This window comes from Thermobia domestica, chromosome 7 (assembly GCF_964235325.1).
Source record: "Thermobia domestica chromosome 7, izTheDome1.hap1.1, whole genome shotgun sequence".
Classification (NCBI taxonomy): domain Eukaryota; kingdom Metazoa; phylum Arthropoda; class Insecta; order Zygentoma; family Lepismatidae; genus Thermobia; species Thermobia domestica.
In genome coordinates, this window is record NC_137460.1 from 292,248,655 (window position 1) to 292,320,743 (window position 72,089).

The following is a 72,089-nucleotide window of genomic DNA, read 5'->3' on the forward strand; positions in this document are numbered from 1 at the left end:
TCTCAATCGATTTTTCATAATATGTTCTCTACGAATGATTATACGCTGCTTTACAGAAGTTTTTATGACACTTGAATCAATGCCCTGTCCATACAGCCTACGTGTCATTCTGTTAGAGATATTTACTACTATACCTTTGCGTTTGGAAATGCCCCCTCCAACAATTCCTAAAAATACTACTTCTATTTTCTTAACTTGCTTGAAGAAAGTATCAGTTGGAACAGTCAAATATCCGTATGATAAATGTGAGACCCAGTCGGGTATAATGTAATCATGGCATGATGGTATTTGGTCTCGTGTTCTTAGTCCCAAATTTTGATATGTTTTCTTATGCTTCGTGGCTATCCATCCAGCAAGATATTTCAAGCTGTCTTCAGAAGTATCACCTATCTGAAGCTCTTTTGTTGGTAATCCAATCTTGCTAGCTGTGTCAGTATCACTGCTCACAGTGAGATGAGAATCCATTCGTAGTTATTTGCCTTCCATTTCATCTACGTTGTCTGTATCTTCCGCAAGAGATTTTTGAGCCAATTAAACAACAAATTCTTCATCTGTAACATCAGTAGCACACGTATTTGTCTTAAACATCTTTGGGCTTTTCCCTAAAACTACCACCCGGAGCCTGTATATAGAGCATTCAAAACGTCACGGACGGTCATCAAAACCTCGTCAATATCTTATTGGAGAAAATATGCTTTTAAGCACGTCCTGGTTAACTTTGGCTGTGATAATATACTTTAAGTCATAATCTCTCAAGTCTTGAAGGAGCATTTGAATTGCGTTAATAGACACTAAGATGCCTTTCTGAAATAGCACTTATTTTGTTTTTCATAGAGCTCACAACATCATAAAAATCTTGCAATTTCTGTTTCTGTACGTCTTCGTGTCTACCAAAAGGGGATTTATATGGACTTATCGCTTCTTTATTGGACGAAACATTCAGTATATCGAATCAGTCGTTCACTAGTTCGATAAAATGGGCCTTCTTCATTGTAACTTCCTGGTTTATAATGTATTAGAGCTGTATCAACCGTGTGGGACAGCAAATGTGAAGCCAATTTCACATTTTGCCTTTGAGTACCCTTACATTCCATATGGAGATTGTTAATCTTAGGACAAACATTTATTTCACTCGATGTCAATTCTATCAGAGCTTTTAGAGCCTCTTGACTAACAACTGACCTGTCTTCTTAATTCATTTTATACTAACCCGCTCAATTGATTTTAAAAAGCATCCAAAATCACGGGAAAAAGTGCGCTTCAAGCAAGCAACAGAAAATTCGCGCCGGTCAACCGGCCTTCAGTGACGTCACGTGTGACGTTTGTTTACCTCGTGTAAGGCAACCTGTCATTTCAACCAACCTTGGTTACGGCGAGTGCGTCGTGTTTTGTGTGCTCTGTGAGGACGAGAGTTCAGTGGGCCTTTCTATATACACTACACTATACACTACATATACACTACACTTACACGAAGGATCTTATAAAATAGAGGAACTGCCCTTACGACAAAATTTTGAAGCCATACGTCTGAGTTTCGGCACCCCTACTCTGCCCATTCAGCCCGATAGTCTTGCAATGTTTTGAGCCAACAATCATGACGGAAACGAAAGTAGCCAATCAGACGATGGTAGAAACTAGAGTAGCTAATCGGACGTGCTGATGCTTGGTTGCTTTTTGGCTTCACCGATTTAATAGGATGAAGATACATATGAACAGACCATCTATTTATAACATCCTTGACTTATACTCTCTTTTTTTTTTCCTTTACACGTTCATAATTCATACATTCCCTTCTTTATTCAATACTTTTTTCCATTCATTTTACACTTCAACCTTTCTCTAGCCTCAACCTCAACCTTTTTTCCATTCATTTTCCCTGTCCATCTTAGCCTTCAGGCCTCGTTAACTCTTCGAACTTCTCTCCCGATTTTGACCTTTACCCTATTGTGTCATACTTCTCTCCTGATTCGACTTTTTCCCGATTGTAACATTACCTTTTTCACGTATTTTTTTTTTACTTTATCATACTTATTACTTTGTACACGTACATATACCATTGTACTCATCTTATAACTTTTTATCATTTTTGCACTAATCAAATCATTACATTTTACATGTTTAATTACCTTTGTTAATTGACGTTAAATCTTTTTGAAGACAGTGGCAACGTTCTATGGTGGCATTTTGGGACCTTTTTATACACAAAATAATGAAGTAATGTTAAAAGAAGACAAGACAAGACAACTGATCAGTCTGGCAATACTGTATATCTCATAAAGCGTACATTTCTAGGCGTCTCTCTCTTTTGAGTATATAAATTATAAATATCAGGTTAGTATTTCATGCAAACATTTTTTACTTTAACGACCCTTCTCATTGTTCCGAATATTTTTCGCCGGGCAACATGACAATATCCAACGTAGTATAAATGAAATTCAAGGCATTCACTCGAAATTATTGTTAATAAATTCGTAGTAAGCTCTTGCAAAATCCTTCTACAGTTTGCGTGATAATATGGGCTTCAATAATAAGAAGAATCATGTACTGTGCAAAATGGAGATTTACTATAGAGATCCAGAGTTGGTTCAGGATCCTTTTATTGATTTTAATCTTAACCCTACCTGTTCTTACGCCTGTTATTTGTATTTACAACGATCTATGTTATCTGGCATTTTATGATAATCTCTGAATATTCATCTCATTCGTCCATGACAATAATATATAATGCAAAATGCACATGTGCTATACGGATTAATAAATTTGTAAAATTTACGTAAGACATTTCGGTAAATGTTTAGCAGACGGGGTCCAAAAGGCGTAAAAAATGCACAATTTAAGAGGGAAATTGAAAATTCAAGTACTTAGACCTAACATAACCTAACCAATACAATACTAACCTATTATTAATAGAAATAAGGAAAATGCTATCACTTTCGAAAAATATGCTTGATCCTGACACTAATATAATCTAATTTCAAGTAACCTAAACTAACTTTATGTGAACAGAATCTACCGAAATTATACTATTTTTTAGAAGGAATACCCTTCTGCTAAACATTGTCTGAAATATTTAATAACATTCTTATAGAGTATTGTGGACATAATTGAAATATGATGTGCATGATATCTGAGATGTGTATTTACTAGGAAATATAGAAATGAGAGTGGAAAGTAGTATTTACGTATTCTGCCCTAAGGTTACTACAGATGTATGTGTACTTGGTGTTGGTTTACTTTGGGGCATCACATTTTGGAAGATTTACATGTAAAGTTCAATAATTTGCATGAAAAAACATATTTATAAAGAATAAATTACTGCAAGGCATAGAACTAAATACAAAGTAATACACCTGTATTTTATGTGGCTAGTTTCTAGACTACTGGTCCTCCTTACCATTGAGCAGTAATGAAGACAGAAAACAACGTTCCCTGAGGAGCTCTAACCCACCTTCACTACCTAACGCTCGCTCGGTAATTCCGTGTAAATTAAATGCATAAACTTCATTACAGAAAGAAACCAAACCCGCTACTAACCTACATGGGAGACCAGTAATTTTGAACCTTCCCATTTTATGTCTATAAGTTAAGGTTACCAGTGTAAAATCTCAACAGGTGCTTCACTACTGGTAAAACAAGTGAGTGCATATAAGAAATGACTATGTATGCTTACCTACAATTACTAAAATTCGAATGCAGAACTTAAAAAATATTCCACTCCTTTTTGGGATTTTTAGTTGATAATCACTTGAATTGGCACGACGTTATCCTCAACGTGGAATCTAGAGCTAGTAAAGGAGTTTATTTAATTTGTAGATTATGATTGTGCGTAAGTATAAAGGTACTTAAACCTGTTTATTATGCGTAAATTCTCATTTAACCGGTGGCAAGACAATTTGGGGTCATTAGTCCTCCAATGTATTGGATTGTATTGCATTAAAAGCCTATTGAAAATACAAAAGATATGTGTAAGAATAATAGTCGGTCTCCTTAGTCGTGCACATTGTAGGTCAAGCTTCGTTAACCCATTAACGCCGAAATTATTTTTTGTTTTTATTTTCGGTGAAATTTGTAATTTTGAGTTATTTAGGTGTAAAGACCATTTACGAGAAATTTTGAGTTCGTGACGTAAGCGGTTTTGTTGGGGTGCCCCGTGATCATATGAACACGCTAGGCGTTCAAGTACTTTCGTATATCATGATTAAGTGGATGCCCTGTTAAATTATTAAGACATATGGAAAAGAAAAGAGACATTTATTGTCTTAGAAATTGTTACACTTTAGAAGACAAAAAAAAACACAGTATTTGGACTATGGAATTGTCAGGTTATGGAGCCCAATATCTATGGGACTTTATGGAAATTAAAAAATGGTAGCCGCACAAACCCATGCTACATTTGAAACATTTCGTAGGTACTGTGTTTGAACACAGTGTACTTGCACAACGTTTACGCTTACACCGAACAACTAAGTGGTTTCTCCCATAAAAACAAACGTCATCCCTTACATGGTGTTGTTGACTGCTGGACTCAGAAATATCTGGAAGCCCTGCATCTAATAGAATGGCTTTATAATTTTGCAAATAAGTTTCTACAATATGACTTGCAAATTCTAAGTGTGAGATGCCTATTCTGGCTTTTCTCAACATTAGCCATGCGATTCCTGCGATACATCAATCATCCAAGAGAGAGGCGCCCACCACCACATTTTGGACGTGATTCTAATTATATAATATGAGATATCCTGGTCCATTTGATCAGTAAGTTTCATGTGCTTGCTAATATTCTCCGAATTCATACGAACAAGTACTTTCTATTTTCATTTTGGAAATTTTGCTCATTAAAAACAGGTTGAACTCCGTTACACGTATGCAGTTGTAACGACAGAGTTGTTACATCATCTTCACCAAGTCGAGTATTATCTGTAAAAACAACTTCAGCATGACTGGTAAGTTGGCGCCCTGTAATTTTGTCCATTTCCATCCCCCTTTCCCGAATCTTCATCCGAAAAGACGTTAGGTCTCGGAGGTTTAGCATGTCTTGCATGTCATGCACGTCATCCGATTTTAAAATATCAAGAATTTGTTGAAGTGAAAGACCTGTGTATCTAAAGGGAAAACCATACAATTACCAGTAACAGGAGTTGCAAAATAATAATAATAATAATAATAATAATAATAATAATAATAATAATAATAATAATAATAATAAAGTAAAAAGAATAGAGTAAGTCAACTGAAAGCATGTACAAACTGTTCTAAATTGATATACCTGCAAAATTGTACTGTATTATTGACACCTATACGTACGTACGTAAGAGAGAAGAAGCTACTTAAACGCCTTGCGTGTTCATATGATCACACTGATGGAAAACGTCAATGGCCATGACCCAAATATTTTCAGTTGAGTGAAATGTAATCTCTAACAACTTTTGACATCTCTAAAACATACGCCAGCCAAAAATAACTTGAAAGAATAAGATATAAGATTGTATTTTAATACTTACTGCGAGGATGATGCTATTTTTCTTGTATTTCCGGCGCGTTGCGGGTATCTGTACCTCTAGGTTACATTCACGCCGCAATGTGGAATTTGTTTTGTCTGTATATCGTTAACAGAACCTTCTCCTAGTAGTCAACACACAAAGCGTAAAGAAACCACTGAAAGTATGTTATACAAGGCTTATTTTCATAAATACTAACTGCTGTGATCATATGATCACGCACGGCGTTAATGGGTTAAATTAGGAATTATGACAGTACCTTCAACTTTCATATACCAATGTTTGGTTTACATCAAGGAAAGTATTTACAATGTGTTAGGGTGCTCTCATACTTATCAAACTAGAAAAAGGAATCGTTTAGGATTATTTAGATGTGAATATAGTAAGGCACAAAAGACCTTTTACTACATGTCAATTAAATTTTATAATTTTCTTCCTATATTTCTAAGAATACTTCCATTTCTGGCTTTTAAAAAACAAGTACAGAAATTACTTATTAATAATTGTATATATAGTGTTGAATTTTTTGAACTGAAAATTGATAGTTTTAATATTTGTGTCTGTTATCCAGTGATTTTTGTTTACAGTATTACATATTATGATATGTTATATATTTAACTCTAAAATTCTCAACTTTTATCTATTTCTGATGATTGTAATACATCTGATGTTCTCTGATGTTTCTGCAATAAAATTTGCGATTAATATTATTTTCAACCGGCGATGTATTTGTACACAGTGTACTCAGATTGAATTTTAGGTTTAGAAGTTGAACGCTAGTAGTTGTTGGTAGGTATGGAATGAGGCCACGGGCTTATAAGGTTTTGAGATAATGGCACATACTTATATCAGTAGGTTGCTAGGAAATAGGGTCTATACTGTGTAAACAGTTAGTTTATGTAATGAAAATATATTAACAATGGATTGGTGTGAATCCTGGTATGTTCCCTTAGTATGTGGATATGTAGGTAATGGATACGTTTGTTTATTATTTGAAAATACTACAGTATAGTGAAATGTAAGTACGATGTGGATGCAATACGGTGATAAATGGATTTAGTGAATTGGAATCAATAGTCTTTTTAGTTGAGTATAAATATCAGTCTCTCCAACAGTATTAGCTTACAGAAATTGGAAGTGATTTAGGCAAATACATCTATGTAAAATATAAAGGTGTAGATTAAGTTTAAGAGAACCTAACCTAACCTTGGTTTTCAATAATAGTATGAAACAATGACAAGTGATACTGAAACTCGTATCATTGCTAAAACATAATTGTTTTAAATACCATTGTTTAAGTATATACCCGCTGTCGCTGACGCGGGAAACGCTCTCGGTAACGCACGAGCCTTTCAGCTTCGCCCTGCCCCGGCTTGATTAGGTAAGATTGATGTTTTTAGTGGCCACCTAGTTCAATTTTTTTTTTCTTGCACTGCAGTTTTTATACATACATATAAACGCTGTATTTATACGCTAATCGTAAAAGAATTAAAATTTTCCAAAATTGTTTATGATTACCCCAATGAGATCTAATTATACCATTTGAATTATTTTCATGTCCACAGTGCAAGTCATTTAGGAAGGAATACGAAAAATTAGTGAAAGGATTCTAGTTTTTGAACAATGATTTCGAGTGGTGAACCGAAAGAAAAACTACAATATGTAGTGTGTGAAATGGTTATAATAAAGTACAAGTGATATTTTATTAGAGTGCTTTATAAGCTCTCGAAGTAGTGTGTAGTTTAACGTCCGACACGGATTTCTACGTTTTTTTTTTTTTTTTTTTTTTTTTTTTTTTAAGGAAAATTAAGTGTTATATTTTACAGTTTCTTTCACGTCAAGCAGCCATAGAATACAGTGTATAGACTGTTGGTATGTCCGTCAAGTTGACCCGTACAAATTTCAAATTCGAATGAAAACCTTACCAAAATTTCTACGCAGTATGTACTAATTTGTCCCAACAAAATTATAAATTGTACGACCACCAATTTCGAAAAGTTTGGAGTTATCATGGAGGGCCAGATCATGCCGGTAGCCAGCCGATAAATGTAGGGGAGCGGCTGAAGATGGGCTCATCCAACCATATTATAGTTGATCACCATATAGTTCATTTGCAAGCCTACCGCGAAAATTTTAGGGGGCAACAAAATTTACGGGGTGCCCGGCCCCGCCTGGGTACGGGTTTGGACCAATTTGAATCAAGTTGGCCCGCACATTTTATCTTTCTGTGTAATTCAAAACATAACAAGGAGGCGCGGTGGCTTAGGGTCCCTGGTTCGATCCCAACTCGCGCCATGTGGACTTTGTGTTGGACAAACACCGTGACCGTAGGTTTTCTTCATTTCTCCATTCACTCATAGTAGTATTGGCCCCACTATAGGACACTTTGGACTTTGACCCCGACCTTTGTGACGTCATAGGTCAAAGGTCAATGACCTAGGGGTACCTAGGACCACCCCCTCTAAATTTTGGCAGGGGTACCATGGCCCACCCCCTAAATTTTGGCAGAGGTACATAGGACCACCCCCCTTAAATTTTGGAAATTGCCAAATCTAAAAATTTGGTATGGTAGCCTAGGACCATAGTATGTACCTCTATCAGTATTGGGGGTCTATGTTGTTCCCTTTCATGGGTAAAAAATTGCCAAAAAGTCAAATTTCGGAGGTTTTTGACCTAATTTATCCCCTTGGATGAGGTGTTATTACCCTATATGGTTATATGGGCGTATACAGGGGTCCATTCCCTTTCATAAGACATGGGTATATTAATGCACCCCTTGAAAAATTTGGGAGGGGTACCTTGGCCCACCCCTTAAATTTTGGAAATTGCCCAATTTAAACATTTGGTATTATAGTACAGGACCCTAATATGTATCAAGATAAATTTGGGTGGTCCACCTCGTTCCCTTCTAAGGGTACAAAATTGCCAAAATATAAACGTAAGCAATACGTTGTACCACGTGTTTGGTTTTTGGTCGATTTTATCCCCTTTGATGAGGTGTTATTATCCTATATAGTTATATGGTCATGTATAGGGGTCCATTACCTTTCATAAGATATGGGTATATTTGTGCACTCCTTTAAAAATTTGGGAGGGGTACTTTGGCCCACCCCTTAAATTTTGGAAATTGCTCATTTTATATATTTGGTATTATAGTATTGGACCCAGGTCCCTGGCCGGGGTCAATGACCTAGGGGTACATAGGACCACCCCCCTCTAGATTTTCGCAGGGGTACATAGGACCACCCCCCTTAAATTTTGGAAATTGCCAAATATAAAAAATTTCGTATGGTAGCCTAGGACCACAGTATGTACCTCTATCAGTATTGGGGGTCTATGTCGTTCCCTTTCATGGGTAAAAAATTGCCAAAAAGTCAAATTTCGGAGGTTTTTGACCTAATTTATCCCCTTTGATAAGGTGTTATTACCCTATATGGTTATATGGGCGTATACAGGGGTCCATTCCCTTTCATAAGACATGGGTATATTAATGCACCCCTTGAAAAATTTGGGAGGGGTACCTTGGCCCACCCCTTAAATTTTGGAAATTGCTCATTTTATATATTTGGTATTATAGTATTGGACCCTAACATGTATTATAATAAATTTGGATGGTCCACCTCGTTCACTTCTAGGGCTACAAAATTGCCAAAATATAAACGTAAGCAATACGTTGTACCACGTGTTTGTTCTTTTGGCCCAATTTATCCTCTTGGATAAGGTTCTATTACCTTATATGGTTATGTATAGGGGTCTATTCCCTATCATAAGACATAGGTACATTTGTGCACTCCTTTAAAAATTTGGGAGGGGTACCTTGGCCCACCCCTTAAATTTTAGAAATTGCTCATTTTATATATGTGGTATTATAGTACTGGACCCTAACATGTATTATGATAAATTTGGGTGGTCCACCTCGTTCCCTTTTAGGGGTACAAAATTGCCAAAATATAAACGTAAGCAATACGTTGTACCACGTGTTTGGTTTTGACCTAAGTTATCCCCTTGGATGAGATCCTATTACCTTATATGGTTATATGGTTATGTATAGGGGTCTATTCCCTATCATAAGACATAGGTACATTTGTGCACTCCTTTAAAAATTTGGGAGGGGTACCTTGGCCCACCCCTTAAATTATAGAAATTGCTCATTTTATATATTTGGTATTATAGTACTGGACCCTAACATCTATTATGATAAATTTGGGTGGTCCACCTCGTTCCCTTTTAGGGGTACAAAATTGCCAAAATATAAACGTAAGCAATACGTTGTACCACGTGTTTGTTTTGGCTCAATTTATCCCCTTGGATGAGGTCCTATTACCTTATATGATTATATGGTTATGTATATTGGTCCATTCCCTATTATAAGACATGGGTATATTGATGCACCCTTTAAAAATTTGGGAGGGGTACCTTGGCCCACCTCTTTATTTTGGAAATTGCCCAATTTAAACATTTGGTATAATAGTATAAGACCCTAATATATATATATATTACTATAAATTTGGGTGGTCCATCTCGATCCCTTTCATGGGTACGAAATTGCCAAATTTTAGTACAACCACGTGTTTCGTTTTTCACCTAATTTATTCACTTGGATGAGGTCCTATTACCTAATATGATTATATGGTCATGTATAGGGGTCCATTTTCTATCATAAGACATAGGTACATTGATGCACCCCGGGAGGGGCACCATAGCCAATCCCTTAAATTTTGGAAATTTTTCAATTTAAGCATTCGCTATCATAGTACATGACCTCAATATGTATCATGATAAATTTGGGTGGTCCACCTTGTTCCCTTTCATGAGTAAAAAAATGCCAAAATATAAACATAAGCAATATGTTGTATCACGTGTTTGGTTTTTGGCCCAATTTATCCCGTTTGATGCAGTCTTATTACCGTATATGGTCATATGGTCATGTATATAGGTTCATTTCCTATCATAAGACATGAGTACATTGATGCACCCTTTAAAAATTTGGGAGGGGTATCTTGACTCATCCACTCAGTTTTAGAAATTGTTTAATATAAGCATTTGGTATCTTCGTACAGGTCTTCAATATGTACCACTATAAATTTGGATGGTCCACATCGTTCCCTTTCATGGGTAAAGAACTACCAAAAATCAAATTTCGGAGGTTATTGACCCTTTGATAAGTATTTAGCACGTTATATGGTTTATTACCTTTATATGTTTATGTTCTCTTTTAAATTTGGGAATTATCAAATAACATAATTTGGTAAACGTTTTCTAGGACCCATTGTAGATGTTGGTGTTCCTCTTATGGCCAAATATTCAAAATTTAAAGGTTATTGACCGGCTTTATTATTGAATAACTACAGGATTTATTACTTTTTCATAAGACACAGGTGTATTTGTGTACCAATCTTAAATTTCGGGAGGGGTACATTTCTTATTGTCATATCAATAATTGGTAATTGTTCTTTGGGTAAATCATTATGATCACGTGATCAGTTATTGACCTATGATGGGATTAGGAGTTCAGGACATTGGTACATTTAAACTTTGTAGGATAATTTGAGAATGCGTCATTGGTATTGATTATTACAGCCAAATATAAACGTAAGCAATACGATGTACCACGTGATTGACCTTGATGAAGTAGTGTACAGGGATACATAGCTAACCTTATTGAATCTTATGACTCATAGTCTTAAGGGAATACATGCTACAACACTGGCAAAGTTATTGTTGATGCAATTTGATTGGTTGATCACTATCTTTCGTGCAATCTGATTGGCTGATCACTATCTTTCGTGCAATCTGATTGGTTGATGAGTTTCAAATCTTTGCTGCATTCAGTTTTGTTTTAACATTTAAAAAGTTTGAAACTTTGGTTTGACATTTTTTCGTTTGATATTTTTAGTTTAAAAATTTTTGTTTCGAAATTTTTTGTTTGAAAATTTTGTTTCAAAATTTTGTTTGAAACTTTTCCTTTGAAATTTTTGTTGAAATTTTTGTTTCAAAATTTTTTGTTTGTAAATTTTTGTTTCAATTTTTTTGTTTAAAAATTTTTCGTTTGAAATTTTTCGTTTCCAAATTTTTTTTCTGTTTAAAAATTTTTGTTTGAACAGTTTTGTTTGGAAAATTTTGTTTCAATTTTTTTTGTTTGAAAATTTTTGTTTGAAAATTTTTTGTTTGAAATTTTTGTTTGACATTTTTAAAAGTTTGTGCACTCATTAGTAAAGAACCGGAACTGTTTAGAACTAAAACCTCTGGCAACATTGTGGTGCAATAGTACACATCAGAATATGGGGTTGTACTTGAAATGAAAAAGCACAATTCATTGAAATGGATCATTTTATTACACTCCACATACATCCATACCAGATAGTGGTTCTGGATATTGTCGATACAATGTATTTTGAACTTCTTGCACTAGTTTGTCTTTAGCATATAATTTTAATTCCAGTTGAAGTCTTTTAAGGTCTATTGCAATATCAATTGGTGGAAACTCAATGTCCATTTGATCACAAATAAACTGTTTATCGATACAGGTATGCACCCACGAACGATGTTGACAACCATCACAATATCTAGATACATGTTGTACAATATGCATAACACATTTTTCAAAATAGTACTTTTTCAGGAATATACTTGTTTTGTTGCACACTTCCACTGCATGTTTAACACACTGAAATACGCTGATGAATTTGTTCCATTCTGTTTGCGTTAGATACACCATGTTGCGAGGGACATGGAATGTACTCTTTTTACGTAACAGCACCATCTTCTCTTCGAGGACTGTACGTAGCACCACTTCATGATTTGAGCCTAATGATTTGACTATGGTCACATTTAGCTCATCATGAAAATAATCGTTCATTTGGTCGATTCGTAAACATAATATTTGCCATTCTTCACAGGTCAGTTGTACACCAAATTGTTCTGCTTTGCCCAATCGAATTACTGGTTCAAATGTTTTAGCACTGATACCAATCATCACATGTTTTGTTTGAAATATATTTATTGGATAATAGCTTGCGAAGATGAACTCGTTAGAAGTACACATCTTTCCTCCTGAAAAGCACTTGCTCAAATGATTTCGTGGGATGACAGTGTATTGGTTGATTTATAGAACTACGGCTCACGTCATTGGAAAGGAATGTGCTGACGTTTGAATTCATGGTTTCATCACAGTTGCTGACGTCATGCTGACCAACCAAATTCATACAACTATGTCTGATGTGCTGACGTTTGAATTCATGATTTCATCACAATTGCTGACGAATCTGGCTATGTACTAAATTCAAATTGATGACTTCGACCCAAGAATCCTTTGTAACATAAAGATACAGATCCAGTATTTAAGAAACGCAGCAGTTCTTCTTGTTTTGATGCCTCCATGGGAAAATATCTTGCTGGTAAAATTATATTTTTATCATTTTCAAGCTTCACTACGATTCTTAATCCAAACTTTGTAGGTATCATTTGGCTAGCTAAGATTCTATGAGGTACATTCTGTTGTAAATCAGTAATCTTGGTAAATGATTTCATTACATCACGTGTGTTTAGAAACTGCAGACAAGTAGCCATGATGATGTTATCATGAATACTAACTCGAACGATACTTATATATGATGCAAAACTGATGACGTTGCATTATCATGTTCTGACGTGTACTATTGCACCACAATGTTGCCAGACGTTTTAGTTCTAAACAGTTCCGGTTCTTTACTAATGAGTGCACAAACTTTTAAAAATGTCAAACAAAAATTTCAAACAAAAAATTTTCAAACAAAAATTTTCAAACAAAAATTTCAAACAAAAAATTTTCAAACAAAAATTTTCAAACAAAAAAATTTGAAACAAAAAATTTGGAAACGAAAAATTTCAAACGAAAAAATTTTAAACAAAAAAAATTGAAACAAAAATTTAAAAACAAAAAATTTTGTAACAAAAATTTCAAACAAAAACTTTTCAAACAAAATTTTGAAACAAAATTTTCAAACAAAAAATTTCGAAACAAAAATTTTTAAACTAAAAATATCAAACGAAAAAATGTCAAACCAAAGTTTCAAACTTTTTAAATGTTAAAACAAAACTGAATGCAGCAAAGATTTGAAACTCATCAACCAATCAGATTGCACGAAAGATAGTGATCAGCCAATCAGATTGCACGAAAGATAGTGATCAACCAATCAAATTGCATCAACAATAACTTTGCCAGTGTTGTAGCATGTATTCCCTTAAGACTATGAGTCATAAGATTCAATAAGGTTAGCTATGTATCCCTGTACACTACCTCATCAAGGTCAATCACGTGGTACATCGTATTGCTTACGTTTATATTTGGCTGTAATAATCAATACCAATGACGCATTCTCAAATTATCCTACAAAGTTTAAATGTACCAATGTCCTGAACTCCTAATCCCATCATAGGTCAATAACTGATCACGTGATCATAATGATTTACCCAAAGAACAATTACCAATTATTGATATGACAATAAGAAATGTACCCCTCCCGAAATTTAAGATTGGTACACAAATACACCTGTGTCTTATGAAAAAGTAATAAATCCTGTAGTTATTCAATAATAAAGCCGGTCAATAACCTTTAAATTTTGAATATTTGGCCATAAGAGGAACACCAACATCTACAATGGGTCCTAGAAAACGTTTTACCAAATTATGTTATTTGATAATTCCCAAATTTAAAAGAGAACATAAACATATAAAGGTAATAAACCATATAACGTGCTAAATACTTATCAAAGGGTCAATAACCTCCGAAATTTGATTTTTGGTAGTTCTTTACCCATGAAAGGGAACGATGTGGACCATCCAAATTTATAGTGGTACATATTGAAGACCTATACGAAGATACCAAATGCTTATATTAAACAATTTCTAAAACTGAGTGGATGAGTCAAGATACCCCTCCCAAATTTTTAAAGGGTGCATCAATGTACTCATGTCTTATGATAGGAAATGAACCTATATACATGACCATATGACCATATACGGTAATAAGACTGCATCAAACGGGATAAATTGGGCCAAAAACCAAACACGTGATACAACATATTGCTTATGTTTATATTTTGGCATTTTTTTACTCATGAAAGGGAACAAGGTGGACCACCCAAATTTATCATGATACATATTGAGGTCATGTACTATGATAGCGAATGCTTAAATTGAAAAATTTCCAAAATTTAAGGGATTAGCTATGGTACCCCTCCCGGGGTGCATCAATGTACCTATGTCTTATGATAGAAAATGGACCCCTATACATGACCATATAATCATATTAGGTAATAGGACCTCATCCAAGTGAATAAATTAGGTGAAAAACGAAACATGTGGTTGTACTAAAATTTGGCAATTTCGTACCCATGAAAGGGAACGAGATGGACCACCCAAATTTATAGTAATATATATATATATATATTAGGGTCTTATACTATTATACCAAATGTTTAAATTGGGCAATTTCCAAAATAAAGAGGTGGGCCAAGGTACCCCTCCCAAATTTTTAAAGGGTGCATCAATATACCCATGTCTTATAATAGGGAATGGACCAATATACATAACCATATAATCATATAAGGTAATAGGACCTCATCCAAGGGGATAAATTGAGCCAAAACAAACACGTGGTACAACGTATTGCTTACGTTTATATTTTGACAATTTTGTACCCCTAAAAGGGAACGAGGTGGACCACCCAAATTTATCATAATAGATGTTAGGGTCCAGTACTATAATACCAAATATATAAAATGAGCAATTTCTAAAATTTAAGGGGTGGGCCAAGGTACCCCTCCCAAATTTTTAAAGGAGTGCACAAATGTACCTATGTCTTATGATAGGGAATAAACCCCTATACATAACCATATAACCATATAAGGTAATAGGATCTCATCCAAGGGGATAACTTAGGTCAAAACCAAACACGTGGTACAACGTATTGCTTACGTTTATATTTTGGCAATTTTGTACCCCTAAAACGGAACGAGGTGGACCACCCAAATTTATCATAATACATGTTAGGGTCCAGTACTATAATACCACATATATAAAATGAGCAATTTCTAAAATTTAAGGGGTGGGCCAAGGTACCCCTCCCAAATTTTTAAAGGAGTGCACAAATGTACCTATGTCTTATGATAGGGAATAGACCCCTATACATAACCATATAAGGTAATAGAACCTCATCCAAGAGGATAAATTGGGCCAAAAGAACAAACACGTGGTACAACGTATTGCTTACGTTTATATTTTGGCAATTTTGTAGCCCTAGAAGTGAACGAGGTGGACCACCCAAATTTATTATAATACATGTTAGGGTCCAATACTATAATACCAAATATATAAAATGAGCAATTTCCAAAATTTAAGGGGTGGGCCAAGGTACCCCTCCCAAATTTTTCAAGGGGTGCATTAATATACCCATGTCTTATGAAAGGGAATGGACCCCTGTATACGCCCATATAACCATATAGGGTAATAACACCTCATCAAAGGGGATAAATTAGGTCAAAAACCTCCGAAATTTGACTTTTTGGCAATTTTTTACCCATGAAAGGGAACGACATAGACCCCCAATACTGATAGAGGTACATACTGTGGTCCTAGGCTACCATACGAATTTTTTTATATTTGGCAATTTCCAAAATTTAAGGGGGGTGGTCCTATGTACCCCTGCCAAAATTTAGGGGGTGGGCCATGGTACCCCTGCCAAAATTTAGAGGGGGTGGTCCTAGGTACCCCTAGGTCATTGACCCTGGGCCAAGGTAATTGACCTTTGACCTATGACGTCACAAAGGTCGGGGTCAAAGTCCAAAGTGTCCTATAGTGGGGCCAATACTACTCTCATCAACACCGTCTCCTTTAGCCTAATCGGCATAATCGTGGGACGTGAAACTTAAAGAATTCATTTCATTTCTAAAACAAAACGGTACCAAAATTTGTAGCCAATATGTACTAATTTGTAGCACCAAATTAGAATTTGCACTCCCACCAATTTCTTGGAGGTTGAACTTTAGATAACGGGGCTAGCTTGATGTCAATCTGATCTGCACAGTTTATTTTTCTTTCCAATTCGAACCAAAACGATATCAAAAATATGCTCCCAATATGTTACAATTTGTACCACCAAAGTTAGAATGTGTACCCTACCAATTCGAGAATTTGAATGTTTGATGGTGGGCCAAGCTGGCCCGCACAACTTATTATTCTTTTCGATTCGAATGAAAATAATAGCAAAAAGTTCATACATAATATGTACAAAATTGTGCCACCAAAATTACAATTTATATCCCCACCAATTTCGGAAAATTTGAATTTCTGTTGGCGGGTCAAGCTGGGTAGTACACCTTATTTTTCTTTTGAATTCGAATCAAAGCGTTATCGAGAATTTGTACTCAATATGTACCACTAAAACTAGAATTTGTATCGACCAATTTCGAGAAATTTGTGAACATTTGATAGCTTGCGAGATAGATGATATGCTGGCCTTCAAAAGCTAATTTTCTAATTCGATGATAAGCATACCAAAAATTTGTACTAAATATGTACTATTGTGTACCACGAAAACTAATATGTGTACTCTCATCTCCACAATGTATTATTTCTTCCAATTCGAATAAAACGGTACCAAAAATTCGTACTCAATATGTTAGAACATGTATAGTCAAAATTATGATTTGTATTTAAATACTTCCACCAATTTCGAAAAATTTGAACTTTTCAATGGCGGATCAACCTTACCCGCACAACTTATTTTTCATTAGAATTCGAATCAAAACGAGGGAGCGCGTTGGCTCAGTAGTAGAGCGTTCACCTCCGGTGCTTGGGGTTCTTGCTTCGATCCCAGCTCGTGTCGTGCGGACTTTGTGGTTCACAAACACCGAAGTCGTGGGTTTACTCGGGACTATCCCGTTTCCTCCCACTTTCTTCATTTCACCGTTTCACTCATCTCTCATCATCACCGTCTCCTTTAGCCTAACTGGCATAATCGTGGGACGTAAAACTTAAAAGTTTTATTTTTCGAATCTAAACGGTAGCAAAAATTCATACAAAATATGTAGCAATCTGCGCAAGAAAACCAAGAGTTTTATCCTCACCAATTTAGAGAAATTTGTATCTTATTATGGCGAATTAAACTGGCCGACGATATTCTTGCACAGTACTAGAAAGAATAAAGCAAAGCATTATTACAAAACAATTGTTTAGGTAAGCAGTACATTAAGTAGATATCATTGGCTTTTGTAGAACTTTGTTAGGGGAGAGAGGGCAAACATCTACACGTGTTGTTGACCCCAAAATATTTTATGAGTAGTTGATTCTTTTCTCCAACAGTTTGTGATTATGTAGAGTATTATTTTTTATTATGGAACTCATTCAAAGGATTGGTTTGGTTTGAAGTCATCATCATCTACTCATATCTCCGTTTCGGTAACAGAATTTAAGTTCTAATTTTGTCGATACAAATTGATACAAACTCAAGCATCAATAATAATCACCAGAAAAATGTGTGTTTAATGGAACCAGTTAAAAATTCCTTTGAAAGTACTTCCGTCGAAGTTAAAAAGTATGATTATGCTGACTACCTTCAAATCAAATAGATCCACATATTTGAGTAAACTTTTCAAATTTATTGAATTGGTAGAGGTTCAATTTTATTTTTTTGTTTCAAATTGTGCAGATATTTCCTAGACAGTTTCCATTTGAATTCTAAACAAGCGTTTGCATTGGAAGATTTAACATGGTGACAAATTGGCTGTTCGTTAAATAACAACCTATAATCTTTATTCATACATAGTTGTCCCGATGCAGGTTGTATGCAAATTTTTCGTACCCTTTTTACTAATTCAAGAGAATCGGTTTTACGCATGCTTGTTCGATTCGAATGAAAAAAAAAATAAAAAAATTGGCGTGCCCGCCCAGATGGCAATGAAAATTGAAATTTCTAGAAACAACAAATTCTAATTTAGTAATAGAAATTGGTATATATTTGTCATAAGTTCTTGGTAAAATTTAAATTGAAATTGGTAAAAGAAATGTGTTACGCGATCCAATTTTGACATCAAGTTGTCCGAGCAATGAAAACTCAAATATGGCTAAATTATTGGAGGGTAGGAATCTAATTTTAGTACTACAAATTGGTACATATTGTATACAAATTTTTGATAATGTTTTGGTTCGAATTGAAAAGAATTACTTGTGTGGGCCAATTAACGTCAAACTGATCCGCCATTGAAAATTCATATTTTTCGAAATTGGTGCGGGTAGGAAATTCTAATTTTGGTGGTAGATATTGGGTACAAATTTTTAGTACTGTTTTGGTTTGAATTGAAAAAAAAAATTGCGGGCCAGCTAGTTGTCAAGCTTACCCTGCATTAATACTTTAAATTTTTCGAAGTTGGTAGGGCTACAAACTCTAATTTTGCGGGCCAGCTTGACGTCATGCTGGCCCTCCGTTAAAATTTCAAAATTTTCGAAATTAGTGGGGCTACAAGTTTAATTTCTTGTAGTATAAATTGGTACATATTGGATACAAATTTTAGTACCGTTTTCTTTTGAATTGGGAAGAGTAATAAACTGTGCGGGCAAGCTTGACGTCAGGCTGGCCTCCATGAAAAATTCAACTTTTTCGAAATTGGTGGGAGTACAAATTCTAAATTTTTTGGTACTTTTTTCGTACAAAGTTTAAGTATCGTTTTGGTTTGGATTGGAAAGAAAAATAAACCCTGCCAGATTGACGTCAAGCTGGCTCTCGATGAAAAACTGAAATTTTTCGAAATTGAGATAAGAACTCAGCCCTCCGGTGATTCTAACCTCCTTCACTCGCTCAATTTTTTTTCTTGTAAAGTTAGGATTACTCCTTTCTTGTCGCCACCTTTTTTGTAAACTGTAAAAAAGATAGGATACACCGAGCTCTGAGGGTTCAAACCACTCTCGCTCTGCTACGTTTTGTTGAGATAACGATCATGCATTTTACGGACCATTTAGCGCAGAATAGTTGGTGTTTTTGCAAAAGGATCTTAACATAATGCTGCAGCGGCAAATGCAAGTGCACACCTCAAAGTGGTTCCTCAAAGTATAGAAATTGAATGCAAAAACAAAGAAGCATGTTTTTTATGTACTTGTTTACGGATCCGTATAGTAAATGTGTACGCAACGTAAAATAGTCAAACTAACTTCTGCTAAGTAATCAGCAAATAGAACAAATTCTCTATAACTCAGGCAAGTAGTGTGAATCTAGTAAAAACGCTCGGCGGTTCGAGTATGCATCTCTAGGAGAAGGGACATCAGCCACTCTGCATTTCCTCATAAACGATAAGGGTGGAAGCACGAGACAGGCATTTCCAGGAATGCAGTCTTTTTTCTTTTTTTTTCTAAGCTTATGTCTATTTGATGCAGGCCTACTTTACTGTTGGATCGAAAAAGAATTACAATTTAAATTAGATCACTCATTCCATTAATATTTGGTTTGGTTAAATTCTAAATATATGTCCTCCTTCGTCTAAAGGAAACTTTTTCTATATTAAAATAATTAGAACTCGAAATGCAAACATATTGGATCTCGAAACCTCGAAATATAAACATAATATGCCACACTTCGCCGAGAAGCTTGACATTTTCACTTTATTTTGGTGTATCAGGGTTTGTGCACTAGGCCTACGTATTGCATACAATTCACAAAAAATAAAACGTTAAGAGACGTACATGCAAAAAGAAAGCATGCGAACTATATTTTATCTACTGTATTTTATTTATCTATAATTGAAAAGATCCCTCATTATTTTCATTCCCCTATATTGTATTGATTCATAATGTGAACTCTTTTCATAAATGAAAGAAAAAAAAAATCGAAGCGAGTTCCTTCAATAATTGTGGCTTTTGTGGTGGAATTTTGTGTTAAATATGCTTTCCTGGGTTCAGTCTAGTATTTGCATATTTTCAAAGGATTCCTGCATGGATCCCCACCTTTATATATTCAACTGCTCGCCAATTATTTTCATAAATTGACAAGAAATAGCTTGCTGCTAGTAGTCTGTTATACATTATGGAAAAATTGAGCAGAATTATTGAAATGTGTGATATGACCCGTGGATCAAAAAAAATTACTGGTACCTTAGCTAAATTCCTGTTCCAAATTTGAGGGTGTTCTAACATGAAACATTCTCTCGCTCTTTTTGCCGTAAGCAACATTCACATGGCTATCGGATGGTAAAACCAACAGAAAAATAAAGAGCTTTTTCGCGTGATAGAGTTATTAAATTACGTTATATGTATTCTACAGCATAATCCAAGATTGCTAACCCTATGTAATAATGAAAGATAACACAAAATAGAAAAACATTTGAGTTACGTTGTTATACTATTTTTAATATATTTTTTTTTAATATCTTGTAATCTCTTTCACCTATCTCAAGTAACCGTGAAATATTGTTTACTCAAATCCACTAGCTAAAGTTTACTCAATATTATTTCTTCATTAAATTAACTGTGACTTTATGATTACCTTGTATTTAAGTTAATAATCTTAACACATTTATCCTCAACATCTAATATCTCATCATCTGTTAGTTTCTGTCTTCTCTTATAATACTTCCTGTTTTTATTGTGTCTTCTATTTCTGTCCTTGTTATTATCTTTTCCAGTTTCGTAGGTTAACTATGTTGTCTCCTGTAAATTTAATATAAAACTCGTTCATAATCTGTCAGTAGTTTGTAATCACTAGTATTCACCGTATCAATCTCATTTTCTTTTTTAGATTACTTGTCTTCAATTGCTGCTTCTTTCTAACGTAATTTGAAGTACTTGTTCATGGGCTAGGTTGTTACTAAAAGCTTTTTGTAGGTTGCTCGACAGTTCTTTTAATACTTCATTTAAAGATTTGTAATGCAATGTGTCCAATGTCAATTCCTGATACAAGGCTTGCACTCGACTCTTGTCTAATATGGAAGATATTTCATGTGCTTATTGTACTTGCTGTTTCAATTCTTGCACATTTTGATTAACTTGATCATCTATATGTAGTTTGTTTATTTCTGTATGGAGTTTTTGTTGTATACAACCTTTAGCAAAAATGATGGATTCCAGCGCATTTGAGACATCTCTTGTCGTAAGCTGAGCAATTATGCCTAACATGTAAGCGTTGACAATTCCGTCACTTATTAATCTTTGCTTTGCCTTTGTCTGATGATTCTGACGATATTGAATAACTTAATTTCTGCCTTGTACTTCCTCGTGAGTTACTAGAATTTGAAGAATGCCAAGGGAGAGTTACTAGCACCTTCCTTTTACTATTTTCGTTTCTCTTGTTCCATTAGGTTGCACCAGGTTAACGTGAGGCTGATTTCATTGAGTCGCAATGTTGAATACGGTCCGTGTTTTCTACGTCTGTAGCAATATCAACTACGTGTTGAAAATTGAAAGAGCTAGATTTCAAAATCCGTTTTCGAGCTACATTATTTTTCATTCAAAACACAAACTTGTCTCGTGAAGAATTTTGTATATACGTATCAAAGTTGCAGTATACAGCGTGGTTTTCTAATTTCATCTCAATTGGTTCAACCGTATGAAGTGTATGTTGAATAAACTTATGAAACTTGATCCTTTCAGCTGTTTCGTTAGTCTTAATTCCATAACGCTGCAACGTAAATCCTTTAAATTCTTCATATGACTTTTGTGCAAGTTTATCTGGAGTGCACGAGTTTCGAAAATCTTTCTTAAGCTTTCCACTCGTAACTGCTGAAAAGTTGCTATGTTCCTATCCTCAGGTAAGGCTGGTTATAATGCCACTTGTTCAAATCTTTCAATGTAAATTTGTTCTTCCTGTCTAAACGTCAAGAGGCTCGAAAGTGCTAAATGTAGCCGTTTTTAGTATTTAAATGTGTAATGTTCTTTACTACAGACTGCGCCAATTGTTATGCTTAACTTTTTTACTATTTTTAATTATTTTGTAATGTCTTTCACCTATCTGATTTAACCGTAAAATACTGCATATTCAAATCCACTAGCTACCATATACTCTGTCATTTCTTCATTAAATTAACTATGACCTTCTCGAATTACCTTTTATTTAACTTAATAATCTTAGCACATTTATTCTCAACACCTTACTGTTTTAATTAATGAGAATCTCATGAAATTTGTATAATATTTATCCTTGAACTAATTCGACATTTTACTCAAACATTTCGCTCAATTTTACACAAACACAGTCACATTTATATAGCAACGTTCTTCTTGTTCTTTCTTATAAGTATGTTACACACGTAAAGCAATACACTCCTAACTGACGCATTTTTACGTGATTAGCACTCATTGTTAATAATCTTTTCGAGTAATAATAAAGTGTTGCAGTGATGAAGTTAGAAGATTTCTCAATGAGATTGAAAGGCATACTGCGAAAGCACTGGCAACCCTGGTTGACTCCCATCGCAAAAAAGTTTATGGTGAATTTCGTAACTTTGGGAAGTGGCATTCACGGTCATAGAAGAAGAAATTCTTTTGGCAGTTTTGCAGGAGATTACCTGGCGACTGTTACATAAAGTTCGAAAAGCAACGTCTGACTCAAACCAATATTTATAAAACAGAACGAAAATAATATACTATTGTTTATTTTTATGGTAGGAAAAAAAGGACTGTTTCCTTTATACAAAAAAGAAATATATCCCTTTAAATCTTGAAAGAAACGATTAAAATTTGATACTCATTTATTTTAGTAAAATAAAATTATTTTAGAAGTTTGGTTAAGTATAAAGGTAAGATAGATCGCTCAACTTTCTATTTAACTTTAATTGTGAAAAGAAATTAAATTTTTCATTTTCATATATTGCCGATAGGACTGTTCGATATTAAGGTTAGGTTATATTGATTTTCCTGTTATAAATATCGAAAAACACAATTACATCGCAAAATTAAAATAGCAAGAAAGCGGATCTAGTTTTATGAAATGGTACAGTTTAGTAAAATATAAAATACACCTACGGCTATAAAACGTTTGTTTTTTCGTTAGTTTAAGGTACATATACGCTGAACTGCAAAAAGAAAAAAATTAAGTTTTACGTCCCACGTATATCTCCGCTGGTCTTAAGGACACCGTGATGAAGAATGCTGAAAGTGGGAGGAAACGGAAGTACCATAAAAAACCCATGAGCACGGTGTTTGTGCGCCAAAAATCACTCTTCGTGAGATGAGATCGAACCAAGAACCCCATGCGATAAAAGTTAATCCTTTGCCACTGAGTCAACGTGACCCCCTGGATCATAAGAATATTGGGTGGGCATATACCCAATTATATCACTGTATAAGAGCTCTCTATGTGGTCTTTGCTTAACCTGAGAGTCTTCTGTGCGAAAGATCCGTTCGTTTCTGGTAAGATCTTATGTTGCTAGAATCCAACATTAGCCAATACTTTCATGTTACAAATAACATCGGTACTAAAATGGATGATATACTTCAATATTGCCAAGAAACAACATAAGTTACTAGAAAAAAGAATCTATTGATAATTAAACGCTGGAAAACCGAAAAAAAGAAAGTCCTATAAATTAAAACATAAAATAACGACTGCAAAATAAATTTCTTTAGAAATTGCTAGCGCTATATGTATTTGAGTAAAGACGAAAAGCTGCAAAGAACAACTAAATCTGTGTTTGATACGTGTTGAAAAGTTTGTCTACATTTAAGTGAGATATTTTTATAACAGATTTTTGCATATTTTATTTCAGAAATATAAGGTAGTAATGTAGCAAAGGAAATTCTAGTATTCATCGTTTTCTTTCCTCATGCACAGCAAAAACAAAGATATTAATGTGGGTGAAACATAATATAGGTCTATAATATACTTGTGTATAAAGTCTAAGAAAAATATATCAGGTTTCGCTTTAGCAAGTCAGATAGTAAAGAAAGAAATCAAATATTAAGCAGTATTTCCATATTTCGGTATGGTACTGTATTTTCGGTATTTAGGTATTTCGATATTTTTGTATGAGTTGTAACAAAATTTCAAATGCTTTAAAATAATGGTTTCAGTATATTTTACATCCCTAATCCAGTCCAAAACTAGTCCATACACTAACTAAGTTAACTCAAATGGTATTCATTGTTGTCCTCTCCCGGCTTTTCATAAGTTTTGCTAAAACGAAAAGTATTTTTCTTATTGATTTCAGGTTTGTTTGGTTTCCTTTAACATCATCTGCTGAAGGTTTCAAATCTCCAGTTTCAAAAGGTCTTTGTGCTAGCGAGATGGCTTTTGATCATTTTAACTTTACTTGTAATATAATTGAAATGGAAGCAGACGACGTTCCTGTTAAAGTTGAAGTGAAACCAGAAATTGAGACATCTGAAGAATGTATTTATGAACTGTATAATAGTGACACAAATGATCATGAAGATCCTCTTTCAATAAGTGTTGAATGTATGGAACGAGGAAGTGAAACGGAACGAGAGAATGTCACTTCAGAAAGTAATCAGGAAAAAACAATATCAGATTCAAAATTAACTCCGAAACCAGTATGTTTGGTCAAGCGTTTATCAACAGGTGAAGTACTTAGAAATGCCAAACGTTTTTACAGTAACACCAAGAAAAAATCTTCCGATTTTACACACAACACGAAAGAGTCAAGCAGTCACATCTTGTCCACTATTGTAGATAATAACGGACACGACGACGTTGAAGGAAATAGTAATCGAGAAGGATACAATGCCCAGGCCCTCAGGTATGTTTAAATGCATTATTTCATCAGAGTTATGTCTTTATAAATATTTGTTTTAAATCGCTTCTTTCGTTGTAGTCTGGTCACACCTGAATGCATATTGTTTCTGCACTTGGCTTATTTACTAATCTTTATTCTCAGCCCACTGTTCCTTGATAATAAGATGGGGATCGCGTTTCATCACAGTCGTACTGATCAGTTCGGGATTACACACCCGAATTAATGTTCCTTCCCGGCCAATCCCCATGCAGCGAAGTGTTGGGACGGGGGAAAATTTCCCAAAAGTTCATTCCTACGGGACCAAATCGAAAGTACAGTCCTGAGGAATGCAGTGTGTACGTGTGGGCGATTTCGTGTCTTTTTCTACATATAATGCTTTGAGCGAAGCCAAGTGCACAAACACATAGACAAACATGCATAAGTTTGTGAGAGAGGCTGTTCGAAGAATTCTCCCATGTTTTATACAAGGCTGGTTAATTCGAAGTTAACACAATCTGTCTATATTTTCTTTTATTTCTTTTCTTTTTTTTTTTTTTTTGAAAGCAATTGATTAGCCTCAAAAACGGTGTCATCCTTTCAATACTTCCAATACTTAGGTAAATATGTATTTCTTCGTTTACCTGAACCTGAGTTAATGGAGTCGCAAAATTTGAACACAGAACTCGAACTATTGCTTAACTTTATCAGAAGTGAGAGAGTTTGGCAGTTAAATATTTTTCCAAACGTAGCAGAAAATTACTATAAATCTCGTTCTTACATTAAGCCGTAAATGTAAGAAGTAACACCCTGTATATTCATCCAAGACACTGAGAATTTACCATAGGGAACGGCATATTGGACAACACTGTATTAGTAGAGCACATTTCACTTGTCTGACTAAATATAAGGTTATTCACCCTGTATTAAGTTAAATCCAGCTTTAGGCCACCGTTAATAAAGTCTTTTGTTTATTTTGTCATTATACTTCTTTATATTTCTCCATTTCATAGGGTTATTTTCTTTTCCTTTTTTGTAATATTAGCTTCTCACCATAAATACATATTTCAATATGTTTCTCAGTCTTTTTCATTGAGTGTATTATAAGACTTCATATATTTAGAAAAACAAAAGCATATTAAAGAACGTAAACACCAAAATACTTAAATACTAAACAATAATACATGTTGTGTGTGTTGCTTTCGGAAGTGTTGTTTGTAATTTCTTTTTCTTTTTGCGGTAAAATCTAAATTGCTAACGAGTGTCTGGTGTTATATAATATTGTGTGTATGCAACTTTTTTACAATATTTGATCCAATCAGTAAACCATTTGTGCAAACTAAAATTCATTTCATTAATAATCAAATACTAAATCATAAGCATTCTTTTCAATATCACATTTGAGTATTATATATATATATATGTATTCAAAATCTCAAATTTCAGTGTTTGTCTTCCTCAAACGACAAAGTGTTGTACAACACATTTGAAACATTTCAGATGAATTCAGAATCACATGTCAACTCACAAAACAATTTCTTCGACCCTCCCGTTGCTTAAAACCCATATGACAATAATATCTTTATTTTTCTTTGTGTTCTTAGCAGCAATAACAACGTAAATTTGCATTTTCAGTAATCAGAAATCATCAATATCGACTGAAATATTGCGTAGGCATTGATGTTAGTCCACGGATTTCTACAATATTGGTGAACATACCATCATTGATTGAAACGCTTATAACATTGTCTTCAACAAGACATTTTACTCGCAATAATAATCATCAGCTTATAACACGCTAAGAATATTCACGGGTATTAATCGTATACGAACATTATATGAGGGATACACTACCCACCTCAAATAATATCAAGCATTTACAATAATGATTCTCTACTCATTTCACCTTAACAGACTAGGTATTCGGAAAGTGAAGATGATCAACAATCATCCCCAAAGATGTTCTGTCCTTTTCTACCTACAGCATCACGTTTACATGCGCACATTACAGTAAATCTAGATAAAGATGCTCTTAGGTAGCCTTTTAGGATTTCAAAATTGCCCTAAGTCACTATTTCTGCTCGACTGCCATTCAAATAAACTTAATTGCATACAACGCAAAAGTGCTTCAAATACGATCATTTTGTTTACTCAGTGACCATTTTTAATACCCACGTGCGAGGTTAGCTCATGCCTCCTAAAATGTGTGTACTTTAAGTAGCATATGTTCATGTGATTTAAACAATGTATTAAGAGTGTCACTGAATTTATTTTTTCCCTGCACAAATTCTACATCGTCTTGAAATTTACTAATTTCCACGCTCCAGCGTAATAATCTATTATTCCATGGTTTGACACATTTAAGGAAGAGAAGAGCATGATGATCAGTGACAATAATTATACATGTTCCTAAGGACTTATGTTTCAATTTTTTTAAACCGTAAATTACTGCTAAGAATTCCAATTCTGAAATTGTGCACCGATGTTCGCATGGTGTCAAAGTACGGGTAATGCACTGAATAATTCGCTTTCTGTTACCCTGCCAAAGCGTACAGCCCAATCTGACTGTTGAATCATCCATCTGAGAGTAAAAGTGTTTTGAATAAGCTGCACTTGTTAATAAAACGTTAGTGCAAATATCCCTTTTAATCTTATTAAAGGCTTGTTCACACTGTTCACTCCATTGCCATTTTCGGGCTTTAGCCTGCAATTCACATAATGGGGCTGCTTGAGTAGCGTAATTAAGTAGAAAGTTCTGGTACCACACATATAATCCCAATGCAGATTGCAAATTTCAACATTAGTTGGTGTCATTAACTCCTTAACTGCTTTGATTGTTTTTTCATCCTTTTTTATTCCGTTTGGGCTAATAATGTTTCCTTAGAACGATACTTCCGGTGCTCAACACATGCATTTATCAATATTCAGCCTGATGTCTCCTAAATTTTATCGAAAATTAGCTTCAATAAATTCAAGCGTTCCTCATAAGTGTTATTCGTGACAAACTTGTGATAGGTATATCTGATGATCTTGCTGTGTACTTCGACCTAGCACATGGGACATAATTGCGTTAAGGTTAGTGTAAAGAGACAAGTTTGCCGATAGATGTCACTACAGTCTTCGTATCTCCCATGTATTTTTTACCATTAACGAAAATTTAATATTTCTCTTACAAAATTCAACCTAGAGATTTCATTTTTTTTTAGAGAACTAACTTCATAACCTATTAAAGGGTAGAATCCGTGTCGATTTTTTAATTAGAATTTTCTTCATTGTTGAAACAGTTCCACAACAGTTTGGATATCTTTTCCAACAATCAAGCCATTTCAACAACGAAGAAAATTCTAAATAAAAATTTGGCACGGATTATTGCCTTCGATAGATTATGAAGTTCCTTTTCTAAAAATTTAAAGACTGTAGATTGAAATCTGTAAGAAAAATAGTGAATTTTCCTGAAAGGTAAATAATACATGGGAGAGATACTAAGAATGTAGTGCTATCTATCGGCAAAACTTGTCCCTTTAAACCAACCTTAAGGCTTGTCCGCCATTATGGTATCCAAAGGGTACTCCTGATATTGATACCACTGTCTCTCAAAATTGAACGCTGTATATAGTTGAGATTTCGGGTGCAAGTAACTCCGATGGTGCGAAGAATGTTGTTCCAGAAGGGTGGTGGACAGTTTTCCTGCTATTTAGCCAACAAAGCAATCGTTTCTGGTTTAATTTGCTACAAAACTGAATGTTCATTAATAGATCTCACATCGATACATAGCCTCTGTTTATCATTAGGGGGCGCGATGGGTCAGTGGTAAAGCGTTCACCACCGGTTTTTGGGGTCCCTGGTTCGATCCCAGCCAGCGCCGTGTAAACTTTGTAGTAAACAAACACCGTGTTCGTGGTTTTTCTCGGGGTTCTCCCGTTTCCTCCCACTTTCTTCATTCCACTATTTCACTCATCTTTCATCAATACCGTCTCCTTTAGCCTAACCGGCATAACCGTGGGAGTTAAAACTCAAAATTTCATTTCATTTGGTGTTTATTATTCTTTGAGGAACAAAAATAGGGTTACTGTCAATAGATTGACAATTTGTTATCAACCACAATTGCAGTAACTTTTTGGTCTCACCTCGTACAAAAGGAAGTATTTGTACGCGATCGAATACTGTTTTCTAACCACTTGTTCATTAGTATCGATTTCCATTTCATATTGAAATCTTTGAACCTGGCGGAGTAATTCGTAAAAATATCTATACTGAAACAATAAATCCAGTAAATGCTCTTTTTTATTTTGTGATCTATTTGCTTGCACGACTAACAGCTGATCTCAATTGCTCTGCTGATGTTATTCGTTTAACAACCGTATCATCCTGATTACAAGTAATACTACTAATGGGTGGGTGTTCTGTGTTGATATTTTCATCAGCTGATTGGACCAAAGTGTCATCAGCATCACCACAATTGTTTTATTCAACGGGGAGAAGAGAGAATACTACTCTAATGTCGTATTCTGTTATGATTTAATGTTACCTTGACTAAGGTGAATGATACTTTGTAATTGCTCAGATGCATTCAGACGTATAATAAATTTCTCATTAAGGTAAGCTACGACAAAAACTTCTAACGTGAATGCAAGTGAATCTTTTTCAACGTTAATGACAGTCATACCTCTACAGTTTCTCTTAAACTTCCCACTATAATCTACAATGTGGACGTCTTCAGTTGAATTTAATTTTGGAAATGAAATGTTCTTTGTAATTTCCTTTCAGAAATCATAAGATGCTATGGATGTTTTGCTATCGACTCATACAATTTTCTTAATCTATGCCGTTCACATTCGCGTTAATGTAGACAGAATATTATCGACCATTGGCCGTGACAATAGTTTCTTCAAATTCAACTTCTTCTGTGTCACTTCTTGCGTCCTGACCTAAATGCGACTCAGATTCAAATGTAAAATTTCGAACGCCAAATACGTTTATGGGATTTGACTACTTTTTCTCTCGACGAATATCGCAACTTCAAAGCCATCTCCATTCAGTTTTCCGGTCTCTCATCTCACTGGTCTGGAGTTCGATCCCAGTTAGTTCTCCCATTATTTAGTTTTTTTTCATTTTTAGCGTTTATTTCGTCGACCTTGATTATTTCCTCGATATGGCTCCGATCTACGGTTATTATTACTACGCCGATTGTTATCCCTATCACTGCGAAGCTCTTCTGAACGATCTTGTTCATTATTCGTACGCGCATTCTCCCAGTCATTATTCACTGCGTTAGCTTGGTTCCGTCGATTATCATTTTTGTTGTTATTTCGTTTGTGTTTCTTTGCTGATTTTTATGCGACGTGCTTCTCCGTTTGGCTTGCTGCACGCGAAAAGAACAATTGTCCTTATAATTACTGCTGCTGTACGTGTTATAACCTCGCCTTGCATTATTGTTTTCAGTTAATGTTAACGATGTATGCCACTGATTTTGAATGCGCTCACCAGAATGGACCAGTGATTAAGGACTTTGTGCCCAACTTTTCTTGTGGATTTCAATTATGGCATTAAAAAAGAGATGGGTTGAGATAAAAAGGAATTTGAATTGAATTCCTCTAAACATTTAGTTCAAATTTAAAAGATTATTGGTCACTAATTTATGCCCATCGAATTTCGAATATTAGGGTTTTATTTTTCAGTTTTCTGGTAATAGCCATCGTCATCGATCCGCCACAAGGAGTGAATGATACTAACCCATAATCGGGTACGTTTGTTTAAAATGTTATGATTTGTTATTTCTTTACAGCATTTGGATATTTAGGAACGAATTTTGAAGCCAAAGGAAGGACAGCCTTTAGAATTTTTGAAATAGGTACACAATTTGGAATCGTAATTAGTAATATTATACTGAACCACCACTTTTGAAAGTCAAGAGTATTCCGTTTCGTGTAAAGATTCTCTGTATCGAATTCTTGTTAGAATGTTTGTTTTTGCATGATTTATTCATTTTCAGGTGTTTCCAGTTTCGAGGTGATGACCTATAATCAAATACTTTTATGTAATCCTATTTCGAGTTTCATTTATTTTCCCTTACATTTATGCTTGTTTATCTGTCCCCGTGCAATCATATGGTTAGAGAAATGATTAGGAAAATTGAAGGTATCTGCAGACTTGTTTAGAGAAAAAATATTAAATTAAACTTTAAGTTATTTCAAAATAACTATTGTCTGTTTCAATTGATGTTTTTTTTTTTTTTTTTGCTTTGGTGCTTTTGACGTATATCAATCATGCACTGAATTTTGAATGTGAGTTAAATTTGACAATGACACATTGTAAATTCAGTAAAATTTTAAGCAATATCTAAAATATTTGACGATTCTTATTTGGCTTTGCAAAACTATTCGTCAGTTTGTTTTCCTAAAATGGCCATAATGAATAATCAGTATGTATTTGTTGCAATAATACTGAAATTTAGACATCGATTGAGTTCAGCAATAGCGATATTATAATCCGAGAAGAGTTTGGAAATATTGTAATACAACCGCTTAAGGAAACATCTTTTGTCTTTTCATGATATAGTGGTGAATCAAGGTGGTGACCGGTTAGAATAGTTAGGTATGTGTAGTGTTTGCCAGTTGATTGCATATCTCAAAACTTTGTTTAAGTATTTAGTATATGTCATCTTAAGAAAAAAAGATAAAGTAAATAGAAATAAAATTGACGTTTGGATTTTAGACGTTAACTTAATATTTCGTTTTGATTTAAAAGGAAAATAACTAAATACTATCCCTACTGAGTCTTGAAATAACTCTATTTTCTACTTTCTTTGTGCCGCTCGTCGTGAATTGGCTTCGGGAAAAGAAAAAAAAAACAGTTCACACTAGCTGTGTACCTCAATGGTACGACATATACCACTAGATTTGACCATATTACCGATAGTACGGATATTATCAAATGCACATGCCAGTGAGAGCGCATAATTTGGCCATTGCTCATTTTTCTCCGAAGGCATTTCTTGTTGTCATGTTCATTGATTTCATTTTCATTGAATTCTTTTTGTATAATGCCTCCTCAAGGTTTGACTGTCGACAGCCCAAATTGGGGTCAGGAAAAGTATACTCAGAGGTGTCATAGTAAGAATGCATAAGGATTCAACTATGAATCGTTAGGAGAATTTGGACACTCCTGCATACTTCGGGCTGATAGACAGTAAGTTATTGATATTAGCGATCAATTCAATAACCTATATATATATTTTTTATATATATAACTGGCTTACACCTGTGACGCATCAGTTTACAGGATAGCGCCTTATGGGCTTCATCACCTTTTAACCCATTTATAATATATTGAAATGTTTCACGAATAAGTAGTCACGTTATAGAACTTATATATATATGTATATGTATATGTTAGAATATTTTGAAATGGATTTTTAAGAGCAATCGGTGAAAGGTGTATAGAAAAAGGTAAAGAGGTGTGTGTTTTCTTTTATGATCTAGAAATGGTTTTTGACTGAGTGAATTAGAAATTGTTGAGAGTTCTAACGAGTATAAGGTTGGAATGGGAAGATAGAAGACTCAAAAGAAACTTATGAAACATGAACCAACAAGTAAGTCCTAGGATAGAGGAAAGACTGACGGAAGCGAGTACAATTTTAAGGGGAGTTCGACAAGGATGCTGCCTCTCGCCAACACTGTTTAATGTCTAACTAGAAGAGATAGTGAAAAACAGCCTATATCATGATGGCATTTCGGTCGGAGGTAGAATGATTAGTTTCATAAGATTTGCAGGCGATATAGGGCTTGTTGCAGAATCTGAAAAGAAAATCAATAAAAAGTTAGAAAAAATGAGGAAGGGATTTGAAGAACGTGGGATGAAAATAAATGTTAAAAAGACAAAAGCCATGGTGATTGGAAGGAAGGGATGTGTGTTTAATATAAAAGTGGGAGGGAAGTAAACAGAAAAATGAATATTTTTCGATATCTGTGTGGTATCCTTAGTAATGACATGAAATGCGAACGTGAAATAAAAGGAAGGATAGGAATGGCGAGAGAAGCCTTTAGGAGAAAGAAAAGTCTGTGTTTATGGGACCTTAAATAAAGATTGGAGAAAAAGGCTCATAAAATACTTTGTGTGGTGTATTGTTCTGTATGGGGCAGAAATGTGGACATTACGTAAAAGTTGTTAAACTAGGCTACAAGCCTCCGAAATGTGGGTGTGGAGGAGAATAGAAAGAATTATTTGGGTCGGGTGGAAAACGAATAAGAGGATGTTAGAATTAGTGGAGGAGAAAACAACACTTTTAGATATTATTTAGAAGAGGAATTGGTTGGGCTTTGCCAAAGAAGAAACTGTATCATCAGGGACGTCGAGAGACTATCACATATGGTTTCGGGAAAGAGAGGGAGGAGCAAAAGAGACTACAATTAATGGATGATACAAAAAACAGAAAGATCATATGTGAGGACGAAGAGATTAGAGGAGGACCGTGGAGCATGGAAGCTTCCTAGCTGTGGCAAATGACCTGCCAATAAGGGCAGAGTACCTCTGATAATAATGATATTGAATAAATATTCTAAAATGATGCATAGACACGTTATCACGCACCATCATACACACGTTAGGAATTTCGATCTTACCGTCCAAACCGTTATCTGACTACACTACCGGAATTAGTATACACATATTTTATGTTACTATTTAATGTCTAAGTATTTTATGTGTTTATGCTTATTTATGCATAATATTCGTGTTGTCTAATATGTTTTTTATACAGAGTGTTTCAAGACAACACCAACAAGGTTTCGGGTGTGCTTCCTGACACCGAGATAAGACGAAAAGTATACACCAACCTGGGTGCACAAATGCTTTCTTTCGGAGTTAGAGGCTGCCGAAAACAAGAGAAATTGAAATTTAAATAGCTCCAAAAATATGAGACCTACCGTATTCGGGTTAAGGCTTCACTTAGGAGCTAATATGTGTACTACCAGAAGATGCATGTTTCAGAATCCTAAGGTAATCAGGCAGCAATTTTTGCAGATCGAGTTTGGCTACGGGGATAACTTGAAGTACTCAAAAACTACCTCTATAAAAATTGTTGCGCAAGTACCGCAGGATTCTGAAGCATGGATATTTGTATAGCGCACATATTAGTTCTTAAGTGAAGTCTTATCCGGACTACAGTAGGTCCCATAGTATTCGAGGTATATACCTGTAAAGTTAATTTTTTCATGTCGGCCGCCTATAAAGCATTTGTGCATCCAGGTTGGTCTATACTTTTTGTCTTATCTTAGTGTCAGGAATCACGTTGCAAACGCTGTTGCAGTTGTTTTGAAATATCCTATATATATATATATATATAAAGTTTATACACTATGTTCAATGAAAAAGATCGAGAAACACATCGAAACGTGTAACCATGGTGAGACACCAATATTTGACAAACAAATTATGAAAGATAAAATAGGGCGAGATGAACATATACAAATGAACATAGTAATAATAATAATAAGAAACTGCTAATGATGTCTTAAAAGTGGTCTTAAAAGGAATGGTGGCTTTAATGTAATTAGGATGAATAGCTTTACGTTTAATTCAAGAACAAGTGCATGGTGCTTTACCATATACAATGTGGTCCCAATATGCCGTTAACCCGTATTGAATTTCCATTTACTTAAATCCGTATACAGGCTGTTCCATAATACAGCAACTTCCCTAGTGTCGCTTAAGTGAAGTCTTAATCCTTCGAAGGACAGAATACTCTACAAACATCGAATCAATTTACTCAGAAACATGTGAGCACCATAAATGATTTCAGGACTTTTTTGAGGCTCATTAATTGTTTTAATCAAAAGGAGATAGACAGTCTAAACACTGCAAGATTTCAGCATTTTAAATAGACTTCTTATGAAAGAAATTGCGGAAACTTCCTCTCCCGCAAGCATATACATGTATGTTTGCATTTGTGTGCGTAAATTATTTGCTGCGATCGAATCGCCAGAGATCCTTATATGGCGAAGAAGAAAAGAAGTCACTCAGCAGTGAACTCCATAGGAGGGTCTCTTCGTTAATTTTAGCTTAGTTTCAGCCCCGACGTTACAGATGAAAATCGGAATTTAATTTCAGGGTCGAGACTACATAGAGATTGGCTGCGATGACAACTCATTCGGGCGGCGGAATCCGATTTCGAAAGAGGTGCTGCGCAAAACCGCGCGCACCCATCGTATTAAAAATTCTTTGGTAGGCTCCATATTAACTCTGCGAACATTGTCTTGGTTTAATGTGTATGATAATAATATTTTGAGATATGCCAGTGTTCAAAGGGAAACTTGATTTGTTAGTGTATTAACGAACAGGATTCTAAATATTTCACCGCGAGAATGCTTATATATTTGTCGTGGACTAACTCAGAATTTAAATTCGTAGGATCAGCCTATGGACCCTGCAAGTTCGTAGGGTGGGACGATACAAGAGCGGACTTCAAGTTGAACCTATTGAACAGACATCGTTATAAGTATTACAAAGATTATAAGGCCATAACTACCTGGTAATTTCGTCGGTAGTAATTAACTCAATGCAATTTGCATTGAGTTAATTAAAACATTCACTTGACACCTATAACAATGCTTATATCGAAATACATCGTTCCCAATTTCGATAGATGGTAGATATGAGCGCAGTGAAACTGGTTTGCTGTGGCAAGTTGGGAAAAGAGAGGAATGAAGAGAAATATACAGTGAGGAAAGAAAAGTGAAACAAAAAAAAAATATTTTATTTCGTTCAAAATAAAAGTTGTAATTAGCTTACTGAGGTAAACAAAAAAGGAACCATAACCAAACACACTCTCATATTAACGTAATGTATAACATGTTTCTTTTTTTTAATATGCAGAGAGGAGCATTTGACATTACACGTCCTTTTAACTTTTAAAGTAAAAAACAATAAATATTGAATTTTTCTCGACCCAAATAACGTATGAGAGCTGGGAACCCAGAACTTTTAATACACACTATCAGGGAAAAAGTATATTGCGTTTGTTGCTCTGTTCTACATACAAGCGTTTGCATTCTTTGATGTTTTATATTGTTTACCTTTATTATCTTCTTGAATTTTTTACAGCTTCCATAAATATACTGTTTTCATAAACGCCACACGAAAGGGAGCAATTTCTGACTCTGATGAGAAATCTGAGGAGTATACTCGATCACATTTGGGAAGAAATATGCAAACTCATGGAGATGAACATTCTAATAGATGCCAACAGTGTGAAAAAGGATTTATTCGAAGATCATTTTTGGCAAGACACTTGTTAACACATTCCAGCGTAAAACCTCACACGTGTCAAGAGTGTGGGAAGGAATTTTTTGAAAGTGGTAATTTGGAAAAGCACATGTTAATACATAGAGGTATAAAACCTTATATGTGCCAAGAGTGTAAAAAGGAATTCAGGCAAAAATGTACTTTAGATACTCACATGTTAATACATAGAGGTATAAAACCTTACATGTGCCAAGAGTGTAAGAAAGGATTTAGGACAAAGGGTAATTTGGTAAGCCACATGTTAATACATAAAGGTAAAAAACCTTACAGATGCCAAACGTGTGGAAAGGAATTTAGACAAAAGAGTAATTTGGCAAGCCATATGTTAATACATAAAGGTATCAAGCCTTACATGTGCCAAGAGTGTAAAAAGGAGTTAAGACATAAAAGGGATTTGGAATACCACATGTTAATACATGAAGGTAAAAAACCTTACGTATGCCAAAAGTGTAAAAAGGAATTTAGACAAAAGGGTCATTTAGCAAGACACATGTTAATACATACAAATAAGAAACTTACATAAGTCGAAAGTGTAAAAAGTAATTTAGACAAAAGGTTACTATGCAAGATTTCTTCGAAGTTTACATTTAACACAACACATGCTAATACATACATGTGAAAAATTTCACAGTTGCCATGGATGTGCTACAATATTCGTTATATCATGTTATTCGTTACACGCATCTTAAATATATTCAAGGAAGTACCTCAAACGTGGTAATATTTTATAAAGAGATTGCCATCCTACATGACAAAGGTATGAAGAAAAATTTATTGCATAAGAGCGCTTCGCAACGCACAATATATACGTAGTTTTAGAAACCTCATAGTGCCGACACTGCCGAGAAAGAATTTAGTTAAGCTTATAACAGTGAAAGCGATTTTTTACATATAAACGTAAGAATCGCCGAAAGTGCCGAAGAGAATTTGATAACACACATGTTCTGATTTATTCTGATTCAAACGCTGTAATACTGACGTTTTCCGGTCATTTTTAGAGGCTTTCTAAGTTATGCTTTGATATAATTAAAATTAAGGATTCGAAATTTTGTTTCTAGATCCAGTTTCCCTATGAGGGTGTTGAAGGCAATTGTATCTCTAGGAGTTTTGATTGACGCTAAGTATTTTCTTAAACTTATTGGATATACCAGTACATTTTTAGGCATAGATTAATTAGGAGGACCACTCGTATATATTGTCAGCATTTTTTGAGCTCTGTACACTTATATTATGCATGCTTGTGTGTGTATGCCTTTTACAATAAGGCTCTGGCTACGACACTCCAGTGAGATATTGTACTCATAGGTTTGTCACCAATCTGCAATAGTAGTTAGAATAAAAATACGTTTACAAAGTAAGCTTTCATATGTTCTGCGGTGAAAATAGAGAATAAACCAGCTATTGAACAATCTTGTTTTATTAAAAATTAATTAATTTAGCACTTAATTACAGTTACATATCCACGTTGCCTTACCACGTAAATATGGAACTCCAGTGTCTCTTAACGGCTATAAGCCCATCGCGCAATATTAAATGATTTACCAAGATATAAGACTCTGTGAGTATCATAAAATTAATTGTAAAATGAGCAATCCAAAAATATTGTATGGATTGAATTAGTTTCCTTTTCCACAAACACCACTTAGAAGCCAGTGCTAAATCAATACGTGATGATTTTTTTATATTTCAAAAGTGAGATGGGAAGTATTCAACTATATCTCGGAAAGTGTTTTCCACCGTAACTTTAGCCACTTACATGATTTGTATTTTTCGTCCCATTCTCTCCAAGAGACAGGGAAAAACTTGCTAATTCATTAGGGAGACACCATTTATTCTAAGAAAACAAAATTAATTTCTAATTCCTTTGCTTTTGCTTATTGTTGTTGCCTGCATCTAACATCATTTTACTGTTGATATATAAAAGCAGGGAAAGCGATAATATTAGCGGAATTAGAAATTCATAATTAACTAAGAATACACATAAATTTAAGAAGAAATTTCAATGGGAGAACTTGTAACTTCGTATTTGGTTAAAATTTATTTTCACAAGGAATCTTCCATTATAATCAAAATATTGATTCATGTGTCGGTTTGAACTGATTTGGAATTTATATTTCGAGAGTTTTATTTCAGAGTAATTCAATTGTGGCAAAATATTAAGATAGTAGTGACTGAATGTCTACGTTATAAGGCTACCAAGAATGGTATATATCTACGCACACACACACACACACGCATATATATATATATATATATATATATATATATATATATATATATATATATATATATAGTTATGGGATGTTATGGTATTGGGGTTCAATTCTTGGTAATGCTGCAATATATTATATTTTTGAATGTAACTTAATTTTATTAACATAATCACTGGTGTTTACCAAATCATATTACTCGGCAAAGTTTAGAAGGAAATAGGGTTAGGAAAATTATTCATATTTTTTATGAATTGTTATCTTTGTTACGAAAAGCAAATACTGAAACATAGTAATATTACGTAAAAGAGAATTTACATAACGAGTTCATTATATAACTTTTAGTTAACTACCATTAATCTGCATTTTAATTCCAGAATTGTAACTGCAAATGCTTGTAATGTTGTAAGAATCTTTGTACTAACTTCTCCAGAAATTTCTTAGATTCACAAAATTTAAATCATCCAGTAGATTGTGTTTTGAGATCTTAAGGATTATCCCTGTCAGCAGAACGTTCTTTCTCAACTGAGTTTCTCAAGATGCATGGTTGGAGATGCTAAAGGATTCCAAAATATTTACATTAGCTTATTAGAGCATGGCAGGAGATGCTGAACGATCCTAGATGTGCAAAATATCTTACATTGACCTACTACGATTTTAGAATTTCTAAATGTTTAGATTAACTCATCAGAACAACATAAAATAATCACTAAATCACCCCACAATAGTTTAAGTAGTTTCGCGATACTGATTAACCCACCCACGATTGGTGTGCTCAGTATATTATTTTATTTTAACAAACACACAGACACACAAATTATATATTGTGAGTGGTGAGTGGGACCAAAAAGTATCTAAACCTTAAAGCCTCTCCGGCATGTGAACAATCCTCATTCAGTGTCTAAATTTTGGGGACGAAATTGAACGCAGGAAAGTCACCTTCCGTTCACCTTCTAAAATGAACGGGAATACGAAAGTAAACATAGACTAAGCGAGAGGTAATAACTTGCATAAAATTATAACTCAAATTCGATAAATAATTTGTTTATGTATTTTCAATTATTGTGTAATGTGTTGTGTGTCAAATTCGGGCATTTCGTTCCTGACAGATCAAATACGGCATCTAAACATTGACCTGTTGACAACTGATTTAGAAAGTCACACATACCTCCAATCTTCCTAGTAGTCCTTGGAAATGATGACCAGCTGCGCAAAGGCATTCCCAGGTGGTTGGCGTGATAGATGGTCCTTAGGTCTCCTGGATGTCATTGGTGAATTTCACTAATAGCAAGGCGTAATCTTTCATTTCTTCATGGTAACAACGATAGAAGATAGTTTAGCTGAATTCAACAAAAACTACTTGTTTTTATAATTCGACTCTTCTCCATGACTGTAAGCCTATAAGCTTTTTATCTTAGAATACTACTTCTTGACTTCGCGCTCTGAAGTTCTCTCCGCCTCTACTTCTCTCTCCACTAAACTCTCTCTAATTCCTCCTAGATAGTTCCCAATTTCTGTTCTTTTTTTTTTTGACTTCCTCAAAGCTGGAATCTGCATTCTAAGCATGACGTCAGTAGCGCGTTCTCTTTCTGCTTCAGGAAACTTCTCAGTTTCCTCATTGTTATACAGCGATTACAATCCCTAGAATGCCTGTGTCCGCGATGCTTGGCAGTTCTGACATACCCGAAATTGTGTCAGTGTTAACATTCTATAAACTTCATGACATTAGATTTCCGTAATTCTTTTCAGTAATACATAATTTAAATTTTGTTCTCATTTTTAACAATTAGATTAATCTGCCAAATTGTAGTTTCCTAAATGCCACTTTTATATAATCATTTTATAAACTAAATGCAATGTCAAGCTTTCATGTAATCTGCTTTGTTGTCCTTTTCTTTCTTAACTCTGTTTTGCTGAATATCATTTAATGATTAATATCTGAATTTTACTTGTACATGAAAAGATAAAGTTAAAAATAGAAAATTAAATAAAATAAATCACCAAACATATGCGTTCTGCCACACGCCCCCCGCCTAATTTGAGGCTGCTACATTCACTCACTAGATCTGAAAGGAGATCGATTATTTACCAATACCCTGTATATAAAATTTCTGTATTACAAAAAAAATGTATAAAATATGAAATATTACACAAAATATATGATAAAATAGATAAAACATCTAATTCTAAATTTAAATATTACTACTTCCAAAATATTCTATTTTCTTTTCATTATATTCAAATTCTTCTACTACTATTTTGAAATATAATATATACATTCAGTTTATCATTGAGCATCCTCTCTCTATCTATTGGATGCAGCGAGAATTACTACATCTCGAGACTTTACACATTACAACTTAATCATGAGCTAAATTCTTTAATTTGCGCACGTCATTTTTGCAGTCTCTTTGCAAGTACAAAGTTAATGGAATTTTCAAATCTCTCAACTTAGGAAGTCTATCAGCAGTCTTGCCACTTTGTGGTAATTATTCTGCTCTTCCATGATTCGTCACGACACGGATACAAAATTTTTCACATACTTTATTCTCTTTATTTTGAAAACAAACACACATTTTTATTCACTATTTTATATACAACACTCACTATTGCACTTAATTTCAACATTTTATTATGTTTTGTTTCTATTCAGAACAACGTAACATATTCTACCAGCACCACTATTAAATACACTATAACAATCAGCTTTTGAGGGGATTGCTACCCTGTTCTTGCCTTTGCTGCCACCGCGGTTTCTGAAGTTCAATGTGATACAAATTCTACGTGGCTCTTTCAGAGGAGCGTCCGTCCCTGAAACGTCTTGAACTACGTGTCCCTTTCGACGTTGAATTTTATTAAATTGGGAAAGTTTTGTTCATAAAACTACGATATCACAAAAGAAGAGTGATTCCTTGGTAACTTTTCCGAACCAATTTCCCATTTTTGCGTGGAATTATTAGCAGTTCGTAATTGCAGTTAGCTGTCGGAACTGCTATATCGCACTACACTCTCCTTTTTTGTAATCCTTATAGTGTATTCTCTGAGTTGTGAGTGCTCAGATAAAATGTAGTAAATGACGTATTCTGATCTGGTGAATTTTCATTGTGAAGTAATTTGTGTGAGATTTCTTGCATGTAAACTGTATCAGTGTTAGTGCCTAAAAATGTTAACTTGTGCTTGTGCCCTTTAGAATATATTGGAGTAGAAACATGCACGAAGTGAGTATCTATGTTGCTTGTTTCTTGCAAATCCGAAGTACTTTTAAGCTCTATACTTTTATCACATCTATTCCTGTTTCTTAGCTTTGTTCAAACTTCCTTATTTTTACTAAAGTATAATGTGTACTTATAGCCACAAATAACAGAATAATCCTTAAAATGATAATAACTAATACTAGACACAAATTATCAAAGTCCATTCTTTCCAATATTTATCTGTAAGAGAGAAGAAACCGTTGGAAGGAAAAGGGCTCATTTTAAGTTCTAATATTTATCTATTATCTACTATTATGTGTAGATATTTTCTTCTTTTTTATCTTTTGTCTACTTTACTGAGATCGTAAATCTACATCATTATTTAAAGTAGGCTTATAATCGTTTTAGTTTGAACCTTGCACTTCTTTATACAATTTATGTAGTATACGTGTAATGTTACTTATTAATTACTACAAGTGCGTGTAATATACTCTCGTTATCAAAAAGTACTTATTACACCTTATTTTTCCTCTTTTTGTCCTCTTTCCTGCAAAAATTAACGCAAAAGTTGTGCTTACTTTTATTGCTATTAATTCCTTATTTAAATAAATTTACCTAATTTTAAGGCCGTATTTAAGTTTTCTAATTCTTTATACATACTAATAATTGAATCTTTTGTTCTTTATAGTCATAAACTCGTTGATTTTATTATGAATCGTAGCATCTATTTCGTATGTTGTTCTTATAAACTAAGAATAGGCGGGTAAAATAAGTTATCTGGGAGGTGTGTCTTTTCCTGGAAGTCGGCCAACTTAAAACTAGCCTCGATACAAGGTCTCATTCCTGTTTCGTCTTTCCAGCGCTTAGTGTCGCTAATTATCGGTAACTTGTTGATCGAAACATAAATAAATAACTTTGTTCCCTAATTAACTTCTAATTTCAAAATCGAAGTAATTTAATTATGATACATTAAGAAAATAATCTTAATTTATACTTTAATCCATTTATTAATTATTATTAATCAAAAATTGAACAAAAATATTTTCAAGAATTTTTTTAAATGTTAAATAATTTTTAAAATTCTATTACATATTAATAACTTCTTATATTTTCACAGAAGATGTATTGTATAAACCACGTAAATAGGTTACCAACACCATTTGGTCCTATTTTCTTCTGTTCTTATATGTCTCATACCTAGGTAACCTATTTCACTAGCTTATTTCTTAGATGGTGTATTCCATATACGTATTTCCTTCTAGTACTATTTTTTAGGCCTTATAGAATCCTTTTAACCCTTTAACTGATAATGTTTTCCTTATGCAAAATTTAATCATTTTATAAGCGCTTACATGATACTTTTATTTTCATTATACGTATAGTACTAATAATCTCTAGTAGATATTCACTAGGAATTTTTTTTGAATATTTTTGGTATCTATGCAAAGATCCATTAAATGCATTATTATTCAAGCACTTCGCCTCATCATCTAATGTTATTGTTTCGCAAAAATATAGAAAACTTTTGAATTCCCATTTTGATTTGTCTAACGTGTGATATATACCAATCGCCAAGTAAACTGCTCCTGGTAATTTAGAAAATATCCTAGAATTTTGTATCAAATAGCCCATTGAAATAATATTATACATTATTCACACTATTATCGTAAACAATTGGCGTTTTCAACAATAAATCGATATTATTTTCATTATAATTAAATTTTATAAGATATATAGAAGATACTCGATAAAACATACCAATATCCCATCGGCAAGTTGAATGTTTTAATACATCATGCGAATTTATAAACCTTTTTACGTCTGAATTGTATAATATATGATAAGACAACTGATTATTCAAAATATTATTCATAACTTTCGTTACACGTTCTTTTACTAAATGAGCAAATAAATGTGTTAAAATTTTCCTTTGTGCTTCATGCAAATAACAGTACACTTCTTGCAATTTACTTCGGAAACCCTGCAACACATGTACTGTAATAACGATACCGTGAGTTATTGAAATTTCGTTCTTACACGAAGTTTTTAAATTCTAGATTTCTGTTAACAGATTTTTGTCTTCAGCCAACTTCTTCATCGAAGATGATAATTGTTGAGTATGGATGAAGTTATATGTAGATAAACCTATTGATGATAGTTGTAATAACCATGCAGATATATATCTCTTACTTCTCATATTTTGCATACATTTTGTAATACCATTTACATAAACAAAGTGGCATGGTGTGGAATTAACAATATTATTTTAACTTTCTTTTTCAGCATACTCATTTAAAATATCATAGGTTTCACTACACACATTATACATCGGTACTGCTTGATGAAAATTTGTGCATTTTGAATGTTGTATAAACCATGTTCGAGGAATGTACTCCAAGTGCGTCTTGTACTAGTGCGATCCCCGAATCTTGCAGTGTTAATTGCTGATATACTGCTTTTCCTATCACGGATGTCATTGCCAAAGTATTTGACTGAAAAATAATTGAAGACGCCATTATTTGATTTTTTCTTAGTTTCCCAAAATCGTTTTCTGGAATTGATGGAAAATATAATAATAACAAATTTATCTGATTTTTATTTATTTACTTACAATTTTATTTTATCTATTTCTTTCTTTATTTGTACCCTAGAGACACCGATTGTTATTGAGTTTCATCTTCAAAACAAATTTATATATATATAATGTGTGTGTGTGTGTGAACTCTATTATCCTAATCGTGTAAACATTGTAACCAAAACATGTCTACTGATTCAAAATTCCGATAGATGTCCACTTTCCTCAGATCTCAAATTAGGCTTTGGTTGTTAAATTGCCTACCTGCTGGCAGTCCATTGATAGACCCAGTTTGTTTACAGCTAAATAAATGCCTAATTACTTCAATTTTTAAATTATTTCAGTCTATCCTAATTTCTTATAATAACTCATTACGTCCTTTTTCTTTTTTCCCATATATTCTCTTTTGTTTAAATTGATTTATCTTAACATAATTATTACAAAATCAAAATCAATCGTAAGTCATAAATTATCTCGTCGAAGTTTTACGTACGTTCGTACATTCGCCAGCAAATATTTCTAGTCTGTTGCTATACGCAGGCTACATTCGATTAGCGAAATTCGAGTCACCAGCCTCAAATAGCAGTTAGAAATAAAGGTAAAATTTCAAGTTGATAGACCTTTTTTTTCTGTTTCCTCCTTCTAAGTTTCATTTTCCGATTCTTGATCTTCATCCACCTCCTCAACTTTTTGATCTATAAACGATTTAATTCTTCTAATATCTATGGTATTAACCTTTATTTCTCCTTTCTCTGTTTCGTACTGAACCTTGTAGGAATCGTTCTTGATCTTATCTAGTATTATGCCTTTAACATTATACCGTCCTCCAAAAACACTTGGGATCCCGGCTCTAGGCATTTCCTTTATAAGTACCGTTTTACCAACGCCAAAACTAGATTGATGAAATTTCTTTTCAATCTGTTTCTTCTGTGATCTGAACTTTTTCTGTAAATTTTGGTACGCAAACTTTCTCGCGTCCTTAACCGCTTGAATTCGTACTTCGTTTTCTATGTACTCACAAGGGATGTCTCTAAGTCCTGTTCCCAGTAAGTTCTTGGCTCCTGTCTGCGCAATAAATAACATGGCTAAAATCCTGTCCCATCATGTACTTTTGTATTCAATGTAAATATTAAACTCGGTAATATTTCATCCCAAATCGTAATTTCCTTATCAATATAATGTTTCATGACATGTTGTATTGACGCTGTTGCTCGTTCAGAACTGCGTCTTGAATAATGAACTCCTGTGTTCGCAAAATGAAGATTCATTCCAAACCTTTCGGCCATTTCTTCCAAGATCTTACTCCGGTGAGCAAACAACCTGTCCGAATTCAAAAATTCTGGGACCCTGTGCTTAGTAATTAACTCTTCAAATATTACCTGCGCTATTATCTCCGCATTTATTGCAGGTACTGCTCGAGGAATCATATAACGAGTCGCGTTATCAACAAACACCAAAATATACTTATTTCTATTATTTTTCTATCTTTTGTAAGGTCCTAATTCGTCTAGGGTAACAAATTATAATGGTACATAACTGGAATATGTTTAAGCATAGAACGGTACTCTACCTGTTTTTCTCTTCTGTATTTGACAGCTTACACATTGGTTTACTTTTTCCTGGAAGATTTTTTTCATATTAGGAAAATAAATTACCAGTAATGCTTTTTATAACGACCTCCTCCATATACCGAAAAATGTAATTGCCTAAAAACTTGTTCCCTTCATGAGAATGGAATACACAACAATTTAGTTCCACTTGCCAATCTTTGTGTTCGGTATAATTTATTGTTCTTAATGATGTGTCATCTAGCCTGTTTCTGTGCATTTACATCCGCGTCTTCTGGATGTTCAATTGTATTCATAATTGGACTGAAAAACGTGTCTTCGCTGTAATTCACTTACATCCACGTCCTTGTCAAATGTTAAATTAACTCAAACTCTTCTTTACTTACCTATAATGTCCCGAAATGCACGTCTACTTTTGATGGTTCTATGTCTGTATTTCGTGATAACATATCGCTGGGATTTTTCTCTCCCGGACAATCAAGAGGGCATAATTGTACTGGGCTAATTCCAGGCTCCAACGAACTAGCTTTGGAGCTAATTATGGCGTTGTTTTGAGATATGTTAGCGCCCTACAGTCAGTAAAGAAATCGAACCCTTTGTTGAATAAATAGTAATTGAATGTTTTTAATGCAATCACCAATGCCAAAATTTCTAATTCTACGATGTCCTTTAGCTGTTCTTTTGGTCTTAACACGCGGCTATAATACGCTACGGGAGTTCATTCTCTTGTTTCTGCATGAATACCACACCAATAGACTTTGTTGATGCGTCTGTTTATACCCTGGTTTGTAAGTTCTCCCGAAATGAAGATAGCAAGGAAGCATTCAATAATGCTGCTTTTAATTTTTTAAATCCGTCCTGATGATTTTCATTCCATTAGAACTTAGGACCCTTCTTCAGCAAGGTTGAAAAACTGCCGCTATTTCCGCATAATTTCTACAAAAGTTTCGGACAAGTTTTTAAGCCTAAAACGACTTTAATTTCTTCGCCGATTTTGGTGGTTTACGAGCCTTGATTGCTTCAACGACCTTCGGGCTAATCTCGTAACCTGCGTCGCTGACTAGAGGACCTAACGCCAGTAATTTTTCTTCCATGATTTGGCATTTTTCTACGGACAACTTTCGACTATTGTGTCTCAATCTCTGAAATATTGATTTGAACACCTGGACCATTCTTTCTTGCTCGTTTACATACACAAATATGTCATCCATGTAAAATGATACTGCTTCCGGACTCACGTTCGCAAGCGTCATTGTCATTTTTTAGTGTATACCGCTCGTGATTAAACGTATCCCTTTGGTAAAACGTTATATTAATATGCTCCTACACCTGGTATATTGAATGCTGTATGTTCTCCTGATTCTTTAGAGATAGACACCTGATAATATGCCGCTTTTATATCTAAAATGGAATACCATTTATGGCGTCTCTTAAATGTTAAAATTTGGTGAGTTGGCGGTAACACCACGCTGTGAAACCTACCCTTTGAATTTAAAAATCTACAACCAAGGACCGTTCTCACAGCTTCAGAAGGTTTCCTAGTAAACAACATCGGTGAGTTGTAAGCACTACTACTTTCGTCATGATATTCTGTTCTAACAAAATATTTATCTGTCCTTTAACCTCTTTCTTTAATGCTATCGGTATTGGATACTGTTATCTTCTAAATGGGACCTTTGTTTTCAGTTCTATATGATGTTCAAAATGTTTAACTCGAGCTCACTCATTCTCTTTCCATGCAAATACATCCGCATATACATATCACAACTTTTCTTTCTGGTCTAATTTGTAGTTTTGTATTTTTCCCAAATTTTAGTCTAGATTTGTCAAAATTTTTTCTTGCTTCTAAAATCTTTTCTATATCCTCCTCCGTTAGCCCTTCTACTCTTAACTTCTTCTCACTTACATTCCTCAGCATTTCCCATCATCACATTTGGTTTTAACATGATTAGCTTATTTGAGGGATTCACTAACTCTACCTTATTATTCTCTTCTGACACCAATACACGTGGTATAAACACGTTATATTCTTTTTCTAAATATCTATTCAGCTCTAACAAAAATTCTCTACTATTCTAGGAATTCACTACATTAAATACAACTTTAGCTCAACTTCTAGGAGGTAACCTTACTTTGTGACCTAATACCCATTTAGGTTTCAAACTATATATTACACCTATCGCTACATTTTCTGACACAGAAGTTGAGTCTGGCATATCACTTTTCTTAATTTGTGGTTTTCCAAATCTGTACAATTATTTCAGTGGTTTTCCAAATCTGTACAATTATTTCACTTTCTCCATAGTTTGACAATCATGACTTTTTAAGAAAACGTTACCAATTAGCACTTCGTATGAGAAATTATCCTAATTACCCTAAACGCTAAGTGGAATGTCTGATTTGAAATCGTAAACTTTACGATTGCCAATTTATTTATCACTAATACATTTTGCGTGATCCCTTTAATCCTTGTCTGCTGAGAAATTACCTTAGCACTAGGTGGTATCAAACGTTCATTTTCTTATCGATATTTGCGATCCGCTATCTAATACTGCCTGTAACTTTCTATCTTCCACTTCAATTGGTAGAAGTAACATGTCATTTTCTTGGCTTATTGAGGCTACAATTTCACATACCTTTACACCATTACCTGTAAATGTGCCTAGACCATTTACAATACTATCTAGTTTAAATTTTGATTAGCCACCGGCTCATAAAAGGTTGCTCTATTCACTTGATTTGGTACCGCTTGTACACACTGAGGTTGTTGACTCACACTCGGTTGACCTTGACTATGACAACATCCTTGCCATTGACCCGTATTTATATAGTAATCTCCTGACCTACCCTGCCAAAAATTCTGTCTTTGTCTTCCTCTATTACTACGCCAGTTACCACCTCTATTTCATCTTCTATTTGCAAAAATAGTGTTTCCTCTATTATTATTCCAATTGTTTTTGCTGTAATTATCCTGACTTCTGTTTCAATTCCTATTATTGTTTCCTCTATATAGATTTCGACCTCTATTCCTAAAATTTCTATATCCTCTACTATTTCCACTCTTTTGATCTTTGATAAATTTCCTTTTTTCTCTTGTTGCTCTTCATTCCCTTGAAATTTCGCCGATAATGTTAGTTGCAACTGATCTAATTTTTTCTCTAGCTGAGCTAACTGTGCTATACTTTGGGGTTCCTACTTCACCTTTACGTCATTCTTATTTCTAATTTCCTTCTTCAAAATTATCCTATCTACTTCCGAATCACTTTCGTATTCTACCTTCTCTCTACTTTTCTGAACCAAATCTTTAATTGTAACCTTGCCAGTCTCTCGTTTTACTCGTTTGCCTACCTTACATTTATTCTTCTGAATTATCTGTAAGTCTTACACAAATTTATTTATTGTAGAGTACGACACTGTTCCTACTTTTTCCATATAATATGGTTGTAATGCACTTACTATAATTCCTATCTTCTTATCCGACTTATTTGAGTGTAGCCTCTCACACATATCGTATACGTAATTTATTATAGGTTCATCTTCCTGATGTAATCTTTTATTCTATATCCATTGTCACATTTGTCCTAGTAAAATCTTCTATTATATTGTCCCGCAGTTCTTTATAAGTTATTTCTTCTACATTTCACCGTTTTAAAAATAATTTGATCCATGGTCTTCCTGCACCTTTAAACACACTCGGTAGCAAATCTTTCCTTTTATTTTCATTAAGTCCTACCATGTGACACGAGTCGCCAAACTCATCAAAGAAACATATTATATCGCTATCTGCTTTCAAGTCAAATTTTAGTAATTTACTTACATAAGCGTAAAATTTACATCGACGACATTTTGTGTTCACTACTAACCTCGGTTCAGCATTTTCTATACTCGATTCAGGATTTTCTTCACTTGTAATAGATACACTTAAATTCTCTTCTATCTTTTCTTTATCTATTAAACTTTTATCAAATTGTGCAATGGATTCAAAATCTTCTGTAAATGATTGAACTATCGGACTCGAGGGAAAATTTTCTACTGGTCTTAATTGAAAATTCAGTTTAAGACTTGAACACCCTAATTCCCTATCCTGTTTTATTGTTTTAGCTTGTTTTCTTTTACCTGGAGTTCCTAGATTAAAAAAAATTATCAATGCCAATTTGTACACCCCTAACTGCTTTCTGAGCTCGCGTTCGAGTTACTTCTTCATTCATTTATTATATTCTTACAATATTTATCCTAATCGTGGCAGGTATGGGTGGGTTTTCTACTATAATCATTACTCTTAGATTAGCAGCGAGGGTGGGCGGGTTGGGTTTAATGTATAATGTTAACTAATGGGTTGGTTTAATTCTCAATATTCTATCATTTTTTTCGGAACGTTCTGTGGACAAAATTCCACAGACTCCACTATGAGAATAGTGGGTCAATATCTTGTATCTCTGCGATAAATACAAGCGGCGTATGTCCCACAGCATGTCTCTACCATGTGAATGGCGAGTCAATATTAAATATTAGAGGTATGGAACAAACAAGTATCTATATCTTAAAGCATCTCCGCCATGTGAACAATCCTGGTTCAGTGTCTAAATTTTGGGGACGAATTTGAACGCAGGAATGTTACCTTCCGTTCACCTTCTAAAATGAACGGGAATACGAAAGTAAACACAGACTAAGCGAGAACTAATAAGTTGCATGAAACGATAACTCAAATTCGATAAATAATTTGTTTATGTAATTTCAATTAATGTGTAATATGTTGTGTGACAAATTCGGGTATTTCGTTCCCGCCAGATCAAATAGGGCATCTCTAAACATTGAACCGCTGATAACTGATTTAGAAAGTAACACATACATCCAATCTTCCTAGTAGTCCTTGGAAATGATGGCCGCTCGGCAAAGGCAATCCCAGATGGTTGGCGTGAACGATGGTCTTTAGGTCTCCTGGATGTCGTGCATAAATTTCACTAACGGAGAGGCGTAATCTTTTACTTTTTCATGGTAACAAGGCAGAATATAGTTTAACTGAATTCAACATAAACTACTTGTTTTTATAATTCGACTCTTCTCCGTGACTAAACACATAAGTTCTTTATCTTAGAATACTACTTCTCCACTTCGCGCTCCGAAGTTCTCTCCGCCTCTACTTCTCTAGTCAGCTACTTCTCTCTCCGCTGAACTTTCTCTACTTCCTTCTCGAGACCTCCCATCTTCTGGTTTTTGTTGACTTCCTCAAATCTGGAATCTGCATTCTAACCATGACGTCAGCAGCGTGTTCTCTTTCTGCTCCAGGAAACTTCTGTTTCCTCATTGTGGTACAGTGATTACAATCCCTAGAATGCCTGTGTTCGCGATACTAGGCAATTCTGACATACCCGAAATTGTGTCAGTGTTAACATTCTATAAACTTCATGACATTAGATTTCCATAATCCTTTCGAGTAATACATAATTTAAATTTTGTTCTCATTTTTAACAATTAGATTAATCTGCCAGATTGTAGTTTCTTTAATGTCAATGTTATATAATCATTTTATAAACTAAATGCTATGTCAAGCTTTTATGCAGTCTGCTTTGTTCGTTTCTTTCTTAGCTCCGTTTTGCTGAACATCATTTAATGATTAATATTTGAATTTTACTTGTACATGAAAAGACAGTCAAAAATAGAAAATTAAATAAAATAAATAACCAAGTATATGCGTTGTGCCACTATATGTCGTACTTCGCGTTTCAACTTTATAAAAATGTGTTGATTTTTTGCAATAATGTGATAGCATAATATTCTAAGGTGGTGTTTATATCTATATATAAATATTTATTTTATATTGGTAATGACTGAAGGTATTTTAACTAGAAGTAAAAAGGCAATAAATGACATTGATATTGGGATAGAAAACATTAGTAAAATACTGACCCCACGGCGACAAGGAAGTAACAATAGTAGAGTTTTGAGGTTTCCTAGCATAGATTCTAAAGTAGAAAATATGGCGAATCAACGCGGTAGTACATCATAAGAACAGAAGATAGCAATCACAGTATTTTCTGATTATGGCAGGTTACCGAGATATGATTTAAAAAGTAATAGAGACATAGCGTTATATTTGGAGAGTTCGGCGATGCATGCAATATAGCAGGTTACGAGACAGTAAAAGGAAAACATTAATATCGTCAGTTTTCAAAGGAATAGGCCGTCAGTGGGTTAAGCTATTTTTGAAAAGAAAGAATATTGATACCGTGCCTTACGCAACACTGAGAAAACAATAGACGAATTTACAGGATCAGCATTTAATATAGATATTGAAGGTTGGATTAGTGACAGACTTCAAGAAGATGAACCTGTCATAAACTTTGCATATGATATTTTGATTTAGTCGAAAGACTTAACGAGAAAATGTCAGATAAAAAGAAAATTGGTCTCATACCATCAGATTTGTTACCTTATTATATTGATAAGGTCGGAACTAAATCCTATTTTAACTTAGATAAGTTTCTGAATGGCTTACAGAAATTAGAGAAAAATAAGGTAAAAGTAGTTAGAAAGCAGAATCGTACAAACAGCGAGCCAAAGGAAACTGTTAGGGAGATGTTAAGTAAATGAAGAAAACAAGACAGTGAGAAGAAATCAGATTTAGAAGAGTTAGTTGCAAAACTTGCTTAGAGAAAGGAAGAAAAGCAGATCGAACAAAAGCCAGTTAGTTTATCTCAAATAGCAAATTTAGAAAAGAAATTAGAACCATTGCAGGTAGCTTTAGCTGATTCAAAAATTATGGTAATCATAGCCAGAAAGACAATCAAAGGAGCTATCAAAATCAATACAATAATAATAAAGAAATAGTAACAATACACTAGGAGACAGTTCAAAGGGAGACAACTTAGGAATCAAGGAAATAGAAATTTCAATTCAAACAACAATGGAAATAACTTTGGAAATAGGAATTCTAGGCAGAGAGGAAAGAACAAAGGTTTTAAAAGAAAAAATTTAGAGGCAATACGCCAGCATACAACAATTAGCAATATCAACCATATAATAGCCAAAATTTTCATACATCCTGCTGAATCACAAATAGTATAGTACCTGTCAAGGAAGTTCATATAGCCAATTAAACCTAAACGCCAAACCAGTTGTTCCAAACAATACATGTCAGCAACATCAAATTTTCACCACATTTTTCGTATAATTAATGGTTCTCCCAACAAATTATTAACAGGAAACGAGTTTCTTAGCACGCAGAATGCACGGATTGATTATGGGAGAAAAATCATGAGTATACAGAGCTTTGGTCGCCCACCATTAGCGTTTACTAAAACAAAAGGGTCAGTACGGGAATTTGCACAAGTAGAAAGTTACGATGAACCCACAAGCGTTTTAAATGATGCTGCAAACATTTTGAAAACGTTTTGTTCCTATTTAATCACACCGCGAAAGTGTTATTTGGCCCAAATAAACTGTAACCATTCCAATAAAGCTTAAAATGCATGGTTCGGAAGTGAGATAATGGAACCTGATTTGGAGCTTCAAGCGAAAAAAGGAATTATTTTCCCTCGCACTTTATTTGAGAAGAAGGATGCATACAAGTGACAAATTTTACATGTGAAAAAATGTATTAAATCAAAGTACCGTTTTGGGGAGAGGAGAAACCTGTATTTCAAGGAAAGATTTACAAGACCAGGGTTTGAGAGAAGAAATTGAAGAAATAGTAAATGCAAGGAAAGACTGGTAAATCTCGACAAGTAATAGAAGACAAGACCGAACCCGCAATTAAGAGACAGCTAGATCTTTGTTTCGAATTCGCGGATGTGTTTGCCTGGAACAAGAAAATATTAGGGAAAGTTGAAAATTACGAACATCATATTGGATTGAAAAAAAGGGTACCATTTCGTAGGCCGCAATATTAAGTTCCTGCTGCTCTTTGTCCTTCAGTGCGGGAACATAAATATTTTATTGGACCAACAGATCATTCAGAGATCTGAGAACTCTTTTAACAATCCGATGCCCTTTATTCAAAAACCTGACGGTTCTCTGAGATGTTGCTTGGATTGTAGAGTGCTTAACAGGTTTGCTGAGTTCCATGCAATATCTTTGCCACCAATACACCAAATATTACCAACAATGAGTAGACACAAATGGTTTTCAGTCCTCGATGTTAAATCTGCGTATTTCCTATCCCAATCACACCAGAATCAAGACCATTCACATCTTTTAATTTTTCCAAGTCTGGGAAGTTTGCAATTCCAGCTACTCCCATAGGGTTTCGTATCTGCACGAGCGATATACTCCTGAATCATGGCAAGGATATTGGCAATCGTACACACAGAAAATGTTAACTTTTACTTGGTCATATTTTATGGTCATATTCTCAAGAGCATATGGTAGACATATTGAAAGAAATTTTCGTTCTATTGCGTACTGCTGGACGCAAACTTTCAGTAGAAATGTGCACATTTATACAGAAAAAAGTTTTAGCATTAGGACACATTGTTTCAAATAGTGGATACCAAATTAGTAGAAAAATCATTAAGGCAATAAAATCATTTCAACTACCGAAATCTGAGAAAGAGTTACGATCTTTCTTGGGCCTCACAAATTATGTGCACCGATTTTGTAAAGACTATGCGGAATTAGTGGCCCCATTACAGCACATGACAAGAAAAAATTCTAAATTTATCTGCGATGAAAAACAAAAAGTTTTTGAGAAATTAAAACAAGTCCTTTTAGAGGCCCCACTTTTAGCACCATACATTCCGGGGAAACCTCTACGTTTATGCACATATGCCTGTACCAAATCCATTGGAGCAGTCCTCCTACAACAATCAGATGTTTCTTGGCCACCTTTGGACTACTACAGTAGGTTATTAAGACCGGATACACAACGCCATATTGGGAACATAGAACTTTGGACAATTTTGTCTGCTTGCAGAGTATTTAATTTCTTTTTGGTATGTAATCAATTCGTACATTGGACGGACTGTAAGAGTTTAACATACTTGAGATAATCTCCAAAATTATTACGCTGGACATTGGAATTCAAACATTACCGTTATATTCCTCTGCACATAGCTGAGAAAAATAATACTGCTGATGTTTTGAGTAGAAACACAAACTTCGAAAAGACAAAAGGTTTTGACCCCGAACAACTAGACATCTTTTTATCATCTCAACAGCGATTAGATGTCACTCGATTAAGAAGACAAATGTTTTGGACCAATTTATGAATCGATCCAAGACCCGAAACTTTTTTCCCTGCTTTGAAAAAAGCGAAGAAAATGTACCAAATCCAAGATGACCGCTTATATAGGATCCATCGTTTCGCAAATGGGAAGGAAACTTCTTTTATGCATACCATTTAGTATGAGGGATATAGTTTTTAATCAGGCACACACTGACCCCATGGACGGAGGTCACTTTGGATATAGCAAAATTTACAACGCCTTATATAAAAAGATTTACATCCCGAATTTGAAAGGTTTCTTACATGAGAAATGTAAGATATGCATAACGTGCCAGATAAATAATAGGAAACAAAGCAAAATAGCGTTACACCCTCAAACATATCCTCAATATGGACCAATTGAATTGATCGTCCTCGGAGATTGGCACCCTCCCATTGTCTCGAATCTATGGATATAAGTATATATTGGTAATGACTGATATGGCTACCCGCTATATTATTGCCAAGTCAATTTCCAACGTTTGCGCCGAAGAAATTTCGGAAGTCACATACGAAAAATTAGTTTGGTATCCCTAAGCAAATTTTACTAGACCGTTTGTCTGCCCACAAGAGTAAAATAATGGAAGAAATGGCAGAAAAATTTTGCATTACTTTAAACTTCGCCGATAGTGGAGCCCACTTTTTATAGGGCAGGTGGAAAGAGTAAACGCAATATTGCGAGACCATATTCTCAATTTACTTTGCAACCATCAAGAAAACGAAGAACGATTTACAGCATTAAAGGAAGCTCGTGATATTGCATACAAAAACTTACAGAAACAATACAAGAATAAAAAGACGCTATATAGAAAACAAATATAACGAAGAAAATTTTGTTCCAGATCAAAAGGTATTAATTAGGGAGTAGGAGAGAAGCCTGGAATGCCGGCTTGTGTTTGAAACAAGTATAAAGTAACGGGCCAAATATTAGAAAAAATAAATGATGATTCATACAAGATATGTGAACGAGAAAAAACAAATTCAAATTGATACCTTTGACATTCGATGAAAAAAATATAATAAAACATGTGACGTCTAAGTCAAAAGAAATATTGATCACCGTATGGTATTATTATTGCTTTCCTTTCCCGAGCGAGTGGGTGCGCAGAGCTGAAATATCTTCTCAGAAATATAACATCTTTTAGACATTCAGGAAATGGAATGTCTTTTGAAGACAATAGTGCCATCGGTAATCCAATATTTCAATCAAAAAACTGTTTTGGCCTGAAAAATGATTAAATTTAGCTATCATTAAAAAGGGTTTATCAACTTGAAATTTTAAAATTATTTCTGTCTGCTATTTTAGGCTGTAGACTCGGATTTCGCTAACCGAATGTAGGCTGCTTATAGTGAAGGATTAGAAATAATTGCTGGCGAATGTACGAACGTAAGTACAATTTCAATGAGATAATGTAGAATTCGTGGTTGAATTGGAATTTGTAGCAGGTATTTTAAAACATTAAAAAGAGAAAACATCTTAATCACATGTAAATGTATATATATTAAAGTAACATTGTAAACAAATGAGTAAAAAATAAATTTATATTTGAACAGAAAACGATTATGGTACTCACCTATGTATAATTCCGTTCGCAAAAATTGTAACCACTTAGCCATCCAGCATTATTCCAGCGCGTAAGTCCATTACGCACCAACTCACAAAGTTTTATCACTTTTATGTCACTTTGTTCGGTTTTCCATATAGCTCAATAATAATTAGTTATATTTTGAGTGTTATATAAACTATGTCAAGCATTATGTTCAGCAAATGTGTGGGGGACTCATAAATAAACAACGCACAGTAGATCCCCTCCCCACTACACATTTTGTGATGTGTATATATATACATGCTCAGAATGGTGGTGTGTACGATTCGGAAAATATCTACGAATTTGTTGATAGCTTGGCTCATCCATAGGGATTTGGATGAGGTTCCATAGGTCTCATCCATCATTGCGTAGACTTTCGTACTTACTGAGGTGCAAGAACCTCGTCACCGCACCAGGGCCGTAATAAATATTATTGTGCCCACGTAGGCCTAATTCAAGATCTTATAGAAAGTACTGTAGTGTCTCAAACTAAACTAAAAAAGAGAGCAAAACAGAAATAAATTGAAACTATCAATACTTGATAATCAATACAATTAATTAAAATAATAATTGAAGTAATCAATTAATTGAATAATTATTGATTGATTAATAAGTTATTAATTATTTAGCTACGACGAATATTAATCCTGGGCTTGAATATATGCTAAACATATATGTTAGCTGCAACTCAAAATGAGAGTTACAATAATAAATCCAGGTTGAGAAAATCGATCAAATATTCGATTTTAGATGCTGTACTAACATATAATTTAGAATAGATAATGGTTAAACATTCATACTATTTATAAATTAAAATACCATTTTGTGTTATTAATTTTATTTGATTTTCTATTTCCACGAGCTATATGGTACCAACAAGTTAAAATTGTCAATTTAGAACCTACAACCTAGGACCTAAGTCATGATAAAATTAATTAATTAACTACCTCGCCTAATATTCCATACATTTTAGTTATACTCACAAGGGAAATATGAATGAGGTCATATCGAAATCTACCGTAAAATTTCACTCAGAGGAAGTCCCACAGAAACACCACACACAGAAAAGCAGCTGCCGTTTCGAAGTGGAATTAACCAAAATCGCAGATTGAAATGTCGCTTATCCGTGTCGACAATTGCACAATACGTTCAGTACCACGCCTTGTAAACGGCCTGTTAATATAAAGTCAGAAACAACATGGGTACATACTATACCTAAGGGAAAGTCGTACGGTAAGGCGAACGTTGACAGCAGCCATCTTGAATTCAGGTCAACTTTTGTAATTAGGAATAGGCAATATGATACAAGATTTTGGGCTAGAATTTAAGCAGAATAACAATGATAGTAATAGTTTTAAGATGTGTGCATTTGGTAAAGTTACAGGCATATTTATTGTGTATGTTTGCATGTGAACAACTCCCGAATGAAGCATCTGTCCAACAATTTGTAAAATACAAAAATATAGGAAACACTCTCTATATTTTTCCAATATGTTCCAAATGTTGTTGAGCAAAGCTACACAGTTGTAGGAGATTAGTCGGCAAATTTGGTCCAAATTGGTTGCATAGGAGCGGAAATAGACCAGATAAAACGAAAATTTAGACAAATTCGCTGATAAAATCGTTATATTAAATGCTGCATGTGCAGTTTTCCTGTGATCTGTCTCATTTCTGAATTTCTATCGTCCCTCATTAAAATGTATTGTGGAACTATCAAGTAGGAGTTGCATTTCAACAGCGACAACTTAGTTTTGGATAGCTGCTTCATTTGGGAGTTGTGCATATAGAAACCTACACATTAAATATGACTGTAACTTTTTACCAAATGCACGTATCTTAAAACTATTGCTACCATTGTTTTTCTGCTTAAATTCTAGCCCAAAATCATATATCATATTGCCATATTCTTATTTACGAAATTTGACCTTAATTCATGATGGCTGCTGTCAAGGTCCACCTTACCCTACGACTTCCCCTTAGGTACAGTATGTACCCACATTGTTGTTATCGACTTTTTATTATTAACAGGCCGTTTACAAGGCGTGATACTAGAAGTATTGTGCAATTGTCTACATGGTTACGCCACATTTCAATCTGCGATTTTGGTTACATCCACTTCGAAAACGCAGCTGCTTTTTTGTGTGTGGTCTTTCTTTGGGACTTCCTTCCTCTGAGTGAAATTTTACGGTAGGTTTCGATATGAGCTCATTCATACTTCCCTTGTCAGTTGTACGTATTTCGTTACAGAACATGCAGACTCGTAAAGTCATTTTCATCGTGATATTAGTATCAGGTGCTTTTATCGCCCTAACATCATATTTGAAATATGCAGGATCAGGAGAGAGAAAAAACTAAAAAGAACAAAAATAAAGAATAGACCACGTTAACGACCCCCGCAATGCATCGAGCATATATACCATCAATGGGCAAGTTGTGGACAAAAGCCTTAACCCTATTCACATTAATGACCATATACCATCAACACTCATGCCTCAACATGATTTCCTTCAAACGCATTCTTGCACAACTCAAACCGACTTACATTTATATTCACAAGGTCAAGACTTAGGGTCAAACACTGACTATTTGAATAAATTTTCATTCAGCAACACATCACAACAAAATTTACAAACCACTTTCTCTGAAGATTGTTCTTTACCCGAAACTGAATCCCTACCTCCTCCCCCTTCCGAATTTTTCTGGCCAAAACACGAACTTTTATTAAACACGAAGAGGAACCACTCCGATACGCAAGAGTTCCAACAAGTGACTTCAATTGTTAAAAACGACAAAACTGTAACACCGTGTGAATGCCTTTTACTAAAAGACCATTAACTAATCTTGTGAAAATATATAATCATCCCACAATGATAAACTTGCCACGAAACAAGTACCAAAAATATTTTTAAGCGTGAACCGAAACGGATCTAGTTCTCGAACCTAGCAGAAAAGACTGTAATAACTCAGTTATTCTCCTGGCAATGAGTATTTCTTCTCATCACCATGCAGGTGCAACCTTCATCATGAATACTTGCGCCATAATTAGCAACGAGTGAATAAATTAGTGAAATGTGATATTAAATAGTTTACTGAAAATAATGTTTCAAGTGTAAGTTTTTGGACGGATTTCCTTTCCTTTATCATACACAATCTTTCAGTCATTTACACACGTGTAATCTAAGAACACTAAACTCTATATCTAATAAATTTATTCAAAATGAACGCAAAGTTTCTCCCTAAATTAAACATCAATCTCGTTGTTCATTACTAGAATTAGCTTTAGTTTTCAATGCACATAATTTTGCCTAACTTTGAGGGGCATGTTCATAAGATAAATTTCAGATAGTTTGGTCTGGTCTTCTCTCTCTAGCTACAATCCTCACATTCTATTTGGATAAGAGTAGACCAGGCTAGTAATATATATATATAATATAGTATGCAACCAATATTTCTTGTCCTGGACCTGATGATTCTCAATCCAGTTGAAATTTTTTTCTTTCTTGCCTACAACCGAGCTTAAATGTCATCAACATTGTCGTCTAGCAGCTTAATGCTATGAATTTAACTCTAATCTAGATTACTTGAAACATTTTATTTTTCACATTTTCTCATCTTTATGCCGATGGAGGTTGAACTCGGATTTCAGCGCTATCACCAGTGCGATTATTAATCCCAGATCATCGAAAATTATGGATTCGATACTAATGTAAATATTTCAATTATTTTTTAAATTTCAGAACTGTCCATTACCTAGGAGTTCTAATACGGACTAAAAGTGGATTTAAATGTAAATGTAAATACTTCAATTATTTTTTAAATTTCAGAACTGTCCATTACCTAGGAGTTCTAATACGGACTAAAAGTGTATTTAAATGTCCACTGGATTTTTCCCTTTCGTCTCAGGACCTCAGAAAATATGGATTCGATACTAATATACGGTATTTCTTATTTTACATGTTTCCTACAGGCTACACCTACTGATGTTTAGTGGAAATATTCCCGGTGGAAAGGAAAATAAAAATGGGAATATTCATGTTTTTTCCGGGCATATAAACTCTCAGGAAGGAATTTATTTCTATTTCTTTACCGTATTTTCCAAATTATAAGAACAATGTGAATAATTATTTTCATTTATTATCATTTACTTCTAGCATTTAAATAATTTGGAGCTTCAAAGAATTGAAATTTGTTGACTGTACTTTATAGAACTAATTAATAATATGATTTCTTAATTTCCATCTCCATTTGCACTACAAAGTAGGAAAGTTTATAAAAGAGGAAAAAGAACCAACTTGTAAAGTAACCTGGAAATTTTGTAGAGAATGAGATGAAGTACTATTAATACACCTCTAGCTATCGTCAGTAATAGATGTCAGTTTGTGTGCTGTCTGAGGAAGAAACAAATATTGAGTAAAGAAATTCTTCAGTCGTAAATACATATATATTTAAACTATAATATTTACATAACAAAATAGGGTTGCTTTTCACGATGTTTCATTAGTATGGGTGTTTTCGGACTTTCGTTAATAAGGATTTTCTTCCTTTTACGTGTGAATTGATTTACCAAACTTTTTGGGAAATTTTTGTAACGTCAGTTACGTTGTTGGAATTAGCCTATCTTCGTAAATTAGAGATTTAATAGTGCACAGTAAGAACACAAACGAAGCACAGTGTACAGCCACCAGCGAATGTATCTTGCCCGTAAGTGCTCTAATTCCATTACATGGGGTCCAGATAATTTGCAGTTGTGAGAACGCCTAGAGAGATGCAATCCAATTTACACGTAACCTTCCTCGGCATTGACAGCAGTTAGTAGCACTGAGTCAGGTCGTTATGCATATTGTGAGTAGGTGACGCACGAAACAATTCTCTATTCTAAGAAGAATCTCTATAGTTCAGAGCGTGTTGTTCAATGATCATCATATGTTATTCTCAATATTGCTGTCTATGTATTGTATTACTTCCACTGTATTTTAAAAAGAATATACATATTTCGAATGCATATATTTATTACATTTTAAGACATACGAATTTGAAATTTTACACACACATTAACGAACCTCTCAAGTTCAGATTGTAGTTCAATGTTCAAATTACAGATGTTCAATATATCCTCTATCAGCGACACGAACAATATCACATCGATACCCAAATTCCTCCCGTACTCGGGCAAGCATGTCATGCGTCACTGATGTTATGACAGCACGGATCCGGTTCTCCAACTCTTCCAGGTTCTGTGGGAATTGTGGTATATAAACGTTGTCTTTAACCAAACCCCACATGAAAAAATCACAGGCTCACAGATCCGGTGACTGTGGAGGCCAGCTGAAACATGCTAAGTCACCAGCTCGTTGACGACCAATCCAACGGTACGGTAGAGTTCCATTCAGATATTCAAGCAGTTGGCGACACCAGTGATGGGGTGCGCAGTCTTGTTGAAAAATGAAGTTGTCTTCGTGCAGCCTCAGAAACAACCAGTTTTGTAACATAGCGAGATACTGTTGAATGTTAACCGTGTTTCCATTAAACAATTATGGGCCGTAAACAGATGATCGGGACATCGCACAAAACACATTGACTTTGGGCGTATTTCGTACATGTTCAACGACTGCACGTAGGTTCTGTAGGTCCCAAACTCGAACATTTTGTTTGTTTAAACATTTTGACCACTAACACGGAAAGTCGCTTCACCACTGATCACGATGCATTGTGCAAAAGTGTTACATTGTCAATAGCATCCAGAATCTCGTTCAAATACCATACGTTTGCGTTTGTTATCAGGACGTAGAGCTTGTAACAGCTGTAACTTGTACGGCTTCATAACCAACCGGCGTCTCAAAACACGTCACATTGTTGTTGTCGGCACTTGTAACTCCCAACTGGCACGAAGAGTTGATTTTGAAGGATTACGTTGGAAAGCAGTTTCAATTGTTGCAACATTTTCTTCACGAACACGAGGGAGAGCAGGACTGTTTCCATTACATACAGAACCTGTATGTACAAACTGTCTATACCATCTGCGAATGTTCCACCGATTCGGTAGATCAATTTAGTACCTCAACCTCACACATTTTTGCACTGTAATCACGGAATTGCACTTCGCGCAAACTCGAGAACACAAAATGATTGCTGCAAAGTAGCCATTTTAAACATATGACGGTTACCAAGAAAGACAGAAGACAATTGACATTTATCGGCAATTAATATAAACTAGACTGTATTCGTTTCTCCAATAGCCGAGTCGAAGCGCAGCGATCGATAGTTCGGACAAAATAATTCCTCGTAATACGTATATTCTTGTTGAAACAGGTTGTATACTGTATGTTTAGGGAAGTAAAGATACTAACCACACATTAATTAGAAAATGTTTGAAAATAGATGAAAGTATCAAATTTTAAACAAATGCAGGAAATAAGTTTATAAATCGTTGTCTCCATTAATACAACTTATATTCTCATTCCAACATCTTTTTCTTTCTGGAGAGATGATCTTGCTTGAAGACTCAGTTAGCACTGAAATTGAAATTGAAACATTTGAAAAAGGTTAAGCCTGAAGGAAGTATGAACCCGGGTTTAACAAATAGAAGTACAATACGCTAGCCACTTACCTACCACGTCACTTCATTTTCTACCTAGCTACTACCTAATTGAAATCGTTTCATTGAATACTATACACAAGATACTAATGCTCGTGTAACGAGAAGTTACTTATGTGAGTGTCACAATGACGTACTTCAAATTACGTTGTTTAACTTAAAAACAAATTCCAAAAACGCTCCTCAGTGAGGAAAATATCACCGAACGTTCTTCAAGTTGAGATTATGTCACCGTTATTACTTTTTCTTTATTGTGAGATATTGTTTACGTAATTGATATTCTAATTCTAATGTTTCATTATTATTATTATTATTTATAATATTCTACTATATAGTTAAAGGAGCAGTTCGACTTAGAAATGCATTTTTTACAATTTATTTCCATTTGTAGAGTTTAAAATTCTAAAAGAAATGGTGTTTGTTTGATCGCGATACGTTCAGTCGTTAGAGAGTAACAGAGGAAGAAAGATTTTGTGATGACGTCATAGGTGGGCAAGGAGCGAGAGCAGGCTTACATACTACACAGTGCCAAGCATTTCCTTTGTGAGAGATGCAGTGGCACGTTCTAAGTGCGGTTTCCTTTTCCAGAACTGATTGCAAAGACTTACAAGTATCATCTACATGTAGAAAATGATATCTGATGGTGGCCTGTACAAAAGTTTTTATAATATTATAATACGTATCCTATAAAGCACGAGTTCAGCGTTTCAAAAAAATCAAAACCAATATGTAAATAAAGGCGGACGAGATTGCTGCAACACCTAAGTACCTTTTCTTTAAGCATTCTTCCGATTCCCAAACATAAGTATGTTCATTTTCACTTTTTATTGCAATTTTTAACGCTGACCCTATAATTTTTTGCTTCAAGGTATATACAGGAGCGCAACATATGAGGCGACAACGAAATAACATCTGTAAAGTTTGCCAGAATACGAAAAACACTTCACCGGTTAAATTTCATTTATTCATAGCTGTCCGCGGAACAACTCTCATCGCCCGTTTCATCATCATTGTCACATGATACAGAGCAATTAAACGATGAACCAATGTCTTGAGGAACAGTCATCGTCACTGATTCCTTCTACAAGTCGGTATATTTCATTCCTTAATTCACATTGTATAGCTTATTTGTACAGCAGTATCTTTAGAATATGAGTGACGTGGTCTCTATTACCCTCTAATGCCTCGTCTTGACTACAACCGTCAATTGCGTCTTGTACGATATTTGTACGTTGGTAACTGGACATAGATCGGTGCTTGTTCAATGGCTCGGATTTTAAACCTTTCAATAATATACTTGGAACAACCTTCTTTCTCAGTTTGCGTGTAAATAATTCTCCTGGCATTAGCCAGAAGTGGATCTAGACGGTAAAAACTCGGGGGGGGGGGAAGTCAGAACCCAGACTATGATATGTATATCATGTTTACTAAAAAAATCAAAAATATCTAAATAATAGCTTAAATCAATATTATCACCTAAAAACAGGGGGCCTAGGTCCCCGGCCCCAGCTTAGATCCGCCACTGGCATTAACTTTTCTTTCAGTAAACTTGACTTCTCGAAGGCAGGCTCTTCAAGATGTTTGGAACACGAATGATTTTATTTGGTACATTTTTTCCCCATTGATTTTCTTGAGCCATAATTTATATCGATCTGGTGATTTCTCACGACTTAGAAAATATACTTTACGTCCTCAGCTTCAATTGCACAAGAATTACAAACTAAAACACAGCACGTGTTAGGAATTTCTACTTGACAAACAGCACGCGCTGTATTAACACGTGTTTTCTACTTCACACTAGTGTTTCTTTCAGAAAAAATCCGGGGGGAAGGGACGCTTAGTATTCGAAGAGCCACATCATTTTTACACAGTACTATTATATTTAATACATTAAGAATGTATTATTTTGGTTTCCACCGGGGGAATCTCTCAGAGCTCCGGGAGACAGTGCTATCCTAAAAACATGTCTGGAAGAAACACTGTTTCGCACAACAAACGTAATTACTGCTCTCTCTACTCTTTTTTATATTAATGCTATAGGAAACACAACTAAAAAAACTTCCCTCAAGAATTCAACACACAGCAAGACTGCTAACAAATGCAAAACACAAGCTATTAAATCCAATGCACTATTAAAAGTTTATCAGCTGCATACAAAGGAGTGGTTGCTGACTCACATTGAGTTTCTCGCGTATCCCACCCGTGACGTCACCACTTACGATTCATCGAAAACAAGTGTCTGTAGAAGCTGAACGAGACGGCCTATCAAAATATAAAAAATACGGGTCTCTTATTTTATGTTACTCTTTCTATTGCACCAAACTTGTTTTTAACTTCAACTGCTCCTTTAATATTCTTATAAATTCTAGGGCAAAAGGAGGAAAGTAAAGTCAAATAGTCGAAGCTATTCATCGAAAGAGGAAAGATACATGTCAGATGTTTCTTAGGTTTACACATGAACGCAATATTATTACCTGTATGGATTTAAAGACAGAATTACTTTGTGGCACCAAGAAATGGAGTATAAATATTTGTTAGCTGATAACGGTGATAAATTTTGTTTCGCCCTTCTTCCAGGAAGAAAGGTGAGGTGATATCTTAAATAGAAACAATCTCCTTACTAGAGTTGTAAGTTCGATCAATATTTGTAATTTGTGCAGAGGTAGGAACAATTCCTACCAAATTTTAGCACCACAGTCCAAAAGACGGTGCGCGACCTCTCAGTTACGAAACTAAGACGCGACTACTGAATGATTAGTCTTATATGTTGCAGGAGGACGTTTACTTTTCTGTTTCTGCCATAAATATATCGAATAGTAAAATGTCAATACTTACTTGGAGTATATGAATCGGGCTATTTGGAACGTTCTGTACCCTAGAACTTCATAGAGTAATACAAGTCAAATACAAGATACTGGTATTCGATCTGTTGGGTTCAGGGAATTGTAATAGTCTTCTTCACAACTACGTTAATTCTTTCCTGAATATGAAACAAGAGACTTTAGGATTTCCTGTTTGGTGTGAAAGCAAAGGAAACGATTTAAATTATGTTAAAGACTGTTATAATGCACATAAACTAATATACTTAAATCAGGAAGAAAAAAACACTGCCTTGAGGTATATTGCAATGCTATTCCTTTACTCATTCTATGGTAAATGCTGACAAGAAACAAACTTATTACAATCCTCGATACGTAAGGAATTTTTTCAGTTATCTATGAGCACCAAAGTACGAAGTAGACAACGCAATAGTTATTCGAAAACATCTTATAAACATATAAAAACGTTGAAAACGAAAAAAAAACAGTGGAAATTTTCAGACTTTATGTTTGCAGTGTTTATTACGTCATGACCAAGGCTTTGGTTTCATGACGTATTGACAGTTGCGGGAGCAAACGACGTACTATACTGTTACATGAACAGTTGTGCAAAGACAAAATGAGGAACATAAGATTTCCACAGAACCAGATTTCAGTGAGCTAACTAATGAAGTTCCGGAAGGGTGAGGAAATTAATGTGTTAATAGGTTTGCGAGCAAAATATATAGTTACCGTTTAAGCACAATTGCAACAGGAAAATTAAATGTCCACAATATTGGGGGTATTACTTTATACAGTAAAACGCGGGAAGAAATTAACTTTAACATTCCGTTGGTGTTAGGTACACCATATTACGAATCACATGTAATATCTTTTTTACTTAACAGCACCATTTTCTCTCCGAGGACTGTACGTAGCATCACTTCATGATTTGAGCCTAACGCTTTGACAATGGACACATTTGGCTCACCATGAGAATAATCATTCATTGGCCGATTGGTCTAAGTATTATTCTTCAAAGTCCCATTGTACACTAAATTGTTCTGCTTATGCCAGTCAAATAATAAATTCGACCGAAATTGATGTGATACCGATCACGACATATTTTATTTAAATACATTTAATGGATAATTGGCAAACAAGTATTCTTTATCGTTAGTAGTACACATCTTTCCAACTAGAATGCTCGAAAGATTTCAACACAATTTCTAGGGTTATTGCTTACATACTGACACGAAGTCTACTAACGTAAGAACACAAAACAAATCCACTGAACATGGAAATCGCGTTGTGTGATACATTGGAATTACTGATTTCATCATAAATCATAGAGCTATTGCTGATATTATGCTCACACGTTATTTCTTACGTAGGTACACCAAGCCAAATCCACTAAATACAAAGATCAGGCTGTGTAATTAATTCAAATTGACGACTCCAACCACGAATCCTTTGTAACAAAAAGATACAGATCAATTGTTGAAGAAACGTATTCGTTTTTCTTATTTTGTAGCCTGCATGGGTAAATCTTTTGCTGGTAAAATTATATTCATATCATTTCAAGCTTCATTATGATTCTTAATTCAAACTTCGTAGAAACCATTTAGCTGTATAAGATTATATATGGTAAATTGGTAATCTTGGTATATGATTTCATCACAACACGTGTGTTTAGAAACTAGACAACTAGCTATGGTGACGCTATAATAAATAATATCTCGAATTATTCTCGTTTGTGTTTACGTTATAAGCGGATGTGATGCAATTCTGATGACATGGCATCAACATGTCATGTAGTATTGACCATGATGAAATTGTGTTGACAAATCATTTTGTTCTAAATAGTTCCCGTTCTTTTCGAAACGATTCTATGTCAATGAGTGGAAGAATTTACAAACTTAAACACTATCGAAGTAAAGAATTTTAAGCAAAAAAATAAAATAAACAAAATGTTTAAACTAAAAGTATTCAGCAATATTTTGAAACTAAAATTTTTCAAACAAAACTTCGAATCTAAAATTTTTCAAACTAAAAAAAATTCAAAACCAAATTTTCAAACTAAAAAGATTTCAACAAAAATTTTCAAACAAAAATTTTGTTGAACACAAACAAAATTTCCAACTATAAATTTAAAACAAAAGTTCTGAAACTCAAATTTTCAAACTAAAAAATGAAAAACAAAAATTTGAAACAAAAATTTTGCAATGAAAAGCTTCAAGCCTAAATTCTGAAAAACATAAGCTAAAAGTTTTCAAATTAAATGCATCAAGAATGATCACGTTTCACGGTTAAGCGTCAAACTTTATCAAATTTTAACTATTCGATTAACAAACACACGGTATTCACATTTACAAATGAGTGAAAAAAACGTTGAATAGAAATTATCAAACTAAATTTTTAAAGCAAAATTTTCAATCTAAAACTTTAAAGCGAAGATTTTTTAATTACACATTTCAAAAAGAATTAAAAAATAATCGAAAAATGTTGAACAAATGTTTCAAAAATGTAGGCTTCAAATACTTGAAAGTGATAAACTAATCAGATTGCACAAGAAACAGTGGTGAGCCAATCAGGGACTTCAATAGTAACTTTTCCAATAATGAGCCAATCAGATTGCACCACAGTAGTAAGTGAGTTGTGAGTGAAGTTCAAAGTGTTATTCCATAGCAATTGATTTGTCAGGTACCATGTGCTAAAATTTTGACGTTAGACGATGAGTCATAGCCTTAATTTAAGATTTAAAGTGTGAAATTTTTAAGGTTACGTATCAGATTTCATATCCATAATTTAATGCTAGAGGTAAAAACCAACCAATCAGGGTTTTACCAATAATCTATGAGTTGTGGCAAACACTAAAAATATTATTTCATACAAAACGAGTATTTAATTTATCCTATTGAACGTAAAGCACTGCACTCAAACTTCGCGCCTCGTACTGGAACATTTACCGAATATTGTTTAGCACAATTCAAAAAAATCAAGGATATGCCACTCCCAATTCTTTTAAGAAAATGCATCAATATATATCTTAGTCTTAGAATTAACAATGTACTTACCCATATAACCACATGTTATAGTTAGTCTCATCTAAAGTGGTCAAATAGCTCAATAACCTCCAATTTGAATTTTCGGCAATTGTTTACCTTTAGAAGGAAATAAGCTGAAAATTTATATTTAGGTCTTGAAACGTTTGTCGAATTTTATTTGCTAACTCTCAAATTCGAGGAGTACCGTAACGGAACTTAAAAGGAAGCAACTCTAAAAGATGATTTTCGTACTACCAAAGAAAAGATGCACCTTTCATACCCATAAAATAATGTTACGTGTATTATACAACCTGCACTGAGAATGAAGTTTAAAATTTTTGTTTGCAAGATTTTTGTTTCAAATTTTTGTTTCGCATTTTAATTTCAGAACTTTTGTTTTAAATTTCTAGTTTTAAATCTGTTCCCCCAAGAATAAGATACATTTGCAAATTCATTTTCGTTCCTACGACTCATGCTCCATGAGAACCTTCACACGGATCAAATAAACTTTCAAACTCATTTTCGTTCCCTCGTGTCATCTTTATTCTCTTTCGCAATCTTAATGAGAATGTTCCCACGGCGTAGAAAATCTTCGAACTCGAAATTATATCCAGAGGGTACACAAAGATATGTTTTCCAGAAACAAGTGAAGATTGTGTAAGAAGTCTTATTTCTGACATTCTTTCATAATATATACGTATTAAACGTTACCTGTTAAGAATCAAATGCAAACAGAGCAACAAGAGCAAGGAGAAAGATTTCACGTTCAGTGTTAATCATGAACACAATTTCTAAAATCATAAATACACATTTTTCTAATACTATTATATTTTCAATAATTCACTACACGTTTCTACATTTCTCTGATTCATGAATAGTACATCTTAGTCCTCCATCATCACCAAAGCTGTGTATTAATTTATTCTCTCATCAACTACATCCTCTTCCTCTACCCATGGTTGTGTATCACTTTCTCCCCCACATTTGTGCATCAATTTTATTACCTTAAAATACATTTTGTGCTTCTTCAATGAATTTGTCTTTACAAAAACTTTTATTTCTACTTTCAATCTTTCACCATCCATTTCATTAACCATGGTAGGAAAATCAACATTTTCCATAACCTGTGTTAAAAGTCATATGAACACATAGATGAACATGTGTCCTCGAAATCCCAAACATTTTTTTTGTACACAAGCAGTGACACTGTGCACATGATTCAAAATAGTGTTTTATCATTGCACTTGTTCCTTTTAACTTTTGCACAACATACTGAACAGAAGGTAATATTTTCTAATAAGTTTCGCACAACTAGTTCACTATTTTGTCCAAGATATTTAATGTGTCAATTCCATTTCTGATGGTAAATAATCAGCCACAGAGTCCACTAATTTCACAAGTTTTTCCACTCTTGTACATCTAATTTTACACCAAACAGCATTCCTTTTCCCAATCGAATCACAATTTTAAAATTATCAATGTCTCATCCAACACAAATCTTTTTTGATTTTCTTCTGTTTAAATCGTACTTCACGCTAAACAAGAACGTGTTCCACGGTCCCATCTCAGAGAAACAAGCGCTCGTAGACATGGCCTCACGATGTTCTTTCTACAACTGTTCAACACAGATACACCCCCCTCTCCCCCCACACACAATGATTTCACTATAGCAACATTTGCATATACATATACACATAAAAGAACTGATGAAGCAACTACATCAGCAGGAGATAATGCTGACATAATCACAAACTCCAGTACAAGCTTTCTCTCTTACATTCAAGCGGCTGCAACATAAGATAATAAGGAAGAAGAAAAAACTGCAAACTCCAGGTCATGCATGTTTCTTCCTGATTTTTTTATTTTCATTCCTTTATATAGTAAACAATCATTTCCGGATTTCAAATATTCAAATAATGCTCTATTGTCGGCTTCCACTTTTTACTGTGTATCTAATCGGTAGAATCACTTTCTGTTAGTCGTCTAAAGTCACCCAAACTCACTTTCTAAATATTTTTGTAAGAAGTTTACAGTCTATTTTTCGATATCAAACGTCTAACGATAAATCACTTAACTTTGTGAAAGGAACGAACACCGCCCTATTTAATTTCGCTATCACGTCTGATGAAGTTGACATTTTGTTGATACGCAAGAAATAGATGCTTTAACAGCTGATTTATAAGAACTAACGTTTTGTTTCACAAAAACGCAATAAATATACTACATCAATAAGTCATCATTTGTGTTTCACAAGCTTCATCTGTGAATGTTCACACGGATCGGTAAACTCATGTCTTTCAGAATATATTCAAGTCATCATTCACAATATTCAATACGTTCCGTTTTCTAAGTTTCTCTGCGATTGTTCTTAACTCCCACGTTATAAAATTTCGATGATTTTTCCACGGTGTCAAATTTCGCTGTTTCTCATGCTTGAGAACATTCACACGAAGAAGAGGATTCTTTTCATGAAAATGTTCCCACGATCACGTCTGGCTTCTTGCCTTTGTTCACTGCGAATGCTACATTTCATTTAGTTTGAGATTTGACAGTAATGTAGACAGACAAATTTCTCGATGCATTTTTACTAAAGCTGTTTGTACAGGTATCGTGTTAACGTTTTTAATTATCGCAAAACTGAAACTAAAGCATCAGTTATTTTTCTGTTTCATTATGTTTTGTTTCTCACGCTTCCATGACAATGTTCCCAAAGTCGTGAGAAAGTTTTCATCAAAATTTTGAATGTTCCTATGCAAAATTTTTAATGCTCTTAAGTAGTACTGGGGGCACTATATCTCAGTTTGGACTTTGACCCCGACC

General features: G+C 34.3%; 2 protein-coding genes across 2 annotated transcripts; one reads left to right on the plus strand and one right to left on the minus strand.

The window, feature by feature from the left end:
* The first annotated feature begins 2,238 nt into the window (after positions 1–2,238).
* LOC145689094 (uncharacterized) lies at positions 2,239–38,163 on the plus strand. Its single transcript, XM_081763223.1, has 3 exons — positions 2,239–2,331; positions 24,669–25,217; positions 36,291–38,163. The coding sequence occupies exons 2-3, from the start codon at positions 24,745–24,747 to the stop codon at positions 37,012–37,014; spliced, it is 1,197 nt and encodes a 398-aa protein (XP_081619349.1). The 5' UTR covers positions 2,239–2,331; positions 24,669–24,744; the 3' UTR covers positions 37,015–38,163.
* Positions 38,164–45,555: 7,392 nt separating this feature from the next.
* Positions 45,556–45,897, minus strand: LOC145689799 (uncharacterized). The gene has a single exon (XM_081764004.1). It carries the CDS (start codon positions 45,895–45,897, stop codon positions 45,556–45,558), a length of 342 nt encoding a protein of 113 aa, XP_081620130.1.
* Positions 45,898–72,089: the final 26,192 nt, after the last annotated feature.

Bases quoted from the DNA above. Each gene is read 5' to 3' on its own strand.
- LOC145689094 (XM_081763223.1), top strand. From the start codon at position 24,745: ATGGCTTTTGATCATTTTAACTTTACTTGTAATATAATTGAAATGGAA. The intron at 25,218-36,290 runs GTATGTTTAAAT...AATTTTTTACAG, and splicing joins TACAATGCCCAGGCCCTCAG to CTTCCATAAATATACTGTTT.
- LOC145689799 (XM_081764004.1), bottom strand. From the start codon at position 45,897: ATGATTCCTCGAGCAGTACCTGCAATAAATGCGGAGATAATAGCGCAG.